Source organism: Alosa pseudoharengus, unplaced genomic scaffold (assembly GCF_046254945.1).
Source record: "Alosa pseudoharengus isolate Yale_2024_CS ecotype anadromous, Long Island Sound unplaced genomic scaffold, YU_APseudo_1.1 YU_APseudo_1.1_scf_13, whole genome shotgun sequence".
NCBI lineage: Eukaryota > Metazoa > Chordata > Actinopteri > Clupeiformes > Clupeidae > Alosa > Alosa pseudoharengus.
Window position 1 is genome coordinate 26474556 of NW_027468598.1, and position 62500 is coordinate 26537055.

At 41.9% G+C, this 62500-nt stretch overlaps 4 protein-coding genes across 5 annotated transcripts in view; 3 read left to right on the forward strand and 1 right to left on the reverse strand.

The window, feature by feature from the left end:
- Window positions 1–14471: 14471 nt before the first annotated feature.
- c2cd3 (C2 domain containing 3 centriole elongation regulator) lies at window positions 14472–42422 on the forward strand. The gene is made up of 34 exons (XM_076282675.1): window positions 14472–14609; window positions 15077–15346; window positions 15528–15685; window positions 16076–16257; window positions 16598–16743; window positions 17220–17355; window positions 17634–17783; window positions 17981–18128; window positions 18344–18429; window positions 18601–18801; window positions 19260–19357; window positions 19618–19736; window positions 20019–20150; window positions 20831–21343; window positions 21963–22114; window positions 22568–22811; window positions 23311–23494; window positions 24594–24777; window positions 25170–25342; window positions 25751–25886; window positions 27929–28197; window positions 28842–28922; window positions 29250–29580; window positions 30020–30372; window positions 31364–31705; window positions 32173–32311; window positions 33943–34007; window positions 34301–34506; window positions 35002–35135; window positions 35777–35926; window positions 36338–36549; window positions 37784–38807; window positions 39172–39280; window positions 41989–42422. The coding sequence occupies exons 1-34, from the start codon at window positions 14558–14560 to the stop codon at window positions 42118–42120; spliced, it is 7011 nt and encodes a 2336-aa protein (XP_076138790.1). The 5' UTR covers window positions 14472–14557; the 3' UTR covers window positions 42121–42422.
- A 314-nt stretch (window positions 42423–42736) lies between these two features.
- LOC143121956 (dicarboxylate carrier UCP2-like) lies at window positions 42737–48586 on the forward strand. Of its 2 annotated transcripts, XM_076282677.1 has the most exons (7): window positions 42737–42893; window positions 43046–43433; window positions 43633–43840; window positions 44726–44923; window positions 46034–46135; window positions 46475–46655; window positions 47503–48586. In XM_076282677.1, exons 2-7 carry the CDS (start codon window positions 43305–43307, stop codon window positions 47615–47617), a joined length of 933 nt encoding a protein of 310 aa, XP_076138792.1. In that variant the 5' UTR covers window positions 42737–42893; window positions 43046–43304; the 3' UTR covers window positions 47618–48586. The 2 variants fall into 2 exon arrangements, with proteins under 2 accessions (XP_076138792.1, XP_076138791.1); XM_076282676.1 differs by having other exon boundaries at window positions 42737–43433.
- An 8016-nt stretch (window positions 48587–56602) lies between these two features.
- LOC143121385 (olfactory receptor 52K2-like) lies at window positions 56603–57589 on the forward strand. Its single transcript, XM_076281744.1, has one exon. It carries the CDS (start codon window positions 56603–56605, stop codon window positions 57587–57589), a length of 987 nt encoding a protein of 328 aa, XP_076137859.1.
- Window positions 57590–60910: 3321 nt separating this feature from the next.
- Window positions 60911–62500, reverse strand: part of arrb1 (arrestin, beta 1) — a 34342-nt gene continuing 32752 nt past the window's right edge. Inside the window, exon 16 of the mRNA XM_076281601.1 lies at window positions 60911–61773. Within this exon, the coding sequence (XP_076137716.1) occupies window positions 61662–61773 (112 nt within the window). The 3' untranslated portion in view covers window positions 60911–61661. The remainder of the gene's footprint in view (window positions 61774–62500) is intronic.

Here is a 62500-nt window from a genome sequence, read left to right on the forward strand (position 1 = left end):
TCAAAGAATGTGCACATATTTTATTTCCAAACTTTTTTTTCTGTGGTGATTAATGTAAACATAAAGTGTCACAGTAAGGTTTATAAGTGCAAAAATAAAGTTATTCTGCTGTCACAATGTACCTGGTTGAAAAGAATTATATTTATCACTTAAAACAGCGTGGTAATTAAAGTCACTATTTACCACAGGGACATGTGACATCCATTAACAAGACTTGCATTAAGAAGTCCTGTTTGTGTGAGTGAGTACCCCTGCAAGTAATTACTTTGTGCTCACGAGTCTCAGTGACAGAAAGTATTGCTCATAAAAGCTGTTCGGTTTTGATGAAGTCAGTCCCATGAGATCATTGGCCCTCTAATGTGTTTCCAGGAGTTCCACCAATAGATTTCATCAGCAGTCTGTTAAATTAAATTATATGATATATTTAATATCTGTCACATATTATACATTCCTTCATGTTTTCCACATTCTTTCCACTCGATGATTTATTGCAATTGGACTTCAGCAGCTGTAACATCATCTTGGGACACTTTCAAACTAAATTGTGTGAAAAATGTGAACATCTCACATTTTTATTGAATTAATTATTTAATACTCCCACCATCAATTCCACCTAGACCTTTTAAATGTAATAGTTAAATGTAATGGCAGCCAACTATGTAATAGTTATGTCTGGCTTCACACACAGTCCTAATTTGTTTACGTGTTGAAGAAATAGTCTTTACAGAAAATACTTCATGATGCCTTGAGAGAGAAAAATATGACATAGCATTTGTTAAATAGCTGACCATGTCTTGCAAGGAATTGAATCTTGTGCTCTGAAATAGCGTTTCTCTTCCACAGACAATATACAGTAGACTTACTGTATACATACTAGTTAATCCAAAGCTAACCCTTCAATTAGCCTTTTTTATGGCCATCCTCTGACCAGTCATTAAAGACCTGTAAGCCCCATTCACGCACAGCCGTGTGGGTCTACTGTTATGTTTCCATGGAGACACAAAGGTTCAGAGAGTCCACACCGAAGACAGAGGTTGTGGAGAATTGATGACTGAGCCGCAGTTGAGGTCAGTTTTGGGCAAGGGAATAGTCGCATTACCAACCCAGCATAGAATTTCACATATGGGAAACTGGTTGGGGAGACCAACTTTACATGCAAACAACTTGCAAGTGGCAGCCAACTAGGCAGCAGGCCATACAATGTAGTAAAGTGCATGTGTTACAGGACAAAAATGAGTCATGCAAGGGTCACAAGTTTAAAATAGTCTCAGATGTCATTATTCTGCTTGCTGCTGCAAACCATCCAAATACTTCCTATAATAGTCTTTAATGAATACGTTTTATGTCCATTTTAAGTGGCTTTTCTCCATTAAATACAATTAACTTAACACACACACACAAGGGAAATGTTTATCAGATTTTCCATAACAAAATGCTAACAGAATTATGTCACTTCAAGTGGTTTTCTTTCTCTGCCTTTATAGAACTACATCATAACACACAGGGGTAAATGCTTCCATCTAGTGGACATGAAAGAAACATTTTAAAACAAAAAAACTTGGAAGCAAATGTATCAGCTTACCAGTAACCAGACAAGAGGTACTGTATACATTGCTGATCAGCCTATTGATTGGGTGGTGGTAACCAAGAGCATCCTAAAAGATAAGAGCAAGTCAAATAGCAGCTATAATGAATCTCTAATAATTGTTGTTACAGGTCTGGGAGTTCAAGGGGTACAAGTCAAAGAGCACCTATAATTCATCTATTCATTTTTCTTACAACCCAGGGTGCCTAGGGACTGCAGACAGAAATCAGCTTTTAGCTAAATATGGAACTAAGCATCTCCTCCCTTTATATGATTAATGTATTTTGTACATGGTCCCTGAAATAAATAAATAAAACAAGGAAGTCAAAGATAAGAGCAAGTCAAATAGCAGTGGGTAGAGAGTGCTGTTGGAGCTTGAAAGAAACTGGGAAGGAATGAACACTGGATTTCTCACACAATTTGTCTTCAAAAACGCCTGGTAAGACTTAATTAAGCACACTGTTAATTTTGACAACACCCCAAGAAAGAGGTGGTTATGATGCCTTTATTTTAATGGGCAAATGCACATGCTAAAACACTTAGACGTATTTTGTACTTAGACGCATTTTGGCATCTAGCCTTCTTCAGGAAGTTAACAAAGAGTGATGAGGTGTGGTGAAGTGAGTCAGGTGGTGAGTCAGGCGATATGTGTGTGTTAGACAGCAGGTGCAGACATTCAAACAATCAATCTAACATGTCAACCAGTTACAATCAATGTTCATTGAGTCAGTGGACCAGTGGCACAAGACAGTAGGCAAGTGGCGTACACCACCAATGTATTGATATATTACAGTTTTTGCTCCTACTGCTACTGGAAGAGAGAGTAGGTCCGCATATAAAATAAATCATTCTAAGATGATCAATTCTAATCATCTTTCTTTAAAACAATAGCCTTGGGAGCAAATGTTTCAACTTACTGCCTTTATCAAAGTCAAAGTCTGCTTTATTGTCAATTTCTTCACATGCCAAGCCATACAAATAGATCGAAATTACGTTTCTCCCTATCCCACGGTGAAGACAAGACATATTTTACCAATTAAGTCCACAGACAAACATAACATTCAAGTAAACAATAAAAAGTAAATAAGAAGGCACATACAATGAAGAAATAAGAGCAGCAAAACTGGGTTGAAATTGTGCAATTGTGCATAGACAGTCAATATAATAGTGCAAAGTCAGGCCAATAAATAGCTGAGGTAGTTCTGTTGACCTAAGTAAGCAAGTGGCATAGTGGTGCAAGTTATGTAAGAGCAGCAGAAGTGTTGTGTTTTCAGGACAACAGGACAACAACAACAAGTTGCAAAGTGTACAAGTGGAGTAGTGCAAGTGGAGTAGTGCAAGGCAGCCATTGTGGGTCCAAAGTCCAGGATGTTATGTAGCTGAGGGTGGAGGGGGGAGAGAGTTCAGCATCCTAACAGCCTGGTGTATGAAGCTGTTAGTGAGTCTGGTGGTGCGGGAGCGCAGGCTTCTGTACCTCTTCCCAGAGGGCAGTAGATCAAACAAAAAGCCTGTTGAATAATTTCTTACATGCGGTACAAAATATGACCGCCGCCCAGTCCAGCACATTTTTTCCACAAAAATAAGTCACGCTGAAAGGCATATATGACTCTAACTGTCTTACTGATTTGCATTATGCACACTCAATTCTCATGGTATCTGCTAGACAACAAGTACCAAAACATGATTAGTTCATAGATTTCACATGTAAAATACATTTTATACAACCCCACCCCCATCTTGCCTGTTCATAATTCTGAGAAATTCTTGAATTGTGTGCATGTGTGCGTGTACATGTTTATGTTTATGTTTATGTTTATGTGTGTGTGTGTGTGTGTGTGTGCCTGTGTATGTGCCTGTGTGTGTGTGTGCATGCATGCGTACATATGTCTACTGTGTGAGTATGTGTCATAAGTATGATTACTGTGTATGTGTGTGCGTGTGTATCTGTTTATGCACATGTGTGCATATGGAATGGGTTAACATGACCCCTGGGGGCAAACATACGCAAATAAATGGTCATCCTAGGCCCTACGGTTCTCAAGATATTCACAGAAAACTCTGTTGGTGTACGGTCACTAAATGTACACATAAATTAATTTATGGCATGCATTCGGTGGGTGTCATAATGATCCTACACTTTCAATTTCGTGCAGTTTTGACCATGTCAGCCAGAGATATTGTGATTAAAACACCTAATTTTTTGCTTTTTAATTTTTAACTAAGGTGGAGAGAAGAAATACTCTTTTCTGATTGGCTGGCGGGTGGCCTTTAATTCTGAATAACAGGACACCGTTCCATATCAATGCTTATGAATGGTAACTATAACAACCATAGTAGGACGACGGTTGCAGCGCTCTAGAATCTTTTGGTTGCAGGCTTCCCAACAATGGAATCAACTGTAAACAAGCTAACTGTCCATGCTAAAGTTGTACAACAAGCTGAACTAGTGAGCTTCTTTTTAAACAGAACCGCGTGTTTCCAGTGTTTCCAGTGGCAACCGGGTGATAAGCGGGATAACGGCCTTCGAGGTGTGTCCAGTTATACGGAATTAATGGACTTGGGCGGAGGCTGCGCGTCGGGGAGTTTTTGCCCCTCGCCCTCGTCCATTAATTCCGTATAACAGGACACCTCGGCGGCCGTTATCCCTTACATAATGTTGACACTCATTTATTATAATATTTTAAACCCTGCAGTATGCAATTATGGAACCTCAGGACTATGCTGCATAGTATGTATGAAGTGGGTAAATGTCATGTGTGTATGCTAGGTTTTTTCCCCTATCATTTTATCATTGAATGTGGTGCACCTTAAAGGAGAATTCCGGTGTGATATTGACCTAAAGTGTGTTGAAACATGATACCGAGTGTGAAAGTATGTCTCATAGCCCATCTCGGCTTGTCCAAGGGGGCAGGCGAATTCCCGGAAGTAGAAGAATCGACGTAGGCTGGAGGGACCACCTCTCTGCTAACTCCCATAGAAGTCCATTCATTGTAGGATTTTTTTGAAATACCATAACTTCATATAACATATATCCTGTGCCAATATTGTAGCTTCTGTGTAATCCACATAAACACTACAAAGGCAAAACAGACTCCACTAGCTCGTCCGTAACGTTGGTTACCCGTAAGAAGAACGGTTAGCTTGTTCGGTTGGAGGGAAGCTAGCTTTGACGTAATCTCTCTTTCGCGCCGTAGGGAGATAACCGTATTGTTTGGATAAGAAGCTCAGTCCACCTTACTGTCTATGACGGTAACTCATAAGCAAAACCTAGCATACACGACCGTATGTTAAGGTAAAGCATTACACAGAGGGAACCTAATAATAGTAAAAAAGTAAACCTAATTTTTTAAAAAAGGGCACTAATCATTTCAGAGGTTTTTGATGGATTGACCGTAGGTCAGAAAAGTGGAAAAAAGATTAGCTTCAAGGCTATAACTTTGTTTTGTTTTAGCATGACTGTTTTTGAAGATGATCATGTATGGTAGCTTCAACTTTAACTCGACTTGGTGAGGATGATATTAATAATAATACATAAATAAATGTTTAACTTTGATGGCTTTGAAGGCGAAGGAAGTGTAAGAAGAATTTCTGTGTATCTATCATATGAGTTACAAGATTCAGTTCGATGGCTAACGTCACGAAGTTAAGTGTGAGTCTGCGCAGTACTGGGGGGACCAACTGAAAAATCGTTCTATTTGACTCAGTGCCCTCCCATTGAAAACAAGGGGGCAGGCGAATTCCCGGAAGTAGAAGAATCGACGTAGGCTGGAGGGACCACCTCTCTGCTAATTCCCATAGAAGTCCATTCATTGTAGGATTTTTTTGAAATACCATAACTTCATATAACATATATCCTGTGCCGGTATTGTAGCTTCTGTGTAATCCACATAAACACTACAAAGGCAAAACAGACTCCACTAGCTCGTCCGTAACGTTGGTTACCCGTAAGAAGAACGGTTAGCTTGTTCAGTTGGAGGGAAGCTAGCTTTGACGTAATCTCTCTTTCGCGCCGTAGGGAGATAACCGTATTGTTTGGATAAGAAGCTCAGTCCACCTTACTGTCTGACGGTAACTCATAAGCAAAACCTAGCATACACGACAGAGGGAACCTAATAATAATAAAAAAAGTAAACCTAATTTTTTTTAAAAAGGGCACTAATCATTTCAGAGGTTTTCGATGGATTGACCGTAGGTCGGAAAAGTGGAAAGAAGATTAGCTTCAAGGCTATAACTTTGTTTTGTTTTAGCATGACTGTTTTTGAAGATGATCATGTGTGGTAGCTTCAACATTAACTCGACTTGGTGAGGATGATAATACATAAATAAATGTTTAACTTTGATGACTTTGAAGGCGAAGGAAGTGTGAGAAGAATTTCTGTGTATCTATCATATGAGTTACAAGATTCAGTTCGATGGCTAACGTCACGAAGTTATGTGTGAGTCTGCGCAGTACTGGGGGGACCAACTGAAAAATCGTTCTATTTGACTCAGTGCCCTCCCATTGAAAACGACGGAGTCTGTTCGTCCATTTCTTTTACTGTCTATGATTGAAAACGACGGAGTCTGTTCGTCCATTTCTTTTACTGTCTATGGGCTTGTCCCCTGCACTCCAAAATCTGGCGCTAGTTAGCCGATGCTACCAACAGCTTTTTCAATTGTGGTGCTTCGGCATCGGGCTAGCCATGCAAATAAATCACTGTTTTACACCATTTACGAGGCTCAATGTATCTCCACACTTCATTGGTAGACTACCGAAGGCCCTGACATTTAAAACGAGACATTGAGAACTTTTAAAAAGCACTGGTAGTTTACTTACAAGATGATTTATACAGACAGTATCTTCACGAAGTTTAGCGTTTGCAGCCATCTTGAATTTAGTCAAGATAAGTCGAGTGACGAGTAAGAATGAACAGGTATGGTATGATATGGGATCAGATTCCAAAAATAATTCAGTGGAAATGCATGGATTCCAGTTTCTTACAGTAGCAGCAACTGGAATCCATGCATTTCCACGGAATTATTTTTGGAATCTGATCCCTTATCATACCTGTTCATTCTTACTCGTCGCTCTACTTATCGTGACTAAATTCAATCGCTAAATGGCTGCAAACGCTAAACTTCGTGAAGATACTGTCTGTATAAATCGTCTTGTAAGTAAACTACCAGTGCTTTTTAAAAGTTCTCAATGTCTCGTTTTAAATGTCAGGGCCTTCGGTAGTCTACCAATGAAGTGTGGAGATACATTGAGCCTCGTAAATGGTGTAAAACAGTGATTTATTTGCATGGCTAGCCCGATGCCGAAGCACCACAATTGAAAAAGCTGTTGGTATCATCGGCTAACTAGCGCCAGATTTTGGAGTGCAGGGGACAAGCCGAGATGGGCTATGAGACATACGTTCACACTCGGTATCATGTTTCAACACACTTTAGGTCAATATCACACCCGAATTCTTCTTTAAGGGAAAGATCTTCAAATGTCATTGAAGATGGAGAGGCTGACTTGGGAGGAAACGAAAAATGGCATCAGGTGATCAGATGGCAAAATTGTACTTCGCCACCCAAGGCTATTCACCTCTATAGAGTGGGTAGAGGATTATGCGGATGTGGCATCCCGTATCGTATAGATATATTTTACAGCACAGTAAATCAATACATATTGTCATAATATATTCTTATAAAGTGCTTTCTTTATTTTTATCCAAAGCCCAATGCGTTGTCTGATTATTTACTGTCTAAAATGCTAAAACCAAAACACTTACTGCGGGGCTGTATTACAGAAACCTCCTAACTCGCAAATTCCTATCTTAGCGTCATCCCCGCTCGTTGCTGATTGGGCAGGTAATTTGCCGACCAGTATAGGTCTGTTGCTTTGAATTCCAGAAGGAGGAGAAGTGGATATCTTTTGTACAGTGCATAGGCCTACACAACAACAACAACCAACCACCACTACTGCAACAAAAATGGATACCATCAGTAAGACAATTTCTTTGCCTCGTCTCTTGTTGATGTGAGGATGCATGTCTGAAAAATAACTATAAGTTAACTATATAGGATTTTTGTTACTGCTTAATTCTAATGAGGATATATTCTTACAGAGGGTATTGGTATTGGCTTCATATTTGGAGCAGGTAAATCCAAAAATGTCTGTGTCCTTTTCCATTCATCAGAATGTCTCTGTTGTGGATAGTAGGACTCCTTAAATACAGTAGTTGTAGTTGGAGCTGTTACTATTGCCGCGACACCTGTAGCTCTGACAGCCATTGGTTTCACAGCGGCTGGCATCTCGGCAGGCTCTGTCGCCACCAGCATGATGTCAGCGGCCGCTTTCTTAAATGGAGGTGGAGTCGCAGCCAGGAGCTTAGTGGCTGTGCTCCAGTTTGCAGGTGAGAAACCTATAAAAATTACTGCTTTTTTTTTCATTCTCACAACTGGCGTATTGTTACTTCTCAATCCAAGCGGTCTGCTTTCCCCGAAAAGGGGGCGGAGATGTGGTGCAGCAAATTTAAAGGGATACCAGGTAAGCCTGATGCTTTTTCTCTACGAAGCTCCCCCTACTGTCTGTACGTGTACGAGCCCTCGCTCTGTCTGAAGCTCTTTTCCTTTTTTTTGCATCTTCCGTCAAGGGTTTTCGCATGCTTTTTCTCCGGCTCTGCCATTATACACACGTTTGCAACAATTGCTAGCGTTTCGTTAGCCTGCCTCTGTGCTGGGGATGCAGGATGTAAACTGATCCTGCTTCTCGCGATGTCTGAGACTTTGTGAGACTGAAGGTCGGCGGGTAGATACACTGAACTTGAAAGTGGGATATTCTTCCTACAGGCAGTAGGGGCGAGCGAGAGAGCCTTCATTCACCCTGTAATGAGTCACTTAACCATATACTGACTTACGAAGATGATTAAATAACACGAAAACGTTGCCTGGTGTCCCTTTAAAGTTCCCGGATGTGCCACTGGTCTAGCATATTTTGACTTTAATCACAAATTGGTGGTATGCAGGACTTCCAGCTACTGTTTGGAGAAGATATTTCCTCTCAATTTATGGAAGTGGGGAATTTTTCTGAAGCAAGAAATCATCAAAGAATCCAAGAACCTCACCAAGACACCCATGTTGGACTCTTGATTCCCAAACACCACTTTATGATCTGCGGCCATATTGCAACGCATTTTGGGCCCTTATCGGGCATCTATTTCGGGCAGAACTGCGCGTGTGCAAGGCTTCACAACACCGACCTCGCTCCAGCGGCGAGATCACAACACATGATTGGTACCGTGTATTCACAACACATCACATGATTGGCACAATGTATTCACATGTTGCCTTTTGGCCGCGGAAGGTGCTGAGATGTGGATACACTACCCCAGAGCACTGTAGACAATCACATAAATACGCCAGTCCAGTACGTATACATGTTTTTATATTTTGCCAGAACTTCCTGATGTTTAGACATGATTGTTACAATTCATAAATGGATTTTTTTTTTTAATAATGAGGAACAAATGTAATGCCTTTAGTATATTGCTTTTTATGAATGTCAGCTGTATTGTTTCAAACTAGATTGTGGATTTTATCCAAACATTATAATGCTTTTTTGACACTGTCTTGCAGGTGTAAAAGAATTTTTTTAATGAATTAATTTTGTTTTGTAGCGTACAAACAGTGCTGCATAATTTCTGCATAAGAGTAGTTGTACTCTCAAAATCTGTATTTCTTTATATTTTGGAGATAATATTTATCTTTAAAGTGGTACATTTTAACTTATCAGGTGCTGAAAGGACACTGAATCCGAGTTTTCATTTTATTATTCCAGTGTTGCAGAAGTTACTATTACGGGTGTTGAAGTTACTCAAAGTAGTGTCAAATGATGCCTCTAAAAGAGTGCATTTGAAAACTTGTGGTGTTAGAAATTGAACTCTGTGATAGTGTAATAAAAAACCTAAGGACATTTATCCTGCAGAGGAGTTGCTGATTATATCTCGTGACAATGCGTCTTCAGCTGTGCTCCATATGTGCCACTCGCCTCTCGCCTAATCACTTTTAACCGTCATTACCAATTTGCAAATTGTGGTGAATAACTAATCATTGTGAGATGTATTTCGTAATATGTAATTTTGTTTTTTATTGTAATCGTGTGTAATTTGTAATGTGTTGCATGGATGTGCGCTGGTGTGCGTTTCTGTGGATGAGAGAAGCAGGGTGTAGCTATGCACCAGCCCATATCACTGTTGATAATGCGCTCTTAAAACATATAAACAACCATGGATTTCTGACCAGGTTTCTCTTGGTCAGTGGCGTAATGCTTTTTAGGTAGTGTATGATAGCGATTTTTAGATAATGCGCTAGACCCCTCCTTAGGTCGTTCATTGCCACACCCCTTGGCGCAGTGTACGATAGGAATAAGCTTTGCATCATGATGATTATATGCTTTGCGCTGCGCTTTAGATCATGATAGGGCCCACTGAGTAAAACGTATTCATATCTAACCGTGATGTTAAGAAAGCAATTTCCTTACATTTTGTTTTTTGTTTGTTTATCTTTTGTGTGTGTTAATGCGTGTTTGGGTTCCTGCCTGGCACAGGAGCAGTTGGGTTGTCTGCAGCAGGTGCACCTGTCGTGGGAACTGCAGGTGGTACTATAGGGGGTATTGTGGGCGGACTCCTGGCTGTAGGTGCAAACCATAAAAAACCTCCCAACAATGGCTATGCGGGAAGCAGCCCAAGCAATGACAATAATGGAGATGACCCTGAAGAGTCTGACGACCCTGATGAGTCTTTAGATCCTGATGAGTCTGAAGATGAACAGATGAATGTATTAAGCTCTGAGATTGAATCCACAAAAAAAAAAACAATAACATAAAAAAAATATCATGCCCTCGAAAATAATTCAAATCTGTAACTAGAATCACTGAGCACTACTGAGTGGGAATCTTTATGGGTGTCTATGATTAAATTTGTTATTTTAGTATAACAACTGAGAACATGCAGTTGAGCAGTGGGAGTTCATTCATCCTCAAAATGACCAGAACTGATCTGGTGATAGTAGCTTAGTGAATGCTATGCAAAATATGCACACAGCTCTGAGATAACACATATATGGAGAGAATGGTACCACAGCAAAACTTAACAATACGTACAGTAATGCATTTTAGGAAGTGTACGATAGTGATTTTTAGATAATTCGCTAGACCCTCCTTAGGTCGTTAATTGCCACACCCCCTTGGCGCGTTGCTCAATAAAAAAGAGACGTGCAAGATAGGAATAAACTTTGCGTTGGGATAATAATCCGCTTTCCACCAGGTTTTTTTGCGTCACGAAAATAGGGCCCATACGTGTCAAGGACTTTGAGAGGTTGTATTTGTCTTTTGGCATACTTAGATATGAGGTTAATTTACATGCATGATTAAAAGCCAAATAGCTTTTTTTCAAGTTTGTGATGTGTTTTGGTGACTTGTTCCTAATAGGTGTGACATTACAGTAGGGATGCATATTATGGAATCACCACTCTTGGATCACAGATGTCCCTCAAAACTATTTTTATTTAACAGATGGCTTTGTCAAACATAGCTAAAAAAAAACAATTCACAGAATTGGGTGTTTCGGCAACTAGGGTCACTTTTGCTGTCCTTTAATATGGCTCGATGGTGTTTGTCATATTCATATTCAAGTTTCTTGGTGTTTTAAGACCCCAACGTCGTCTGCAGGCAGCGCTGCCACCCTAACCTTAACCCATGCCTAACCCTAGCGCCTTCCAGGCAGCGCTGCCCTGAAGACAACATTGGGGGCTTAAAACACCAAGAAACTTGAATATGACAAAATCAACCCCTGTAAAAAATCATTCACAATATGTAAAACATGTTCACATAGCTACACAACATTGCATAGTTGTTAAGATTTGAATCCGGAACATCAGTGATTGTGATGAATCTTAAATTGTTAAAACTTTAAAATGATAACTCAAACACCTTAAGTTAAATAAAAGGCCTATAATTTACAGACCATTACTGTGTGTTTTTAAACATTAATTTCTGAAGAAACGCTGTTTGACTTATGGTTCATTGTCACATTAAGCGCATTGAATCTTTACATTCTCATAATGCCCTTTTGCAAGCCTTGCTTGTTTGAGCTATATTGATATAATAATATAAACAATAATATGTGCGATATTAAGTTGTTGCAGCCTTCATTGCTTTGGAAATGGAAGTGTGTAATGATATGTTGCTTGTACCTTGTATGACGCCCTGGGCGACCACCCTCCTCAGAATGAACTACATTCCAGTTCCTGTCCCCTGACCTCAACCCCTTTGAAAACTTGTGGCGTGACATTAAAAATGCAGTTTCTGAAGCAAAACAGGAACTGTGAAATGTAGTTTGTTCATTTTGGGCCTGTTTATAGGTGCCAGACGTTGGTTGACTAATGCAGCAAATAAATATTAGTTCAGTGATTTAAAGTGAGGTTAAATTATTAGGGGGGAAATGTAGTTTGTCAACTGTTTGAGTTTGAAGAGACCAAACTAAATTCCTTTCCTTTGCTTCCTGTAAAAAAATGATGCAGACTTACTTTGAAATGTGGAAATAAAAACTTTAAAACGATTTTGCACTTTATTCACTTTTTTTAACACACTGCTATTTATTTGAACACTGAACTGGCTAAACATTTGCCAATAAGCCTAGGTTCTGTTGTGGGACATTTCAGACTAGGGCAGTGGTTTTCAAAGTGGGGGCCGCGGGGGGGCTCAGCAAGTTGGAAGGAAAAATAAAAGCAACAAATAAATACATTAGGATTGGCTTAATGTATTTTTTACATTTGCCGTAGCCTAGTATTGTCGATGGGTTCCTCAAGGATGTCCTTGGCCAGAACCTAGTGGTATTTGGGGGGCCTTGTCGTGGAAAAGTTTAGGAACCCCTGGCCTATAGTAGCTGGGAAGGAATATGTGAAAAATCATGAAGATTGGGCACTTCTGGATACGTTTTTGATTTTTGGCAGGGTGTTAGGTATAGGCCTAAGGTTTTAAAAAATCCATGGATACAAGTTGGGGTGGCCCCCCTAGTGGCAGTTATCCATAAAATCCGAAATGGCCCCAGCCGAAAAGAGAAAAGGTTATATCTCAGCTTCTGTTAGTCTTAAATTGTTGTATAATGTATTTTCTCTACTTTGTTTGATACAAGGAATCCAATTTTGATATGTTCTGCTTATTTTAAGTCCATTTCCATGTAGTATTATAGCCATATTTACCTCATAAACTCAGTATCTGAAAAAGTCACATTGAAATACTCAGGTCCCTAGACCCATATTTTTACCTCCAAGGTATGCTTTTCTTTGTTGAATGGACAGGTCACTATCACTATAGTGTCAAAAATCACATGTTGTGGGGGGTGCACTGGCGCCTTAATGCAGGGGCTTACCTGGGCTTCAGCCCAGGGGCATCGACCAATGAGGAGCCTCCTAATAATAATAATGATAATCAATAGGCTAATAATAAACGGCGTGTCCGTATTCGCTGCGTCATTAGCCTACTCTGGAGCTAGCCTAAATAATTGAGCACATCATACAGAGGCCCCCTTTGTCTTCTCCAATTCTAAAGTGTAACAAAATGTAACAAAACGTAATAAATCCCAACAGGGGTGTAGAGCTAGAGGAGAGGCTGAAACTGACTGACAAACTTATCATACAAACTCTGGAGATAAAGGTTTGAAGCAACGATAAACGATCTGACGTGGATTCCTGTAACTGTCCATGAAAACAGAAGGCATAGCAGGTAAATATCGTAGCAAATAGCCTGGAAATGAAACGGCTTTAAAAACATGTATTTCACTTGTCTCATTGAAGTGAACGCAGAACATGGGCTGTGGCGCAAATAAATGAATTAGTGATCTGCATCTCTATCCATTGTTAACGTGAGATATGTCTCCATGTAGTGTAGTGATAATGGATAAGGTAGCCAAATATTAACAGGCTACAGCGCTCATACCATATACGGGTGAGCGAGTGCGACATGAGATCTCCTGAGCTAGCGCCTTTGTGTAGCTTTGTGTAGCACCTTTGTGTAGGTGTTCTTGTTCTCTATTTATTGGTGTTATATGGTGTTCTCTATTTAAGATTTTTATGTGAGCACGTACAGTGAAACTGAAAGAAAGGGGGCTGATGGTACACATACTGATATTAGCAAACAGGCAAAGACATTTGTGGAGCACATAGATTCCTGTTTGCTCAACTACAAGTTTGTTTGTGCTCGTGTTTCATTTTTCCTCAAAATATAATTTGTGTGCTCGGTCAAAATATTTTTCTGCGCTCAAATTGTGCTATTGCTCGCTCATAAAAGTGTACAAATGTAACTCTACGCGACGCCGACGGATTTGACGCTTCTGGCAGCTGAGAGAAGCTGGCTTCCATTGAAAATGAATGACTTCCTGACTCTTTGGAAGCTCAAGTCGGCGGCGGTGTGTACCGTGGCCCGCCCATGACGCCGACGCTATATCTTCAGGCAGTTATCTTTATAATTGTCATTTATATTCGATTATAGTGGGCTAAACAGAAACAATCATTGACTAAATCAATCTGCATTGGGCAAGGGGATGATACTGGAACAATGAACAGGAGTTTTGGTGATAAAAAAAAGTAATTTTCCTGGATGATATTGTCAATAACAATCAATATTATTTGTACAAAAACATTGGACTGTGCACAGAGTGTATATTACAAAATCACTGGAGATAGAGAGGTTAGGCCTATTAGCCTACTTCTACCACCCACTAGCCTACAGTCACACAACAATCAGCTGGCGCGACTGTTTTGAAAGAGCCTTTCCCATAATTCCTTGAGTGAAAAGCTCGTCTTTTCATTGGAGGACGAAACCAGAAAAAAAAAAGTTGTTGCTCAGTTGCGCGCTGTGTTTGTATGAACTGTCACATCACTCAGTGATAAGCAAAAGCTAAAGGATTATGGTATTGTTACACAAGTTAGGTATATTTGCAAGGAATGAAGAATAAAAAATCTAAATCTACAAAGACTGGAGTCAACAGAAAGAAAGGCAAGTTAACATTCGTCACCCTCGACATCCAACATCCGTAGTAGCGGTTAGCTATTGAACAGTTGAGATTGTTTAGCTGTTGCCATTAGGTAAAGTAACTAAGTTGCTAAGCTAAGTGATAGCAAGCTAACAAACGAACATGCTATAGATAGAAACAATCTGGAGTGAGAAGCATTTCAAGGATAGTTTAATCTCATTAAACAGTGTATATCGTAACGAGACCTCAAAAAAAGCCTACTAGACTTCTTTGAGGGTTGGCTAAGTTTGTCAAAATGTAACGTAACGTAACGTTATACCAACAGTGTTGAATCTGGCTTAAGAGTTAGAAGCTAGCCATCTAAACTATGGTCTTTGTTAATGCAGAAGACAAATCCTCACTGTAAACTTAGCTTCAGAATAAATGGACGAATGCATTTCTTTGTACGCCCACTGCCTTTGCCATTAACGAACGACACCTCTCCTGACAGTTCCCAGTGATGTGTTTCCCTCGACAAGTCTCCCACCGCTTGTGGAGGGACAGTTGCGGTGCTTTCTCCGAGTGACTGTGAGCAGGGTCCTGTGGACGATTACCAAGCCCCCACAGAACCCTCAGATCAGGATAAGATGGTGGGGAGAGTCGTCTTCCGGAACTCTGTTCCGTCCAAGGGATGGGTCTCTTGTGGCACAGAAGGGTATTCAGTCCACTGCCCGCTTTCCTGTTCGCTGTGGACCAAAGCAGTTCGCATCCTATTTGACAGGTAAACCTGAAAGGGCACTCTATTTCTGTGCTTGTTCATCACTGCACTCCACTTATGTGCAAGCATATTCGTGCTCTGTGGACGTTCTTATCTTATTGCAGTGATGTGAATTCATATGTAAAATGCTGGGAACTCCTGTTGATTGAACCTGTTGAACTAATTCTACTCTGTCTCGATGCAGATATGGGCACCCTTGTTCTGGATGTTGTGACCAAACCTGACCACTTGCCTGTGGCCCGAGCTCAGATCACTGGACTGTCACGTCTCTCCCTGTCCAACTCCATTGGTGGATTCTTCACAGTAGTTTCGCCTACATCGGAAAAAATGGGAGAACTACAGGTGTGTGAGGATGAGGGATTAGACTATTTTATCTCAGAAATCTTAGTGTACTGATATGTTACCGTGTGTAGGTCTCAGGCAATTCCCGTGCACAGCCCATTGAAAATGGTTTTATTCTTACATGTTAATGTTTTAAAAATAGTGTACTCAATCAAATATCCAAAAGAAGAAATCTGCGCCTTACACATTGGCTGTCATCAGTGTTGGTGCGTGCTATGCACTGAGGATGGGGTCACTCAAAGCATTTTGTGCATTCAGTTCCATTTAGAACTGATTTACACATTACATTTCAACATCTAGTATGCAAATCAAATATTCATCAAATATTCTCTTATTTAACGGCTACATGTACTGTAGTTATGCAATGTGATGTGATGAATCCTCCATCAGGTGGCGCTTGCGTTGGAGCCTCTAGCGGAGTCCTATGACGGCAGCAGCTCATTCCCCACCCCTGACATGAGCCTGGACGTCGCACCGAAGACCCTGCCTGATCAGAATGTCCTGCTGGTGCCATCCAGGCCTCGCTCTCTCTCTGGCAAGGAGTCACTGGCCAGCGGCACTAATACACCACGGTAAGCAATCCAGAAGGACGATAGCATCTAGCAGAGAACATGACAGAGAAGAGTAATACAAGAGTATTTGATATAGATTTATTTACCATGTGAAATAAGAGTTTATGTGTACTTGTACTTTTCAGTTATAGTTTGACATATAGTAGGTCAAATGCAGGATATGTGAAGAAATCTTAATTTTGATATGAATGGTCGAAATTGCATTACTATAAACCAGCTAGTGTCTCCTGAAGATTATTGTTGTTTTAGTAAGCAGAACTACCAGTAATGTTATGTTATTTATTGCATTATTGATGATTATTGTTATCGTGACTCCTTTTTTGGCTGTGGATCATTACAGGGGAGTAGATCACCTATACTTTCCGGAGAATTCGAGAGGTCTGTTGGTTCATGGTCAGTTCGGACCAGAGGAAGGGAGACCTACAGGAGCTCCAGATAGGCCCCTCGCCTCTGCTCAGAACCAAAAACCAAACGACCTCCTCACAGGTTAGGCTGCAAGAGTGAAACGTAATAATAATGTAAAAGTAACGTAATTGTAATCTAATAGTAACGTAATAGTAATGCTGCATGTAAATCATGAAGCGCATGTGTTTCATATATGTTGTGCCAATTACATGGACATAATATATGTTATATTTACATGGATACATTCAGTGCATCTTTAAATGTACCGGTATGTGATATACACTAAAAACAGAACACTTGCTGGGTTAGATGAGCACTTGGTCACAGCAGTGGCACAGTAGAATGTGATCCCTCACTTACAAATGATTTACAGTAGGTGATATCATACAGTGCAGTTCATAATACAATAAAGACATACAATGCAATGTAGTATGTGAACCATCATGAAATTGAACATGTTAGAGTATTGTTGTAGCTGCAATAATGGTTATGTCACTCACTGGTGTAGGCAAACTGTGTTGTGCTGCTTCACCTTGAAATGATCTCTCCTTGTCCAGCTTTGCTTGAGCGTGGCAGCAAACTGCGGGAAGCCATGGTGATGTCATCACTGAGGACTGAGCTGGACTGTGAGCCAGTGCTGAAGGACACAGCATTACCCCTGCCAAAAGACAACATCAGATCTGCCTCTTTACCGTGAGTAGAATCACAGCTTTATAGTCTGCAATATCAGTTCTAGTCAGGCGTCTTCCAAGGCTGTATTGATCATGATGACTTTTGATGTTTTTATTTTATTTTTTCAGGATACTTAATGCTAAACAAAAATCATAGTGCTACACAGGAAATTGGAAATATGTTTTGGTTTAGATTTTCAGTTGATTACCTTTCTCGATTAGTACAGTTCAGTGAGTACAGTGCAGTTGGTTTAGGTGTAAAGCTTGTGTATAAGTATCTCTTGCGTTTCTCCTTCTCAGGCTGCTTCTGCCTTCTTCTGGGAGGTTATTTCATGAACTCCTGAGCTCTGGCATCAGCCTGCCACAACGCCCACACAGTCCCACTGCCCCAGACATCCCAGAATGCACCGCAGACAATGAGAACAGAGCTGTGGAGCTGCTGCTGGGCAGGTGAGATGATAGAGATGGAACTGCATTATGTAAACAGTTAAAGGAATACTGAAATTAATTTGTTTTCATATACGGAATGAATGAACTCTGTGTTTATGCGTATTCCCATGATTAATGCGTATTACCGTTATTAGTTAAGTTGTGAGATTCAGGAGCAACTTCCTGCATCCTGATCTTTCCCTGTTTTTTCTCTACAGTATAAATGGCTCGTTGCTGGATGCTTGGGATGGAGAGGGCTCCCCTCCTCCATCACTGTCCGCTTACAGTAGCCTGTGTCTGGACAGCGAGCTCAACGACCCGCAGTATGACGAGAGCCTCCTCGAGAACCTGTTTTACAAAGCTCCGGTCAGTAAACCAACGTACTGGTCAGTAAGCCAAAGCTCCAGTCAGTTAATTAAGCTCTGGGCAGTATACCACATGTCCTGTCAGTAAATGGGACTGATGTAGCGCCAAGCACATTATATACTGTCTCCAAACATACTCTGACTTTGAGCATAGTATGCCATGCCAGGCCCTTTGCACGGTAAACTGTATACTTTGCTTTGGCTGGTCTTTTCTAGATTTCTGACTCAAGTGACCATGATGGTGAACTGGAGGATGGTGGGAAGTCCCTCCGAGGCAAGAGAGAACGCACCAAACAGGGCAGGTCAGTCGTGAAAACATTTCTGTAAAAACTTTAAAACTACATAGGAAACTTAGGATAGAACGAAGAGGGCATTAATGAGTAATTATGACGCATAGAAAAACACAAAAAAAAACATGACTGAGTTCAATAAAAATTCATACATTTGATGTCTTTTATGTGAACTCCACACAGAGTCCCAGAGGACCAACGGGTTCCAGAGGGCAGGAACGTGCTGGCCGGGCTCAGCCTGGATCAGATCACCACGCTGGGAGGGATGCGACTAGCACGGGTAACCGTCCACTCCCTGGCGGTTCCGGCAGATAGCTCTGTCACAACACCACAGAAGATGACGGGCAAAGGGAGGCCACCCAGACCAGTCTCCAGCAAGAGATGGTACTGCCCTTTGATTTCAGACCTTTTGATTTTCAGTATTTCATTTAATAGAATATAATATCTCTACTGTCATTGACCAAGTGCAACGAGATGAAGTGTGCAGCATTCATACACTATAGCGTAAAGATCAATAAATAGGATAAATAGTAATAAAGTAAGAAACATTATAGCCTAATTAGTATTCACCATGTTGGTAAATTGTACAACAGTTCAGATGTACAGTGCAGCAACACAATCACAACAGTACAGAAGTCCCTGCTAAAAGCCATGAAGCCATGAAGACAGCTGAAAAGTAGAACCCTGTCAACTCGGAAAATGAAACCCGTAGCTATCCTTGTGTGCGTTTCTGATTTCTAACAGCGTAGATTGCACACAGCAGGCCGATCTCTATAAAAAGGTGACATCTGCGTTCAGTTGTGACCCTGTTGTTTTATTGTCTGTGTGCCCTCCTGGTTCAGCTCCTACTCTGTGGAGTACGTGTTCCCCGAGTCTCCATCTAGTCAGACTCCACCAGCAGAGGTCACTCGAGTCGTCTCCAGCAAAGTCACTGGAGGAGGTGAGAGTGTTTGCATTCTATACGATTCATCTGCCTTTTATGAATTAATTTCCACCTTACCGGGTAGTTGCTGCTCTGAAACTGTTTTAAGTGGGTTGGTTACCTACAGTTGCTGTTTTTCTTTTGTGGTTGTAGTTGGTTGCTGCTCTGTATCTGTTTTTAAGTCCTCTGGTGAAACATGTGGTGGTGAAGTGTCATAATTGATTAAAATACTTGCTTGATAAAAGTATTTTTGTTATTTGTTTGTTTGTTTGTCCCAGTTGTAAAGTTTCTGCAGCGCACTGTGTTTCCTGTTCACTTCAGTGGAGCTGCCTTAGAGCAGTGGTGGCAGACAGACCTCACCCTCAAAATATACTCCAGGAAGAGCACTCAGATGAAGGTGTGGTTGGTGAACCCAGCATGACTTCATAATCCTTCATAACTTAATAATCCAACATAACCCCTTCATTACCCAGCATAACCCCTTTATAATCCAGCATAACCCCTTCATAACCCAGCATGTCCCATTTATAATCCAGCATGACACCTTCATAACCCCTTCATACCCCAGCATAACCCAACATAACCCCTTCATAAGGGCATTTTGAACAAACTATATCGAACTGGAAATATTGAAAGAGACCTATTTATTGAGTAATTCTCATGTCTTTTTTTTTTCCAGCCTGTTCTCCTAGGTACAGCAGCCTTTCCATTGCGGCCTGTATTAGAGAGCGAAGACTTTGGCCATATTATTTCATTGCCTGTTCAAAGTGTCGAGGGATCTGCTGCCAAACAGGGAGTTGGCCCTCTAAAGGTATCAGCCTACTCAGACAGATTACTCTCCCATTATTGGTTCTGTGTGTCTTCAAAATGGCCTCAGTAGGTTATTTATGAACCCTCTTCATTTTTACACACTCTCTTAGACCAACACTTAGGCCGTTATTTTTAAGAGCGGTGAAGTGGCATTAGTGTCCCAGGGTTTTTCATTTGGTGCCAAATAGTCCTGAAATTAAAGTGGAGTGTCGGCTCACTGGCATGCTTTCATGCACTTGCATTTATTCTGCATGACTTGTCTTAGACTTTAAGGCCTGATTTCCAGTACATGGATTAAGCCTAGTCCTGGACTAAAAGGGCATTTCAGTGGAGAAAAAAAGCTTTTGGTCTAGGACTAGGCTTAATCCTGGTACTGGAAAGGGATGTAAATAAGAACATTGGTGTTTGTTAACAGTGTGCACACACACTTCAGAAATGTATCAAATACAACAGGTGTTTATTACTCATGGATGCAAAACAAAACAAAACAAAAAACTATTTCAAAATGGCTGTTGTGCTTTCACAAGTGTGCAAGTTAATGTCATTACTTCGTCCATGATTTCATTGATCATGTGAACACTTTGCGGCGGCGCTCATAATCTAGCAGTGACTCATAACGTAGTAGGAACACTGCCTTTCCCCAAGTGCGAGTCACAGCCCCTTTGTGCCCTGTCCATTCAGGTGTCCATTCAGCTGGCTGTGGACAGTCAGGATTTCACCACCAAGAAGAAGTCCTCAGCAGGCTCCAAACCCACTCTCAGCCCACACAAACCCCTCAGTCCTCATCGCCCGGACCCAGACCCATTCTCCAGACCTCAGTCCACTGCCCTGGGCGCTGAGCGCGACCCTCCAGCACCGTCGCAGCAGCAGCAGGGCAGCAGGACATCTCGCAGGGACGCTAGCCCCGCATCAGTCGTCACCTTCGCCCAGGGCGTCCAGCCAGCCCACCCCAGGAGCAGCCCACCTCGGCCGGGCATGAGGGCTTCCTCACGGGGGCCTGCGGAGGTGGAGGAGGAGGAGAACGAGGTGCTGCTGCACGCCTTACTCATGGTGCCTGATGGGAAGGACTTGAGCTGTGGTCCTTCCTTTCAGCCGCCCAACGTTTACCTCAACTGTAAGCTGTTTGGGTCGGACGAGACCGCCAGATCGGTAGTCAGCTGGGGTCAAACCAACCCCGCCTTCAGCTTCATACAGGTGAGCAGTGCTGTTTACCTAATTACCACTTATTATGAGTGGCACGTCGGTGGATTATCGTGCAATTTGTGTCATTGCTGTATTCGCTGCTGGCAATTGGTCTCCTCTGCTCCACTGCCATTTGGCAGCATATGATGGAGGATTATGATTCATATTCCCCCCGGAGCGCTATCTCTCCTGCCAGGAAAGTTCTGCTCAAGCAGTACAGCATGTGGCCAAGTGGGGCTCCAAAATAATATTCCATAAACATGGGAATATATGATGTAATGCAAAATACTCCGGTGGACGCGGCCAATGAAAATTATTTAAGATGTTTTTCATCACAGATGAATGAATGCGTTTGGATGTGTCCCTGCTTGTGTATTAGTGTGCAAATTGTCTGTTATTTTCTGCGTGCACGAGCATGTGTGTGTGTGTGTGTGTGTGTGTGTGTGTGTGAGTGTTCGTGTGTGTGTTCGTACATTCATTTGTAATTCATGAATTGTTTCTGTGCTTTTTTGATCTGCTAGTTTATTTTTGTATGTGCATTAATTCTTGTTTGTGTGTGTGTGTGTGTGTGTGTGTGTGTGTGTGTGTGTGTGTGTGTGTGTGTGTGTGTGTGTGTGTGTGTGTGGTACAGGTAGCTCCTGTGGCGTTAACCCATCGTCTGCTGGAGCGGATGAAGAACAACATGATGGTGATTGAGGTGTGGCTGAAGGCGGGCGGTCAGAGTGAGGACCGGCTGCTGGGCCTGGTCAAACTCCCCCTGCACCAGTTCTACATGTCCTTCAGGTCAGGGCCCAGCACGGGAGCACCACTTTCAGACCCGTCAACACAGCGCAACGCGCTAGATATAGTAACGCATTAAGATATCAGTTACCATATAAGTTAAAATATGTACAGGACAGTGTTTTACATTTTTGGTGCTGTTGTTTTATGATGTTTGCTTTATGTTTTTTTTTATTTTTTTTTTATAGACTTATGCAAGGGTGCATTGTTTGAAAATGTGGGCTATTGCTGGTTGAAGATTGTTATTACATTTATACTGGTTGAAGATTGTTATTACATGATTACATTATAATACTCATACAGTTAGTTAATGAAACATAATAAAAGGTAATAAATGTTTAATATCAACAGTCCAAAACATATTAACAGGTAATAATGATATATTGTTACAAAGATAAGAAAGAGTTATTAGTACAATGCAATATTGACCTGTTTACTCTTTTGATTTGTCTGCAGGGACAACAAAATCACTCACCTTCTCCTTCAGGCCCAGTATCCTGTGGTGGCAGTGGACAGCCACATGCCCATCGTAGATGTTTTTTCAGGCAGTGTACGGGGCAGCCTCAGGGTCCTTCTGGCCATGGGCATGGCACAGCAGATTGTGTCACTGCAGCGGATGAGGGAGGAAGAAATGTACCCAGTCACCCAAGTTCCAAGACCCAGCCATTTACTGGACCAGATACCTCAAAGAGACACAAAGGTCACAAAACATCTTCTTGGTGTTGTTGTTGTTCTTCTTCTTCACTTCTTCTTCTTTAATATACACACTGCTATACTAGCCTAAGGTTATGTGCAAATACCATTAAATATTATATTAAATATATTATAGAACGAAATATTACATAAATACAATATTAAACTCGTTTTCTTTGTCTTGTGGAAAAACGCCCGAAATGAATCGATATGTTTATTTACGTGTTTGGTGATTTACATGTTTGGTGATTTAAATATAGGCTATTGGTCAGATCAGAGCAGTAAATGTAATGCATACGCCAGTCCTTAAGATTGGCATGATTTTTTGATACGTTTATGGCTGTCAGCACCAGATGTAAAGGCTAAGAAATTGCAATCAATTCCTGAATCGCAATCAGTTGAATAATTGTGATAATCAAATAGTAACCCAACAATGATTCACAGGTCTTCCATCTCCCTGGGCTGTAGTCTGACTCTGACATCTGACCCCGTGTGTGTCCGTACAGGTCAGTGTGGGTGTGGCGGAGGCTCTCGTGGAGCACGTGTTTGTGGTGCGGGTAGAAAAGGTGCGGGGTCTTGCCCCTCTGCAGTCCACTGTATGGGGGGAGGCAGACTGCTACATCCAGTACTCCTTCCCCACCCAAGAGAATGAGGCCAAGCAACAAGCTGACCCAGACATTGTGGAGAGCAGTAAGCACTGTTTCATGTGACATTTATTTGTTTGGAAAATACTATACTGTATGTGTTATGCTGTACATCTTAGGAGAGAAATTCTGTTGTGGGAAATTATTGTTTTTCACAAAATAGAGGGTCTTATCAGCTTTATATATATATATATATATATATATATATATATACATGAATACATGAATACATGAATTTGTCATACATGAATGACAAATTCCCCACTGAAGTTCTATTGTATCTCCTATTACAACCACACAGAAATTATGTTTGAGTTGAGTATAATGGGTTTAAAGGTCCAGTATGTAGGAAATAATGGAAAATAAACTGTAACCATTCCAAAAATGATCACCATATTTTGTCAGAGAGTAAGGAAACACAATGAATTGAAGTAATGGCTTATTTGACAACATTACTCTAACCCGTAAAACCCATGAAAAAAAATGAGTTACGGGGCGGAATCTCTTGGAATTTTCGTTTATGTTTTGAACGATTAATTCTAGAATAGCGTATTAATAATGGGCTAGCGCGTCCTCCTATTTGGGTTGCCAAATTAGCAAAGGCCAACTGTCAACAGCTGTCAGTTGTAGTCATGAACGCCTACGAGAGGCAGGAACATTTCCAAAATTAAAACAAGAAACAAATTAAGTGGACATCGGAGGAGCTTCCTGAGATGGTGACGTCTTCGTCAAATGAAGAATATCAAGTCTGACGCAGAGCTGGCCATATTTCTCCACAACAGGTAGCCTAGGCTAAACTTCATCTGCATAGCTAACTTCAGCTAAATATGTTACGTTGGTTAGAGAGGTATTTTTTGTTTTCACTGTTTCCGTAATGTGTAGCTGGGTCGTGGTTGGAGAAACGTTAAAGCAGATGCAGGTCAACTAACGTTAGCCAAGTCTTCATTACATCTGGCAACCCAGAAGAGGCTCGCGTCTGGTAGTCTTGAGAACGTTCACCAGTGTTTTGATTTTGGCCTACAGAACGTTCGGTAACAATTCTACAAATCGCACCTTTAATTATCCAAAGCCACATTCTGATGACTTAACCGGTTGTCATGGTGCCTCCCCCCCCCCCCCCCCCCTTGCCTGCTGTCCTCCCCCAGGTGTGACTCTGAGGCCGTTCCGCACGGCCACCACCCTGTGTGTGCCAGACCCCGTGTTCGGCCACAGCGAGACCCACGTGCTGCTGGCGCCGCCTGGGGTGCCCGTCCAGAAGCTCCTCCTCAGCTCCCTCTCCAGCCAGGGCCTCCGCAGCGGTGGGGGCATCCAGTTCGATGTGTGGTGCAGGTGAGCAGTATGTGTGTGTCTGCTTGTCTGTCTCTTTCTCTCTCACTCTCTCTCTCTCTCTCTCTCTCTTTCTTTCTTTCTCTCTCTCTCTCTCTCTCTTTCTTTCTCTCTTTCTTTCTTTCTTTCTTTCTCTCTTTCTTTCTCTCTTTCTTTCTTATGTGGTTCTGTCTTTTGTTGTGGTCCGATGTGTTCTGTATGATAATCCACTAGGGGGGGGCCATCAGTTCACATGTAACTTAAATATCAAGCAGTGCTAGTGAGAACCAGAAGCAGAACAATACAATTTCATCATCTGAAAGATATCATTCCAATTCCAATGCTTGCTGTATAAACTCATTGATAGGCGTAAATCTCTCCCATTGGTTCTCTGCTCCTCCCTCTCCTGTGTGTAGGTATTACTACCCCAACGTGCGGGACCAGCATGTAGCCAGAGGGCTGTTGCTGCTTCCAAAGCTGTGTGGGTTGGTCACCATGCAGAGGCAGCAGCAGACAGAGGCCCAGCTGATCTCCATGCCACTCATACCCAGGACAGAGGGCAACACCACTCACCAGCCAGCACCCTCAGGTACTCCCTCATGGTCTGTTTATCTCTCTCTCTCTCCCTCTCTCTATCTATCTATCTATCTATCTATCTCTCTCTGTCTCTCTTTTTCTTTCTCTTTCTTTATCTCTCTCTCTGTCTCTCTCTCTCTCTCTCACTCTCCCTCTATCTATCTCTGTCGCTCTTTCTCTCTCTCTGTCTCTTTTTCTTTCTCTCTTTCTTTCTTTCTCTCTCTCTGTCTCTCTCTCCGTCTCTCTCTCTCTCTCTCTTTCTCATTCTCTCTCTCTCTACATGGGCAAAGCTGGCAGCTTTTGGGCTTTTTTGTAAGCCAACTTCAGAAGTCTATTTATTGCAATCAATTGAACTCCAGTGGACCTGCATGTACATGTGTAAAGTATAAACACTGGCCTGACTGACTCCTCCTGTGCTCAGGCTTCCTGGACGTGAGCCTCCAGTATAAGCACCGTCCGCTGAGGAGCGCAGGGTCCAGAGGTGGTGCGGGAGCCGGGCGATTCGTCACCCTGCTGGTGCAGATACACAGAGCAGCAGGCCTGAAAGCTGCCGCACGGTGAGGCCGCCACACACACACACACACAAACACACACACACACACACACACACACCTACACACACACCTACACGCACACACACGCGCACACACACTCACTTACATACAAACACACACACACACACACACGCACCTACTTACATACACACACACTTACATACACACACACACACACACACACACACACATACACACTTACAAACTAGGGGTGTAACGGTACACAGAAGTCACGGTTCGGTTCATACCTCGGTTCGGACATCACGGTTCGGTACGAGTTCGGTACAGTGGAGGGAAAAGCAAAACAAAAATGCAGAAAGCATTTTTTTTTGTACATGTCTCAGGCTGTACCACCTAGTGTCATACAGTCTCTTCCCTGAGCTATCTGCAACAGCCTGAAGTGTGTAAGATGTAGGCTAAACAGTACAATAAGTACAATAAGTACCCAGACTCCATCTGTAACTTGTAAACAAAATAAGACAATCAGCTCTAAAACTGAAAATAGGCCTACAGCATCTCTTATTTCTGAAAGTGCAAATTACATAGAAAAATTATTTTTAAAAATCCACTTAAGCAAGACCTTCAACATCTGTGTTTAGTTGTATATGGAAGGGTCTACAATTTGCCTCGATATTTTTTTTATTGTGTGTAAAGTAATAATCTAGCCTACTAACTGTGAAAATATCACACTATTTTGCCTTTTTAAAAAAAACGAAATTGCTCCTTTCATTTCATAAACAGACTACAACTAGAAGTCACGTGACTTTGCCCTTTGACGTTAACTCACCGTAGCATGGTTTGTTTATTAGCCTGGTTAGCGTTGTCACTTTATTTTACTGTCTATGCACTTAACACTACCAGAACCTCATGTGAGAAGTTACAAGTTACCCCAACATAAAGGTAATTACCACGCGATTTACATAGCTTTCTGTCATTACGAAATCATTTAATTTAAGCCATAGGTTTTGGCCCTATTTGTATGTGTATTCAAAGGCTGCTGAAGCGCAGGGGAAGTTTTTTCCCCTCATTTCAGTGATTGGTAGCCTACATCATCTGGGTGATGGCTTCGAATATGTGTAGCATTTTTTCCACTCACATACCCAACAACTGCTGAACAACGCCGACACACAGTTTCATCTTATCCACCACTCTTTCGTCTGTACTAACGTTACTGTAACTGAAGTTCTTAAACGTCCGATCTTAAAGAGACCAGCGGATCCTCTAACTCTTGTGGGTCTAACCTTAGTGCTGCTAATGACTGACGGACTCGACCGACGACCTGACAAAAAAAACATAGGCGCCAATCAGAGCTTCAGAGCTAAGGCGAGGCTACAGATTAGCGTTAGGTGTCGCTAAAGAACTCCCGAAACTCTCGCTACTTAACAGTAATTGCGCATGACATTAATTAATCCACACACGAGTTGTATGCATTTTTATACCGTGTATTCTCCGTGTAAATTCATGCACCGAACCGTGACGCCCGTACCGTTTCGGTTCAATACGAATACATGAACCGTTACACCCCTAATACAAACAAATACACACACACAAACACACACACAAATGCTCATACACACACATACACACACACACACACACACACACACACACACTTACTCTTGCACGCACACACACACACACACACACACTCTTGCATGCTCACATGCTTCCTGGTACACTCACAGACACACACACAGACATACACACTCTCAGATACACACAGAGAAATACCCATACACTCGCCCAAGCACGCTGATATGCAGGTATGCACAAACTTGCACAAACAGACACACTGGCACCAACATCCATAGAGTGTGTACATAGCGTGTCTTTTGGTAAGCGCATGTTTATTGTTGTGTGACGCTTCTGTTCCTCCTCTCTGAGGCCGCCGTGTTCCATGTTTCATTAATCTTCCATCACAGAGCTGTTTCCCGTAGATGACAACACAATTCATCGCACTATTCCAGTAGATGTCAACACCATTCGTCTTTACTCCTCAGAACTCGTGCCAGCCCTCTGTCTCTCTCCCTCTCTTCACTCCACAGGTGGTTGGCCTCAGCGGACCCCTCGCTGCGCTACTTTGCCGACGCCGGCGTGAACGCCTACGCGAGCCTGCGGCTGTCCTTCCTGTCGGAGAGCGAGCGCGTGTGCACGCGCGTGGTGGCGGGCACCTTCTGCCCCGAGTTCAGCCACCAGGTGGAGGTGCCCTGCAGCCTGCTGGTGCAGAGGGAGGGGGCCGTCACGCGCAGCCTGGCCGAGCTGCTGCAGGATGCCGAGGCCGTCTTCACCGTCCACAACCGAGACCACCGCAAGGGTGAGTGACAGGGACGGGGTCGGTAGGGGTGGGCAGGGAAAGGCAAGAGGGTGGAGAAGGGAACTCTGTCATGGCTGAATGGAGGTGTTAAGAAAAATCTAAAAACAATTAGGGCTGTATCTAATGATTATTAGCACTGTAGATTAGGGCTGTATCTAATGATTATTAGCACTGTAGATTAGGGCTGTATCTAATGATTATTAGCACTGTAGATTAGGGCTGTATCTAATGATTATTAGCACTGTAGATTAGGGCTGTATCTAATGATTATTAGCACTGTAGATGTAGATAATTTTGTATCATAATCTATGTAATGTCAAATGGCAGCAATTCCCAAAGAATAAGAGGATGTCCATGAATGTCTCGTTTGGTCTACACACCAATATGTAATATATTTAGTTCATATATACTTAGATAACTACTTAATTGTTGCAGTTCTAAAGTCAACTTGAGCTGTGAGCAAGTGACATTGAACAAATAGAGGAATTATTAGTGTGTGTGACCACCCTTAACCTGGAGCACAAAGATGAGAGAGGGCTTGGGGAAGGTTAGGCAAGACACTGGAGAAGGGAACTGAGTGTGAACTTGTTTTGGAAGCCTGTTTTAGTGCAATACCTCACACCGTGTATTTTTTGTTGCTGTAGGAGTTTGTGCTTCAAGGTCTAAAGAAGCAGTCTTGGGGACCATAAGGATTCCACTGGCAGATCTCATTCGTAAAAGAACAGGTACGGAAGGCTTTTTAGAAATACAACGTGTTTTCATGGTTTCTACAGCAAGAAATGTAGAACACTCTGTCTGAAGAAATATGTCTCCAGTAGCATCAGTCACAACTACATAAAAGTAACTACTACTATAGACCTATGTATCAATATGCTTAGCAGTCAGAAGATAGACGTTTCTGAACTGCTTTATTCAAGTGAAGCCATTATCACTACAACTGTAGATAGAATAGCACCCTCTACTGGTGCACTGTGGAAACAGCAGTGCACCAGTACATTACAGCATCTTTTATCTAGATGTGTGAAGATCCTCTGTGTTTTTCCTCCATCCAGGGATCCAGGGCTGGTTTGGTCTCTCTCTGCCCCAAGACATGAGCCCCTCTCAGGCTTCCCACTGCTCCGTAGGGGGCCTGGAGCTCTCCCTCAGTTTTGCACACCACTCTGACCGCGACCGCATGGTCAAGGCCGCCCGCGGCATCGGCTGGGAGCCGGACCATGGGGATGAAGATGATGATGATGGTGAAGATGCAGCTGATGAGGACGAGGGTGCCAGAGCGAGGAGCGTGTCCGTGACGGTGGCCGTGCCTCGAGTCTGGCTGCCGCTGCACAGCCTCGTGCTGCCTGGCGACTCTGACCTGCTGCGCTCCACCTACTGCTACTTCAGGTGAGGGCTGCTGGGCAATACACGTGTATATATATAAAACATATTGCAATTTTAGTATGTCAATATTGTCATCTTGTCATGTTATTTTTTTTCAATATCAATATAAATGTCAATATAAAAATTGTACCATTTATCACATCGGCTAAACATCTTGACAGCATTGTAAACACAATACAAGTTCAATCCTGACCTTCATAACAGTTTATGCAGACCCTCATTTGTGGTTAACTGTTCATCCTAGCCTACAGTTTGAACTCCTCTTTCTGCCCACTTGCTCTACAAAATGACTTATGTATACAGTCATTGGTTCTACATGTGAACTGCCCATGTTGCTGCACATAGGGACTCAACTGCATCAATAGTATCTCGATTTTTTGTCATGGGAAGGAATTATAGTGTTATGTCATGGACAATGCCATATGGTGCGATCTTACCTCAGGTACAAGCTATACGACCACGATGCCTGCTGCTCGGACCTCCGCCATCCAACCCTGGACAAGCCAGCAGGAGTCCGGGAGGAAGACTATGACGACGTCAACGAGGACGACGAGGGGCAGGAGGAAGGGGTAGCCATGACGACGGTGGCATTCGAGCGTAGCTCCGCGGTGGGTCTGCGTTGGAGGCAGCCGCTGCGCTGGTACCTGCGTGAGGAGAGGCTGGAGGTGCAGGTGTGGGCGGCGTACGGGAAGGGCCGAGGTGCGCGGCCTTGCAACACCGACACCCTGCTGGGCTCGGCCTACGTAGACCTCTCAGCGCTGGCCAAGCCATCCACTCAGAAGCTGACCATCAGCGGTGAGTCTTCCGCTCTCTGCTCTGTTCCCTCCTGCTTTACTGACATTTACTGATATTTGTTTTTTATTATTATTTATTTATTTATTTATTTATTTATTTATTTATTTATTCATTCTGCTCTGTTCCCTCCTGCTTTACTGACATTTACTGATATTTGTATGTATGTATTTATTTATTTATTTATTTATTTATTTATTTATTCATTCGTTCTGCTCTGTTCCCTCCTTTATTGACATTTACTGATATTTTTTTATTTTTTATTATTTATTTATTTATTTATTTATTTATTTATTTATTCATTCTGCTCTGTTCCCTCCTGCTTTACTGACATTTACTTATATTTGTATTTATTAATTAATTAATTAATTAATTAATTAATTAATTAATTATTTTTCTCTATGAGGCTTTGGATGATTTCGCTCTTCTTGAGTTTACCTTCATAATATGTGTGCTCACAAAAAATGTATATATATATTTTTTTTTTACTGTACCAGACTTGTTTAGGATTCTTGAATATATTCTTAAGTTTAAAGCAGCACTAAAGAAGATTTGCTCTAGGGTTCCCCCTACAGTTGAGAAGCACAATAATAAACAAACTAAATATGTGTCTTTTGCTACAAACTTTGAACACAACTCTGATACAATATAGAGGGAATGCACAGACAGCAGTCTGTAGAAAGAGAGCTCCCGATTCCTGTAGCATGTCATTTCCATTTAGATTTCGGAGGGGGGATTTAGTATTCCTACCCGAACACAGAAAGTTGCTAGGTCGGTAATCGCCTATAGAGGGCCGCTCAGACAATAGCAGAAGTGCCGTTCGTCATTTTATGCGGTTATGTGCCATCAAAATGATTTTGGAAATGTTATGTTCAGGTAAAAAAAAACTCTTAAGGGTGCCTTTAATTGCATTTTTTAACCTTCTAGTAAGCTGAGCTGTTGTATATGGTCACTTGATGATCCTTGTGTCTCTCTCTGTGCTGTGCCCCCACAGGAGTCTACCCCCTCTTCAGACGCTCTGCAGCTGACCTCAGCGGCGCCGCCGTCAGGGTCCACATCACCATGACGCCCGGCCCTGCACTGCCCGGCTACGAGAGTGACCCCCAAGCGGATGAGGAGGAGGTGCAGCAGCAGCAGCAGGAGGAGGAGGAAGAGTGGGAGGCTCTGGCGACGATGACAGGCACCACCACACGGCAGTCGCACACACATAGCCAAGCTCGTGTGAAGACAGCCTCGAGCAGGGAACCTCCAGGGTCTCCCAGCCCAGAGTCCAGGGAGGAGGACACCTTCGGGGTCACTATCACTGTGGACAGGGCCATGCACCTCAGCCTTAAGGGTAAGCCACAGGGGCCTCCGGCTCTGACCATCTGAGGGGTGTAGATGGGTTTGCCACAGGGGCCTCTGACCAACTGAATGTGCTCCTCAGCCCATCAGAGGCCTTTCATGGGTAAACCAAAAGGTGTTAAGATGGCAGAAGTGACGATTGGAGAATCATTGGGTCTGTAAATAATAGGTTCTGCTCACAGTGAGAATGTGGTTGACTTCTTCACTCTATTGAAATACTTTCTCATTGTTTTTTTTTTTTTCTACTTTTATTGGTAAAATCCAACATATAAACTCTGTTACTTCTTACGCCTCCTGTCCTCCCTCCATTCTGAGCCAGAATAAGTTGTTTGTGTTTTGATGTTTTATTTTATGGATTTTAAGTATTTTACTTTTTTCAAGGTTAACCGGTAAATAGCTGATAATGCATTTCCCACTTCCTCTGTCTCACCTGTGTGCTGGGGTGGTGTCTGCCCTCAGGGTGCCCGCTGTCTGAGCAGCGTGGCGGGGTGCCAGGCTACTGTGTGTCCTACGCCACGACCGGCCCCGCTGGCACAGTCTCCACTGACGTCGTGCAGAACAGCAGCTGCCCAGTGTGGGACCATCATCTGGAGTGTCGGTGAGTCACACTGCTTCGCTGACACTTTCACACTGAACAGAGCTTAGAGCAGATCATAACATGGGTGTCTTATGTCCTCATACATTTTCAGAGAGTAGAGAAGCTGGAGAATTAAGTGGTGTGGTGGTGAGCGGCTCAACTATCTGAAAGGAACACGCAAACTTTTTGGCATATTAGCCTTTTTGCCAGAGGGAGGAACTGTAGGCTAATTGGTCTAACCCACTTCCAGTGAATAATGCAAAGCTGGGTTAACAGTGTCAGACTGAGTTATTACTGTATTGCACATACAGAAAAGAGAAGTGTATGTATCCTCGTATCTAACTCTTGGGCAGACGGTAAATTCGTTTATTATGACCGCTGCACAAGCGAAGCGGCGGTCATGTAGGTTTAGCCAGAGTTTTTTTTCTTCTTTTGGATTTTTTTTTTCTTGTGTCAATGATTCCCGTGACACTGAAAGACCTGGCTGCATGAAACTTGGTGGACATGTAGCCCCACTAGGATGACACGGATCCATTGATTTTCGTTTTTAATCCGTCACCCCCCCGCCACACCAGACCCCCTGAAATGTGGGTAGGGCGGACACAGTTTTCTGTGAATATCTCGATAACCGTAGGGCCTTTTTTTTGTATGTTGGTCTCAAGAGGCCATCTCAACCCATCCCATAACCACTCATTTGCGGTATAGTGCTACATAGTTAAAAATGAAAAGGCAAAATTTGACATGTAAGATCACCATGCTGAGTTTCGTGGAATTCCGTTCATGGGGGGGTCATACAATAAATGAATGTATGTGTACATTTAGTGATTGTACACCAATCGGTCTGTAGATAGTGGAGTTGAGCGAAGGATTGCACACACCCACACGCATAGATGCACACAAACACACATAACCACACACACACACACACACACACACACACAAACACACACACTCACACACATAAATACACCCACACACATGAAGACACACACACATTCACGCACGCAGGCACACACACACACACACACACACACACACATAAACACACAAGCACACACACACAGGCATGCACACGTACACAAGCACGCACCCACCCACCCACACACACACACACACACACACACACACACACACACAGACACCATGACCCCCACACACACACACACTCTCAAGCGAACACACACAGAGAAGCACACATGTACACGAAAGCAAACACACACATGCACACACTCATTTACGTGCAAGAGTAGAGGAAGGAGTCAGAGATGGAGACAAATTGCTAGAGTGATTTATTTTTTGCGGAGATAATGTGCAGGACTGGGCGGCGGTCATACTTTGTACCGCTCTGCGGTACATCTACTTTCCCAAAAAGTTGCCATGTTCCTTTAGCGTTTAACGCTGTGCAGTTTCTAAATGTGATCAATAATTGGATGTCCTGTTCTCATGTACTGATTAATTAGTAGGTCATTTTTTTCAAAGAATCCTACATATAATCAGAAACCCGAGGGATATATACCAACATGGGCTTTGGTAGAGTTTTCTCTGGACTGTACAAATAAAGCTGCAGTGTAACGTAATGTATGCTTAAAATAATGTATAATGCATAATGTATGCAGACCTGTAAAAAACCTCTCTCCTGTGCTGTGTCATAGGCTATCAAAACAGCTGCTGTTGGATCCACAGCAATCTCTGGTCTTCAAAGTCTGGCATAAAGGAGGTAATGAACACATTTCCAGCCAATTCCGTTTATGAACACACTGGCTCTTTGGCCAGCCAGGACACAAGTCATCCCTCTATCTTGGGGACCAGAAAAATACAAGCTGGCTAAAGTGCCTTCCGTGCATAAACCAAACTGCCAATCATACATCCAGCTGTAATTGGATTAGTTGTTGAGCTCAGATATCAACCAAGTTTCATCAGACTCCAGGACTGCACCTCACAATAGGCACTAACATGCTCTTTCTGCGTTTCTCTGGATCTGGGTGTCCCCTCCCTTCTTTCCCCTGCTAGACGTGGAGCGTGTGATTGGCTTTGCCACGGTGGACCTGTCTCCGCTGCTGTCTGGGTTCCAGTCGGTGTGCGGCTGGTACAACATCACAGACTTCAGCGGGCAGTGCCAGGGCCAGCTCAAGGTGGCCGTCGCCCCGCTGAGGGGAGTGCACGAGCTCCGACGGCACAGACAGGCGTCTGCAGAGGACACCGCCAAAGACTCCAGCGTAAGAGGGGTGATCTTGTCAAGTTGTAGTCATGATCTTGTAGTCATGATTTTCTTCATTAACATTTGGACCGGTATTGTTTGTTTTGCATTTGAGGAACACAAATGACTGTAAACATGAAATACTTAACATGTTATTTAAAAAGTAAAAATAATTGGGGATGGTTGCTATGCCAGTCATGCTTTTAGCCTAATGTGTTACTTGGGTCTAAATAAAAATTAGGTCTTAACTTCATCAGAAGAGAATTAGCCCCACAAAACATCACTGTCTTCATCTGGTTTGGGGAGATTGTATATATATATATATATATATATAATGTTAACATAAGCATAGATATGTACTTTGTAAGGCCAGCTGTGTAGTGTCCTGTGGGTTCTAACGTGTGCTGGGGGCTTGTAAGGCAGCTGTGTAGTGTCCTGTGGATTCTAACGTGTGCTGGGGGCTTGTGTGTAGTGTTGTGTGGGTTCTAATGTGTGCTGGGGGCTTGTGTGGCAGGCGGTGTTGAGCGGTCTCCCGCTGTGTTACCAGACGACAGGCCTCTACAGCGCCTTCCCCAGCCACATCAGCCGATACCCAGAGCAGCACATCAATGCCTCCCCTGAGCGCCTAGAGCGCCTCCTGTCTGAGAGGTGAGGCATTACGCACACACGTACACACACACACACACATACACACGCACATGCACACGCACGCACACACACACACACGCCTACAGCGCCTTCTGTCTGAGAGGTGAGGCATTACACATGCACGCATTCGCACACACACACACACACACACACACGCCTACAGCGCCTTCTGTCTGAGAGGTGAGGCATTACACATGCACGCACACACACACACACACACACACACACACACACACACACACACACACACACACACACACACACAGGGGCCGAGGTGATGGGACAGCTGGGCGTTTGCGCTTGTCTTTACTTGAGATAAAGTGCCTGGCATGATTGAGTTTCCTTACAGAATGTACACTATGTTTATAGTGTAAATAGTTTAATCTCTTACTGTGAAAATTACAGGAAAAGAAAGCACATACAGAACTATGCAGTTGAAGATTATATTCGGTAGAGTCTATTTTACCAGCCAACACTTTGCTACCCACCAGTCTTTTCACAGTTCTGACATACCGGTACTGTATTTTAAGTGTTAAATAAAACCATGCAGAAGACGCACCAACAACATACCTCAGAAGTAAATGTTGTGGGACACTGGAAGCCTCAGACCCTGCTGTTTTCTCCCTTTGACATCACAGCAGATCGAGCGATCGGCACGAGGAGCACGTGGACAACGTGCGTCAGTTCCACCAGAGCCTGCAGGAAGGGGAGCAGCGGGGCACCGCCCCACCTCCGGGCACCGCCGCCGGAGACTCCGACCCCAGCCGCTCCGTCCTCTTCTCCGCACTCAGGTGCTCACCCAGGGGCCTCTGGAAGACTAGCGCACACAATACTATATAATGTACTTCATCTACTTCAGCAGAAGAGTAATATTCAATGTATCAAGTGTGACATGTGAAATAGTGCAGCAACTAAGAATGCGGAGAATGCGGGTGCTAGGCAGAAAAGAAAAATTGTGTTGGATTTTTCAGAGTAGCAGATCTACTTAGCAATGTGACTCTGGGAGAATACCTTGTTTGCCAGAGGTATCTCTGTAATTTCCTGTTTACTGACCACACCTGTGTATTAACCATAGTGCCCAGTTGCCCAATAAATCAGAATCAAATTGTGCGTTAAACAAAAAGAAGAATGAAGCTTGTCGTTCTACTAAAAGTCTTGATCTCCTTGTAATGCGCTTGGTGTATTCAACAATGTTTGTGTAGGAAGAACCTGAGTGAGCTGGACGACATCCAGCGTTACTTCAGCCGTAAGCTCACCACTCCCACCTTTCCCTCCGTGAGCCGACGGGAGGAGGAAGAGGGCAGCAGCATCCCTCGGCAGCCCCAGGAGGAGCGCAGGCACTCGGACGCAGACGCCCAACAGCTCCTGCTCAAAACCAGCCGCCTGGTGGGGGAGGTCAACAGCATCTTCAGCGGTGAGTAGTAATAATATTAATAATAATAATTATAATAATAATAATCTTTATTGATATAGCACTTTTCAAAAGCCAAGTTACAACATGCTCTGAGTGGCCCTCGCAGCATAAACCCACTTCTGCTGTCCGTGCCAGTTTTGGGAATTCACACTGCCGTTTTTACTGTGGGTTTTCAAGTGATTTCAAGTGTTAGTTATGCATATTTATATTTACCCAGCTTAATGTATACAGGGCCTAAGAAGCAACCTGATTCCCATAGTGATCGCCACAGTGGTTGCCTGTGGACCACCAGTTGTAAATCTCTGCTTTGTGCAGGTCCACTGATTTTATATTTTATAGTCGACTTATTCCACTTAATTGTGACTTCCTCATGTTTACTTTCTACAACTAGAGATATTTATCCAAGGGTACAATTCAAGAGCAGATTGGATGTGGGTGGGTGGGTATATAGGTTCATGCGGCAGCATGGAAGGGGATTCCTATTTTGACACAGTACCGTGCCCTGCATGCATCTTTCAGATGTTGATTGTTTTTCTTTCTCCCTTGAATCCTTCCATTTTCAGACTTGCCAACCAGTACGCATTTTGTGTAGTGGCTACTTATTTTCACATCAATTAAAGTATGCCGGTATGATTTCTTACTTGAAAGTACACAAAAACGATCAGACATCCAACTTTCCCGGAAAGCTCCCTGGAGCGTGTGAATTAGAATCTCGCACAAATTGATTAAGAGTGAGAGAGAAAGTGACAAGACACGGTGAGAGAGAATGACAGGCAAAACATAGCGATTGGCCTCTGTTTGAGCTAGTTTTGCAGACCGACCTATCAGTTGTTTCTGAGGGCGGGCTTTATCTCTTTTGCTCTCTTTCATTATATGTAGCTTGCAGCAGCGATATGACTGAGGATTCCAAAAAAGAAAATGTAGGCTAACAAGCACACGCCCCATGCTTCACTTAAGTGTATCTCTGCCTATAGACTTGAGGCAAAACTTCACAGTGTTGCTCGTGTTACTTTTTTTCGGCACTCTGTGGGCTAAATGAAATACTTGCTAAATTGAGCTTAACAATTGTTACTCGCAAATTTGCGTCGTTCCCCTCAGCTTGCCGATTTGAAATCCTTTGCGAAACTAAAACAAAAATCTGCACTGGGTGCGATTGTGAATTCACCTAGGTTGGCAGGTCTGCATTTTCCCCCTCCGTCAATCTTTCCCTTTGTGCTTCCTTCCATCAATTCAGGTATGAGTGAATCACACATGCTTTTGTCAAACCTTTCTGGCCTGCCGCCACGCCCCCAAAGAGAACTATGTCCATCAGTAGACCAACAGTCATCCACAGCTGGAGCCAAGGTGGTGCCTCCACCTTCTGAATCCCCAGACTCTCCCCCATTCTCCCCTAGAGACTGTAGAACACCTGAGGGTGATGACCCCACAATGACCTCGTACAACCCTGCAATGACCTCGTACGACCCCACAATGACCTTGTATGACCCCAGTGTGGCGAGAGAACTTCCTGTAGAAACCTCGGAGCCTCAGAATGGCGACAGGAAACCGGCTTCTCTGGATGACGAAGAGGAGGAGCTCAAAAGGTGCTTCTCTGAAGAAGAAGGGTTGGAGGAGCAGGATGAGCGTGAGGAAGAAAAGGGGGAGGAAGATGAAGAAGAGGAAGAGGAGGAGGACGATTATGATGACGAGGAGTTTGAGGAGACCCTGTTAGAGCCCCGCACCCTAAATGAGGTCACTTCCTTGACAGACAGAACTAGCCCCTGGACAAGCATGGTGTCTGACCCAGACCTGTGTTCTGTAGAGGAACTGGAGGAGCGGCCATCAAGGGACCTCCCCTTGATGAGGTCCAGCCTGGAGGAGGAGAACGAGGAGGAGGAGGATGATGGCGACGATGAGGACAGGAGGGACATAAGGGAGTCCACACAGATGGAGAGCGCCCTGGCTTACACATCCATCAAACCACACCGGCTCCAGGACTCGGACTCTGAAGGCTCAGATGCAGGGAGTTCTGATGCAAACGACACTTTGATCGAGACTAGAGTAACGCCACAGAGACTAGAGGAGGAGCAGGACCGCATGTCTCCACCACAGCAGCAGGGAGATTTCTCATCAGGCACTGAAGAGAACACCACTCCCAGGGGTCCTGGCTGCCGAGACACAGAGGGGGAGACCTCCGTGATGTCAGCCAGCGGTGAATGCAGCACAAGCCCGAAACAAGATCTTGCTGGTGACATAGAGGACCAACAGAAAGAAAAACTGTATCCTTTCTTTACATCACATCTTAATAAGAACTTGCTGGGGTTAATATAAAGGTTATAACACATATTTTAACAATTTAAAAGTTTATCATGAAGTGAAGAAGACGTGATTCAATTGGATGTCAGTGTCAGTATTTGTTAACTAGTAACATAGTTCGGGGTCAGAGCTGGGTAGGGGGGTGGGGGTGTGGATTGGTCTTATTACCTGAGTAAAAGGTCCCCAATTGTTGAACAACCCTTCTAGTACTTGCTACCCATGCCTTCATATCACATGACAACTTCTTTGTACTATACACATCATTTTTCTCAAAGACCTTGTTGCTTCAAACATCACTGTGTGCATCTTCCTTTACCCACTCTGTAGCTGTGACGTGATGGACTTTCCAAACTTCTTCCTTCCCACTCAGCATCTAGAGGCTTCCATGAGAGCCCTCCGCCTGGCCCCCATCTTCCCCCTGGCAACCTCTGACCCAGTAAGTGTAACCTGGACTGTGTTGACTGGGCAGTTCAGTCACGACCTACTGGATACCGTTACGCAAACACACATTTGTTTTATTATTTTTATTATTATTATTATTATTATTATTATTATTATTACCGCTGTCAAAGTTAATCTGTGTTAAAGGAGAATTCCGGCAATTTTTCACATAGATCTCTAATTCTCGAGGTCACCGAGTACTGTCGGTACAGAAAAAAAACAATGTTGCGGTCTAACAGCTATAGCAGCCAGGCAGCTACAGTGCTACACTCTGGGGGCAATGTTAAAATCATGCAATCTAGCTTTAACAAGTGTTTATGTTTAAAATAAAAAATGGGCAACTAGCGCATTATGAGGAGATGATTGCTGGATGTGACAAAAAATGTTATGGGCTTGAAATCGCCTGTGATCGCTGACTACACCTTTAGTCTTTGTTTTCTGTTCTTCTTTTAAAGTTATTGCGCTGGACAGTTTATAGCCCAGAGTAAGACAACAAGTGTCCTTTGACAAAAACATTGATTGAACTTTACTTTACAGTGTTATACTTTATGTTCTGTGAAATGGACTCTTTAACATTGGGCCTCAGATTGATGACATAAGCCCTTTTTCCATAAAAAAGTGAATTAGCTTAAAAACGATGCGCATCAAAAAGTAAGTGCGACACGTGATGGAAAAGGACTTAGATCGATGTAACGTCGGTTTTGTCGTGCTAAGTTAATTCACTCACCAGAGGTGGATGAACAAGAGTTAATTCGACATTAATGTGATGGAAAAGGGTTGGAGCGATGTAAGTTACAGTTTACAGTGACGCCTGCTCAGAATGTTCACAAAGTTGGCGCGAAAATCTGAATTTTGTCTCGCGCATACAAAGACGTTCACCTCACAATAGTGTTTCATTCGCTACCTTTGATACATTCGGTAGAAGTGTTCCATTTGCTACATCTGTTGATGGAAAACCATCCAGCCCTGTAGAAAAATTTGCATTAACAGGGACGACATCATTTTAATTTGCTAGAATCAAATTTGTTGAATGGAAACCAATTTGGTGCTTCTAATATTGCTCAAAATTACATCAAATTATGAGTTAATTCGCCTGAAAATCTTATGAAAAAAGGGCTATATATTTGTTTTGTTCTACACTTTCTGTTCTAAATTCTAAATCATTTTGTTGGCTGTTCACTGGACTCGTAAAGCCCATACGTCATAGTGTGGTGGTTTCTCACAAGACCTGCAGTAGTGTGACAGACCTGCTGACTCATCGTACACCTGTGATGTTATTCCTGTCAGGCTCATAGGAGAACATACTTTCATTGTTGGTCACCCTGTTCTGGTATCCCTGCCAAGACCTTAAGCACTACAGGAGGTGGCAGCCAACCCCACGACAGACACACACACACACACACACACACACACACACACACACACACACACACACACACACACACACACACACACACACAACCCCTCACACACTTATACACACGACACGCACAAACACACCCACACACGTCAGGGGAGAGTGTGACTTGTGTAATCCGAGTTGTGAAAATATCTCAGCAGTTATTGCTGGCCATTGTGCATTACTCCATGCCCATGTATGCCTTCGCCTGGAGTGTGTCCATGAATAAACCTCATTAAGAGGGCTGCGTCTCCCAGAGATCATGGGGTTCCCTGCGACGCTCACAGCTCTGAAGTCAAGTATGTGTACTGCTTCAAACTAGCCTTCAACTGTTCCACTTCTGGGTTATGTAAGGAACAAAACAACATGTGCCTCCAGGCCTTTAGAAGAATTCCTTCCAATGACCAGAGCATGCAGCACACGCTGTTGTCACTCACACACGTCACACAATGACCTTTTAGAACCAGGAAGTCTTTTGACCACTACCAGCCAGACCATAACACGTAGGAAAACAAACCGATAATGCTGAAAGAATATTCTTTTGCGACTGCTTAAAGATTTCCCACATTTTACCAAAGAGCTGTGTTGCAAAGGTATGGGTGAGATGCCAGTGCTGGGTTGGTATGAGGTCCCTAAAGCATCTCTGCTTTCCATGCTTTTGTTTTCAACCAAGTGCCACAGAGTTTTGTTAAGGAGGTGAAAGGTTATTTATGGCCATTGAGTAAAAGGACATTGACTGTCTACGCTTAGCCAAAAGTGAAGCCACTGGAAGGAATTTTAAGAGGAGATTTAATCAAATATGGTATTTTGGTGAGACCTGTCAGATTTTCTGTTCATTGCTGCGCATGCTCTGGCCTCATAAATCACCTGACGCTTAATTACACCACCAGAAGTTAGTGCCTGATATTGTGTAGTTCATGTTTCTTTACTGCCATGGCCTATGCCAGTTATGTCTTCAGTAGATACCAAGGTATAAGCAGAGATGGTTAACTATAAAATCTTTGGTATCAGTCAGACTGGCATGCCTGACCTCAGGGTGAGTGCAGACGTGGTGTGTAGGCTGCTGGGGTGTTACTCAAGATAGTCATTCCGAAATGTTTGAATGAACTTTACTGGCACCTGTTCTTCATGTTCTTTCTGTTCTTTCATATTGTTTATTTAGACACTCGGAATGGGTTACACACTGTGAAAAACAAACTGTTCTTTGTGTTTCCTCAGAATGATGGCTAATTATCAGCGCTTTTAGAAATGAAGAGATGTTTGTAATAATTAAACGCTGATCGTGTGGCTTTCTTTTCTTAAAGGAGACATCTCAGGCTACCGGAATTCCACATCGGACTCGTCCGAAACCAAAGTTCACACCCTCCGCAGCCAACAGAGAGGAGACCAAGAGGATAGCAAAAATATTTGCCTCTCATTTTAAGGATGAACACTAGCACTTTTTACTTTGTTTTATTCGTGTGTGTCTGTGTTTGTCTTTGTGTTTTTTATGTGTCCACATGTGTTTGTGTGTTAAGAGTTTTAAAGCATTTCATGATCTAACTTGGCTTTGTGTGTGTTTGTGTGTTTGTTTGTGTGTATGTGTGTATGTGCATAATTTATTTCTGTTTGTGACTTTTTATACAATCTGAAGTATGAATGATGTTAAGTCCGGAATGTGTACAGTGATTTTTGTAATGTCAAGTAAAAATCAAGTGTATGTACTTTTATTAAAAAAAATAAAGGTTTTTAAAGATGATTTTTGACTGCAACCTATTTCAAAACGGGTTGTGTTGCTGATCTTGTTGTTTGTTTTTGATTGTTGAAATTGGACCTAATCAGCAGGACACTTCCCTCTCATCTTAAAAAAAAAAAAAAAAATCAACAAAACACATCCAAACAGTTTCCATATCAGTAACCTGTCTATTAATATATCGTGTAGATATAAATCATTTGTACCTAGTAAGTAGTGAACTGTTAGTCTGTTCATGTCATTTTGTGTCATCAATGAGTGAGATCCATGCCCTCGTTACAAAATTACAAAAGCAGCATACACGTTTGGCAGGCGCGCCAGTGAACTTGTTGGATACGCACTTGAGAACGCATGAGCGTAGGGGTATTTTAAGACCCCCAGTTTGTGCGACCTGTGTTAGAGAGAAACCTTTGATGCACACAGTTGAAACCGCCTTGAAGATGACATGGATATACATTTTAACGGATCACAATTTTGGTAGGTTCTGAACTCTGGTAACGACTTGGATGGCCTTCTACGTAATAAAGCAGTGGGATTTTCGTAAAGCTTTTTAAGACTCGTGACTGTTTTAAGCTGTTGGGAGTTTTTCCAACCTGATGATCATATCGTTATCATTGCTGCGTTTTTAGGTGGTTGTGCACTGAACACCTCTATGGACCAAGAGGAAGTGGAAAAGGGCTCTCCAGTCAAAGTGAGGACGTTAAAACGTTAATTGGCAGAAACTTGAGGACTCAAAAATCTTCTTGAGTTATCTTTAACGTTGCTCTCAGAGTCAGTGATTTGAAGAAGTAAAACGATTGAAGAGTCGTTTTAGTCCTTTTGGGTAAACTTCAAAATCATTAGTTAAGAGCTACGAAGTACTGAGAAACTCGAACTCGGATCTCCGTCATGGTTGGGAAATTGCAAACAGAGGGTCCTACTCCTACATTTGTAGTGAAGTTTTTGGGGGCTGGAGCAGCGGGCTGTATCGCTGACTTGGTAACTTACCCTCTGGACACAGCGAAAGTGCGACTACAGGTGAGATGACGGATAGGCTACACCACTGCATGCTTCAAATCATTCAGAACGCATGGCAAATTGCTTGTTTTTCAATTAGATGTAGGCTTTAGGTTAATAGCCTACCATAGAATAAGAATAATGTGGCCTATATATAAGTAGGCCTTTTTGTGTTATATTTGTGGCTTCATACAAGGCATATACTGCTTATGCGTTTTAGATCCAGGGAGAGTCCAGATCCAGCGATGCGAAAAAGGGACATAAGTACAGGGGTGTGTTTGGCACACTTGCCACCATGGCGAAGACGGAGGGACCAAGGAGCATGTACAATGGCCTGGTGGCTGGCCTGCAGAGGCAAATGAGCTTCGCCTCGGTGAGCATCGGACTCTACGACTGGATGAAGCAGTTCTACAACGGCGGGTCTGACCGTAAGTTCAGTCTTTACTTATTCTCAGGCATCTGCAGCGAATGATAGGCCTACACGGATTTCTCACATGTTAGGCTATGAGCATGTGAGAAATTTGCAGAAGTGTGCAAGTGATCTTTGGTTTAGCATATTTATAATTAATTCCATTATAATTTGTAAGCCTACTACAATACATGCAGATGAATGTAGGCTATATTTGGGGTGTTCATTGGTATAAGGGGAAGTGGGCACGTTTTAAACTTTAAGCTGACCTATGAAACAGGAGTGAAACTACTTCAGTTCAGGAAGCATGGCATTAATTAAAAACCTTTTTAAAAATAAAACTGTTATGTGATGGTATGTTTTCTTGCATTCACAATAAGAGCAAAATTGAGAATGCAAACTAAACTTTGATTTCCAATATACACAGGTGGTGGCTCAACTTACTCCACTGTTCCCTATTGAATTAAGTCAGGTTTATAGGCCAAGTATACTTGTGTATGTAAGGAATTTGGTCTCTGCATTTATCCCATCCCTGAATTAGTGAATCACACAGAGCACACAGTGAACACACAGTGAACACACAGTGAGGTGAAGAAAGAGCAGTGAGGGGTTAGGTGCCTTGCTCAAGGGCACTTCAGCCGTAGATGTGGGCATGGGAGAGCAGTGCTCAACCATTTCCCCTGCCCCTGTGTGTTTTCCTACTGGTCAGAGATTGAACCGGCAACCCTTCGGTTTCAAGTCCAAAGCCCTAACCAGTAGGCCATTAGCCTGACGAGCCAGACCCACATAGGCCATGGCTGCCCCAAAAAATATGGAATGCTTCACAAATTTGCGTGTCATTACGTCATATGAACTTCTCTGTATTGCCTCATGGCTTCTCTTTGTAATTATCTCATTGTACCAGATGTCACCATCTCTACCAGGCTTCTGGCTGGATGCACCACTGGAGCCCTGGCCGTGGCGTTTGCCCAGCCTACAGATGTGGTCAAAGTGAGATTTCAGGCTCAAGTCAGAGGTGCTGACGGCTCCAAGAGGTACAATGGCACCATGGATGCCTACAAGACCATTGCAAGAGATGAAGGAGTCAAGGGACTCTGGAAAGGTAACAAGCATTTCCATTTCCCCGGTATTATCTGTCTTTAATATTGTACTCCAGACAACTCAGAAGTCATATAAATGTCCTATTCCAACTTTAAAGTCGGGGTTAATGGATTGCCAAGAATTTACAAGTAGTTCTACATTATAGTTCCAATGTAGCCTACTTTTAGATAGATAGATAGATAGATAGATAGATAGATAGATAGATAGATACTTTATTGACCCCCAAGGTGAAATTCAAGGTCCTAGTAGCTTAAGACATCACACACAAAATACACTACAACATACACAGAATGATAAAATAACAAATCCACATGACTCATTTGGACAGTAAAATATATTAAATCAAAGATCTACATGAATGTACTGGGATGTATAAGCATGAGTCGCTTGCAGTGACGGTCTGTGATTCAGTATGCAGTGGGAAGGTGCTCTATGAGTGTGTGTCATGGTGCAAATAAGTCCAACTGTGCAACAGTGCAGGGATAAAGTCTAGAGACCAGCATTAAATATGGACAATATAAGAGAAAAATTTAAACATAGTAATATAAGAATTATAGCAGTGCAAGGATAGGTTTGAAGTAATAGAGTAACAGCCCTTGGTCAAGTTTTAAGTTAAACCACAGTCCAGACTGGGGGATGGAGGGAGGGGGAAGGGGTTGTGCTGATGGGCTAAATATAGCCAGTAAACAGTAGACAGTCAACACTAAACGGTGTAGACAGTATAAGCAGCAAACAGTGGGCCAGTGGACAGTCAGTACACAAACATTGTTATAGGACTTCGTGGAAGTGGAGGAGAGGGTGGAGGGGCAGACAGACTATGCCGAGAAGTCCATCTCTCCTCTTCCCTTTAGTGAAGCTTTTTAGTAGAAGGCTGTAAAATCTCAACTTCCGAATTAGGAAATGTCAAGCCTGAATCTTTTGAATTGCCTGAAATGTAGCATTCAATAGCGGTACTGAATGAATTTTTGTATTTTTGGTTAAAGTTTGCCAATATCTAGCATATTTTACTGGATAGTTTTTGGTTCTAACATTATGTAAATGATGCAACACTTTACTACATTGGAGAAAGATGTTAGTTCACAACAATTTTTTCATGTCATTTTCTTTCTAGGTTGCATGCCAAATATTGCGCGCAACTGTATAGTGAACTGTGCAGAGTTGGTGACCTATGACATCATCAAGGAACTCATTCTGAAGTATGACATAATGTCTGGTAAGCATTCATATTGCTTGTAGTACTGATAGATTGTGGTCTTTGATATAAGTATAAGAGAAAACATAATGGTATTTTTTTATAATGCAAAAGAGCTACTTTACAATGGTCGTGTTACGTGATCATTTGACTGAAGATAAAAGGTTGTGATGATTTTGACCAGACATGGAAGATGCATTAGGTTTGTGAAATGTGTAACACTTAAAGCTGTTTTAAAATGATTTAGTAATGATCACTGTGTCAAGCGGAGATGATTTCTAGTTTAATTTTATCTAATGCTCTCATTGCCTAGTGTGGCCAGTGGTAGGAAAAATAAAATGGTCTGTTTTTGTCCTGCAGATAACTTGCCGTGCCACTTCACTGCTGGCTTTGCGGCTGGTTTTTGCACCACTGTGGTGGCCTCCCCAGTGGACGTAGTGAAGACCAGGTTCATGAACTCCGCCAATGGGCAGTATAGAGGGACTCTGAACTGTGCCTTCATCATGCTGAAGAAGGAGGGACCCACTGCCTTCTACAAGGGGTGAGTGTGGGGGGCCAGGGGTCACTAATGTCTCATGTTGCTTTCCAGACAACACAGAAGTCGGATGTTTCCTACTTGAAATTGCCCAATAGCATTCCAGACAATACAGTCAGAAGTTGGAAATGTCCTACTCGAAATTGCCCAATAGTGTTCCAGATGAACTCGGAAGTTGATATTCCTCCTACTAGAAAAAGTACATTGCAATGGCGATCAAAAATCTGAGTTCCTAATTAAAAACACAGGGATACTTCGGTTTGGCTTTAGGGACCCTCTACTCACTACCACGTAAGTGTAATGTTGTTTGGAACTGTAGAAGAGGTATAAAAATAGCATTTTGTAGCGGCGAAATGACATGCCCTGGTCACTTCCAGGCTAACGAGTTTTGACTAAAAACGGTAAAATCGAACTTTCTCAAAACACATCCGAATTACATGATTTTGATGTCAACTCAACATATGTACTCCCAATCATCCGTAAATTGATCTAAAGTGCATTTTACTCCGGATAATTCCTTTAATATACACATCATCATCAAAACATTGCACTAACGTTTACTGCAGTGTTCTCCAAAAATGTGTGACTCATTTACAGTTTAGCCTAATCAAAGATCATTACTATGTCTTGTGTGTGTTTAATGGGTCATTTGTGTTATTGTATTATTGTTACCTGAGGTCTCCTCTGCATTGTAGCTGAAATGTTATTCGCTTTAAGTCGCTTTGAATAAAAGTTTCTGAATGAATGTAAATATATGTAAACGTGACATAAGAAATGTGAGACACCTATTTGACCCTATAGCTATTCACACATATATGGTTTTGCTGAACGCTCTCTCCTCTATCCCCCTCAGGTTCGTACCAGCTTTCCTGCGTCTGGGTTCATGGAATATTGTAATGTTTGTCTCTTATGAACAAATCAAGAGGATTGTGACAAGAACCCAGCAGTCTTGGGAGTCCCCATTCTGACCTAACTAAACTGGGGGGATGTGTTCTGTCCTTTCCCAATCACATGTTCCTCTGTATGAGGTCATGGCACTGGTCAAGTCACTGACTGACTTCTGGCATTGGGGGCCAAGCATGAGGCCATTGTATCTGTGGACAGTGTAATATCAGAGAGGGTTAAAGCGGAGCTAGTAATCAAAGGATCTTTGGTAATATGGATCCAAACTATACTAGAATCATACCTCCATTTGTCAAGTCTTAAAGATGTGGTCTCTTTTGAAGAAATGCTAAATGACCACATTCCCTGTAATTGCACTCTTATTATACTATTCATTTAATTTTTATTCATTTTAATTCATATTTATTTATATTATAGCAGATAGACGATGAATATGGTGTCAAGGGGTTGTACTGAGCTCACAGCCTGAACCGCCTAGAACAAGCTCTGGTGATGGGGTCAAAGTTCAACTTGTTTTGAACAGGAAGAAACCTTGAGATTAATTCTGGAGTAGAGATAAGGATAGAGATGGAGAAAGAAAACAGGGAGGAGAGGAGGAGATTAAGGAAAAGAAGCAGAAGCAGGCGGAGGAGTTTGTATCAGGAAAAGCATATTTGCATAAATATACTTAAAAAAGGGTCTGGTGATGGTTGTGGTTGCTTAGTGGGTATTAGGTAGTAAAGCAATGAAACGGATAACTATGTCAACAAGGGCATTTTGTTTATAGTATGGGTAAATAGTCTGGATTCTAGATGTGAAGATGTGGGGCTCGATAGCAGAAGGCTCTACCTTAAACTGTGCTTTTTCACACTCTTGGGATCACAAGACAACCTGCACCTTGGAAATGATTTTATTTATTTGTAAAGAGTAGTAGTTGTGTTGATTAACAGTGCTCTGAAAATTCTATGTAAAGAAAAACATGGCAATGGATGCAACAATGTTTATTATGGGTTATAGACCCACATGGTATTAAAGATTGATTACCTCCTCTTTCATTCATTGGTGAAGTCTAATCATGTCATAGAGGTATTTGTGGGCTATAAAAGACATTATTTATGGCAAAAAAACTGTGGATGATATTATTTATTTTTTTAGATATATTTCTGTGGGGGGGGGGGGGGGGGTTGCCTTTATTTTTGATAGGAGAGAGATAGATGGGTTGGAATTGGGAAATGAACCGGGTCAGACTAACACACTTGGACCTGAATATGGTACGCCACTGTAGCCAGTTGTGCCACAGCGCCCCCTGGATGATGTTATTGTTGACTGTCTGCAGGTCCTCTGTGATATTGAAGCCCATAATTATACCCATTTAAGTGACATTCTATACATCCGGTGCCCTCATGGGTGGTGACAGAGACACTCTTAAATACCCTGTAGGTAATATTAACACATTGTTGCCAGATCTACTGATATGTTTTGTAAAAAGGTAAGCCCCATCGCATCTTCAGATACAGTACGTTGTCATCAGTCAAAAGGCTTTCCTTCAAAAAATTCTCCATTTCTATTCTGAATTATTCTTCCCACCATCAGAAACAACACAGGCCCATAGTGTCATGTATCAGAGTTTCTGTAAACTTTTGTAAGATGACCTGAATTTCTATGCCCTGATTCAAAATTCCAACACATCGCACTTTGGTTGTCATTGTAATTCTTGTAATTTTTGTGAAATTTCCTCTGCACAACAGCCCTGGCTGCTTGCTAAGCCAACCCCGTGTTGGTCCTTTCCCCCTCCTACATTCAGCACCACAGAGTTCACCACACAAATGAGAGCGCAGAGGCTCTAAGCCACCAGCTGACAGATGGGAAAATTGCCCAATCTGAGATGCTCGAGAACAAAGCTTTGTGCTGACACAGGTGTAATAGAAGTCTTGAAGGCAGCGGACAAACAACCCCATGACCACACAAAGGGCGCCACATTCACCCCGCTAACTGCATGGACCATGGCCTCCTCCCTGGAGCCTAATTTGGAGGACGAGCTCAACTGAGCTGGCTGCAAAAACCTTTGGCTGACCCTAAAGGTACCACATGAGCTGGGGGGGGAATCCTGTCTGAGCAAGACCTGGCTGACACCACCCCTGCCGTGAAACACATTTATCAGATGGACAACAAAAAAACTGTAAAGCTTTCAACTTATCTGTCATACAAGTTGTTTTTTAATCATGATTGAAAGATACATCATTTAATGTGGCAAAGATTCATGTTTCAATCAAATACATTTGGAATGATTTAACTTAAAGTATTTAGTATTGAAGTATTTCCTGAGCTCCCTGGCTGACCTACATTCATCTGGGGAGGTTAATCCCCTTTAAGTGGTGATAAAATGTCCAACTTGTGACCTTGCTGCCAAACTGGGTTGAGATCAATATCATGTCTAACCAAATGAGTCAAACAGATTTAAATATGTAATCAAAACACTCAGAATATTCAGCCGACAAGATATATTTCAAAGTGACATAAATGAATAAGGGAATTCAAATAAATAATAATTTGATGATGACAGTAATAATAAAACCCTTCAGAATCTGCTCCCAGAATAATTCCGAGCACAACACTGACCACAAAGAACACTGGAAAGTGTAGCAGACATAAAATAACAATGGATTTCATTCCATCAATAACCTTTAGCATAGGGTCTCTGTGTTTATTCTTAACATTTAGCATTTAGGGTCTCTGTGTTTATTCTTAGGCTGTTGTTGATGCAGTCTCTGTAATGGTGCTGGTCTCGCTGGCCACCTAGAAGGCTTCCTACAAACCCCCTCTCCCTCTGTGTGCCTTGGGTCTAGAGAAGTACCGGCAGGCTTCCACTGGTTGTTATGGCAAAGGTATTCCAGTGGGGGAAGGTGTGGTGTCTTGATGAGGTATGTAGTGAGGGGATGGCGGCAATTTGGTAAAGCCATGGTTGACCCAATGCAGCTGCAAAGGCTGTGTACCTCAGATTGAAGAGACCAGGCACAGCAGCAAAGCGAAGAGGGGGGCCTCAATTCTGTGTTCCGCATGGGGTTAGAGAAGTCTTTCATTTTTTCTAGCTTCACGAGTCGGATGTGGTAGCGCTTGCGGATAACTTGATAGGAGTCCACAAACCTCTCTGCTGATAACCTCTGATCCATGAATCTCTGCAGAAGTTTCTACAAGATCAGGAGAAAAATGTGCTTCATAGCATGTCTGGAGGCTACACACAAGTAAACACAGTTTATCCACCTCTGAAAAGAGTTTATTCACCAATTGCAACATTGAAAAATCACACTTTATTATCCACATTCACAACATGTACACTCATCAACACTCACCATTTAATACCACCAGCATCAAACATGTTCTGAATGCCTTTCTAAAAAATCTGATACCGCATGGCGCAGTCCACTTTACCTTGATCACATAATTCATACTTTACCCACCTCTTATTTTACCACCACACTTGTCTATCACTCCATCTGGAATATAAGTGTGTAAACAATGTTACAGCATACTATGTTGTGATGTGGCAACCTACCTCTGATTGGTCCATGGCTTGGCCAACCTTTTTTCGGAGTAATGTCTGCATTATGTGCGGCTTCATGTTCATCTGATGTGCTACTGCAAGAGGTCAAAGGGACATACAGCCTACCAGGGTGAGCTAGACTTTCGTCTTCATCCAACTCTACTCTACCATAATTATTGTTCTATAAAGACTCACCAAGTTTGTTTTGCTTTCGTCCAATTTCACCACTGATCCTGCCGAGTTCCAGATACATCTCAACCAGTCGTAGTTTCCCGCGGTGTAGATAGGGCCGTTGTGATAAATTGACCTCGGCAAGTCTGTGGTTGGAAGCCAGCATCATCTGCTTGTGCTGCTGAAGTGCCTGAACCTGATTGTTTACAATTACAAATAAAGAATTTTTAATTTGAAACAATATGAATCATACAAAGGTCTATAATGGTGACTCAACCCATACATTAATTTACGTGTCTATCAAAATGTAGGTTAGGCTACTACCCAAATAGCAAAATCAGATTGGCAGATAGTGGACCGCTGGTGGTATGCCGCCAGTGGCGTGACACTTGTGGTCCGATGTTGGACCACCATCTTTAAATTGAACTTGTCATGAATAGTTAATTAAAATAAAAGTTAAAATAAAAGTTAATAAAATTATATATGGAGTATAACTGAACGAATGAAAAAGATTATAGACCAATAGTAGCAAAATATTGGGCAATTTGTCTGCAACCAGAGCCAGAGAACCTATGAGCAAAACGCCAGCTATGCCCCCCATGGACCGACAGTGGTCCGCCAGCCTCTTGCTATCTGGGTACATGCGAGATTTAACACTACCCTTGGAGTGTTTTTCTTCCTATCATCTTTAGGTTAAACTGGTTTTACCCATGGAGTTTTCTTCTCAAGTCATGATTACCACCAATAGTTGGATTTCTATTCAACCTTCTAATGCGCATTTCGACCATTCCAATGTGCATAAAATTCGATTGGCTACCGTCGGGTTATTCGTGTTACATTTTTACCTACACGTTTCTGTTAAGGTTGCCCTGATGACCTTATGTTTTGATGACACAGCTGTTCAGAATGATTTTCTTCATTAAGAGAATGTCAGGTTTAATTCGCAACACAGTGGATGGAGACGCACACAGATGCGTATTTTTAGCCAAATGTTCATCATTGCGCATGAAATATGGGAATAAGCAGAATGAAAAGCCAAACGTAACACCCACCTTATAACTGGCAGTAATTATTTCGTGAATTTTATCTTCATCTTGAAGCAGATCCCGTAGCTCTACAATACTGAGAAGCTTGAGTCGATCCAAGTTCGAGTACAAGTCCCAAGTGCGCGTCATTTTCTCAGCCTTATAATCGTTTCCTCCTATCAGTTTCGCTGACACTTACATTCAGGGTTAAAGACGGGGATAGTAAATGTACAAATAACAAAACATCAAAAAGTTACTGGACATGCACTCAGAATGGGACATACATACAAATGCTCTAAAAATACTTCTGCCTCCGTTCGCCATCTCTTGTATGTGTGAAGATTAGCCCACCTTTTGGAGGAGCTTCAACGAATCGTTTCGATAGGCTACAGATCTGTCATCAGGTAATAATAGCCTACCTATTAGCCTGAATTTACCTTTCTATAGGCCTGCACGAAACAAGACACTTCATTTCTCCTCGTCATACTCAATTAGGCCTATAATTCCTTATTTTGTGTTACTTATTCTTTACAGAAAAAAGATGGTGCGGATTGTTAAAGCAGAAAGGTGATAATGTGATGATATCCATGAATCTTTATACCTGGTTGGCCTGGAAAGTATTGAATAAGTAGATTTTATTGGACATTATGAATGATAATAAACCACAGAAGACAATCCAAATGTAAATCATGATTCACAAATATTTCTCTATCACAAATATGTATTTTTAAAATTAAAATTGTGTGTTGTGTAAAATCCAACCCAGTCTCACAATGAAGCATTACACTTTATGTTGGGGAGAAGGATATGAGCCTCCAAGTCATTTTCCCTCAGACTGTTTATTCAAATCTGTCTATAGTTAAAATGCCTGTAGGCATGTGTGACTTATTGTGATACAAACTTTTCCATTCTGTTTTTATTATTATTATTATTATTATTATTATCATTATTATTATTATTATTATTATTATTATTTTTAAATTGTTATTATTATTATTATTATTATTATTATTATTATTATTATTATTATTATTATTATTATTAGCTCACTTGACATGACATGGGCCTTATAAATAAATAACAGACATTAATACTCACTCAGTAAATATGCAGACATATGTGTCTCTTCAGGGCTCATTATTCAAAATAAAACTCTTGGCCTGGGAGGGAAGTACCAAAGATCCTTGATGACTGGCTCCACTTCAACTCTTTCTGGTAGTGACTGAGGCAGCCAGAGGAGGGCAGTGAAAACCTCTATTTTGGCAGATGTGTTCAGACAAGTTAGAGATCATTTTGACTTTCTTCAAATAAATGTCTGTATATTACATTTTGCAATAATTAGTATCTATCACAATTAAATACATCTATTCTCAATTACACACACACACACACACACACACACACACACACGTATGTATTGGCTCTATATTTACTACCACATCCCACAAAATTGTTGACCTTAGTTGCATGTTAAGAATATGAGCGTAAATACAAGCACCATCCTAATAATGAAGTATTATGCATATCAGACAAAAAGCATCCCTCAAATCCCAAATGCCCCAGGCCTAATGACCCTCTAGTCTAGGAGACTATATCCCACACACTGACAGGTATGATAATGAAATAATCAGTGTTTTTCACTTCACCTGTCAGGGGTCATAATGTTATGGCTGATCGGTGGGGTGTTGTATGTCCAAATTTTCATTGGACCTGCTGCTCCTATTACATTGTAATTAGCACTGTATAACAAAAACATAAAACAAGTCATGTGATGAGGCAAAAAGTACAAATGTGATAAAAACAGAGTTCATGTTGTGACACTTTTGATACCTCAGAACTCAATCAAATGGGGATCAATAAAGTATCTACAGAGAGGGTTAAAGCGGAGCTAGTAATCAAGGATCTTTGGTATCTATCTATCCGTCTGTCTGTCTGTCTGTCTGTCTGTCTGTGACAGAACTACCTCGAGTTTCCGTCTAGTTTTGGGCTTGGCCACAGAAGCAGAGAGACAGTAGTGGTAAAGTGCAGAAATTGGATTTAATTTAGGGCTTGCAAAATGAGAGCAAGCAAATGAAAGATCCATGCACAGCTTGTGAAGAAAAATATAATAGTACGCACAAATTTCATAATTAATTCAGCTATTAACAAATCCTAAAGTTACGGCTAGTTCCACACGACTTCAAAAGACTGTTAAATAACTTTACTATAGACGTCACAAGACAACACTAGACTCCACTCTAGACTAACAGAGGGGTGAACATATATGCAGGTGGCCAGCACCATTCTAAATTGCAGGGGTAGACAAAACAAACAATTAACACACATTTCACGAGACAGACTATAAGACAAAGTAGTAATGTTCCTCCATGAACTAATAACATATTCAAATAAACATCACATAGTAAACACATTCAAAGAGGTACATATAGGGACGAACATACAGAGCAACTTGATCAGGATTATCAGTATTTACATAATAAACACTTTTTTAATCAAACTTTGTTTTAATTACACAATAAACTTTATTGAAAGGGAGTATTTACACCATATCCTTGTTGTCCAATTGTATTGTGCTGTTTCTGCCCTAAACACAGTAAACTCACTATTTATATTGCCATAAAGAGTTGATATCACTTTATAGAGTTTATACAAAAAAAATAATATAAAAACATGATGTCCATGAAGGTGAAAAATGGGTAACACTTTACTTGAAGGTTTCTACATAAGAGTGACATGACAATAATCCTAACACTAACCCTAACTTGTCAAAAACGAATGACGCTTATCGAACCGAATGACAGAAGCGTTATGTCATAAACAGAAGCGTTATGTCATAGACACATTCATGACAGTCTCATGTCACTCTTATGTAGATACGTACCTTCAAGTAAAGTGTAACCGAAAAATGTCACACTACTGTTTCCATTACAACTACACTACTACATTCAAAACAATTTAAGTGGCATACCAGTCGCCTCACCTCTCTGATTTGTACAATAACATCACAAATCTAATTGCAATTGTTAATGCTGATAACTGGCCACCCAAATGCAGACGTCCCCCAATGCTAATTAAGTTGGTTGGTAATTGGTCCCTTTGCAGTCATAGCCATGCTTCAGTAGTACACTCTGATCCGGTTCATTCCCCTGGAGTTTGCTCTAACGTGTTTGCCTCTAACCCGTTTGCCACAGCTCCATCCATGATGCAAAATAGTTCCTGATTGATGTAGCGACAGGAGCTCATGGGCAGGGCAGCAAAGGACTTGACCGTATTAGAGAAAGTACAGATAGCGATAGAATGCAAATACATCTGTTCTTGCAGTCATGGTTTGCTACTATATTTTTATTTTATCATGTTTTACAGTCTTGCCCCAATTCAGCTTGCATATGCTTTCTTGGAGAGATTCATACGGCCCTTATCTGGATGACAGGCAAAGTCTCCAGTCAAACAGTATCATAGGGACATTGAATGCAGTCCATTTACCATCACCATCCCATCCATGGACATCTAAGTCAATAATATAGCATTTGAATATTGTTTTTGTGTTGCTACTGTAATTAACACAGCTAATTACTGGTCAGTGAGGCCTGTGTGAGCGGGGAGTTTGGAAAGTTTGCTGTAATGGCTTTTCCACACATTTCCTACTGGAGAGAGTTCGACCCTTAATTGGCCCCATGGCATAACAAGTTTTTGTCTTAGTTTCATTTGTAAACAGGCTTGGTTAAATTAGCTGCTGTTGAAACATGAACAATTCACTAATGTATTTGTGAATTTCAAAGGAATTTATCTGCAAAAAATGACAAACTTTTATTATTGTAAGCTACATTAGCACGTATAATGCGTATTTCAACAGATTTTGCATTTAACAGCAAGTTTTAAGCTAATACATAATTGTCAACTCGGTCCCTGGAGGTTCAATGGCATCAATGGAACATAAAGGGAGAAAAACACAGAAAATAACTATAAGTGGTCCACAGAGATCAACTACCAACTCTTTATATACCGCATGCCTGGAAAGACTGAATCTTCCACACTGGCCTGTGGTCACTGGACAAATGACCACACTAGCAGAGAGGTCAAAGAAACAGAAAATCACAGACAGGTACTGTATAACAGCTTCAGTTCTGTAATGTCTGACTTTTAATATCAAAAAGGTGGTCCACACAGATGTACATAAACAATAGTGTATTGGTTTGCTTGCTGTAATATATGCTTTGTTTGCTGTGACTCATGACCATGTGTGATCATGTATTTCCTTTACTAGAGATAAGAAGTTTGCTGATGCACGTTATTGTGAAACCTTCAGGGAGAACCGTCAGGACAGTTCATGTGCCATGATGGTGGAAGCTGAAAGAGCCAATGTTTCACACACGGTGTTCGTTTTTGTTGGCTTCCCAGAGACCTACAAACATAGGCAGTGGTACACGGCACCCTTCCTTCTGAGTTACCTGCTCCTCTTAGCAGGTAACTCCCTCATGCTCTACGTCATCCGCACCACCGAGAGCCTCCACAGCCCCATGTACATCCTGGTCTCAGCACTGGCCGTTGTCGACATCGTGGTCCCAACGGCAATCATTCCCAAGATGCTGCTGGGCTTTTTGTTTGACCTGAGTGAGATCACGCTGGCTGGGTGTTTGACGCAGATGTTCATCACGCACTTCTTCTCGTCCGTAGAGTCCACCATTCTGCTGGCCATGGCGCTGGACCGCTACGTGGCCATTTGTCTCCCGCTGCGCTACGTGGAGATCGTCAACGGCACGCTGTTTGCCAAGCTGCTCGTCTTCACGCTCGTCCGCAGTGGGGCCGTCATGCTAACGCTGATCGGTCTGGTGCTGCCCTTGTCGTTTTGCGACTCGAACGTCATCAACCACTGTTACTGCGACCACATGGCCCTCGTTAGCCTAGCGTGTAGCAACACTGACAAGAACAAAGCCATGGGGCTGGCCGTCATTGTGTGTTTTGTCGGCGTCGACACATCACTCATCTTCTTCTCCTACGTCAACATCCTGTACGTTGTTCTGAGGGCAGCAGCAGGGGAGGACAGGTGGAAAGCTTTTCACACCTGCGGTACTCACCTGATGGTGATGATGAGCTTTTACCTGGTGGGCAGCGTGACGTTCCTGTCACACAACCTGCCCATCCCCATACCTGTGGACGTTAACACCTTTCTGGGGTTGCTCTATATCATCTTCCCTGCCAGTGTTAACCCTGTCATCTACGGGGTGAGGACTAAAGAAATTAGGCACGCGATATTGAGAATGTTCAAGGTCCAGCAGCTCAACAAAGTGTTTGTGTTACAAGTGTCATCTGTGAAAAAGTGACAATAGACTGTATGTTGCTATACAGAGATGACAGACTGAGATCAGACTGAGATCTTTTGAGTTTAATATGTTGAGATTGTTAAAACTATTTGAAATGTGTGTATATAACATGACGTCTCCTGAGTTTAATATTTTGAGATTGTTAAAACTATTTGAAATGTATGTCTATATACTGTATGTATAAAACATAATGTCTCCTCACTCTGTTCCATCATTGCACTTTGAGATCATCACAACTTCCATTGATATACTGTACAACCTGATTGTGGATATCTATGTCTAGATACTGACTGATCTAATGTTGTTCTTGCCTTTACATGATGTGCATCACTACAGTACATTCTGTTTGTATTCCGATCAGATCTAATGCGAAAGAAAAGGGAATATGTGAATAATACATTTTTCTGATCACAGAATGTGAATTATAATTATATTGCCTTTAGATCAATGATGCATGTGTGTGTTAAGCCTTACATTAACATGCATTTTACCAATCCAGGTTGAAGTTTCACGTTGTGCCTCCATTGTGAATCTCTTTTGATCCATGTTGCATGGACCAAAACCTGTTTATGTTGGTGTTTCACCTTTTTATTCCTAGAAAATTAATTACAAAGATGTCAGTAATTGAACCATATCAAAAATACTTCAAAGTTCAACTTTTTAAAATGATTTCAGTCAAAGGTTCTGACTAGAGAATACACTAGTAGATCAGGTCAGATGTGTTTCATTCCGTTTCAGCTGCAACATACTTAAATTGATGTCAAAACTGGAGGAAATAAATTACTTTTGAGAGGAAGAACCAGTTGACCCCCTTTCCGACAGCTGTATCCTTTGAAAGTTACATCTTTTGAGTAAATTATAAGAGAATATTTCTTTAATATCTTCATATTGGACATATCGACACATCACCAATATCTTCCCATTTACAACTAAGAGGGTTAGCTCACTCCACCTAAGGAGCCAAGTAGAAGTAACTAAAGGATCTCTCCTGGTCTATTGATACACCTCACAAGTCCATTCTTAGTAGGATTGTCTTTTGTAATTTGGACTTATGAAGCTGTGCTCATCTGTCCTGCATGAGGGGTTTCATGGTTGCAACATAAATGCTGAGAACAAGAGAAATAATCATATAGATACACTCACATGAAAAGATATGTGAGGGAGATAGGTTACTAATAATACATATTATATTAATATATATATATATATATATATATATATTATTATATTATATAAGCTGCTTCAGAGGGACTGTCCTTGTATCTAATGACTGTACTCCTTATTAATTAGTCTTTATTTTTAAATGATTTTACCTTGTGCGTTTTATGTTTTTATTATGATCTTTACCTTTTGAACTATTTTTTGACTATATTGCCCTTCTATGCTTTTATTTGTTATTACTGTTTGCTTTTGTTTATGTAAAGCACATTGAATGACCTCTGTGTATGAAATGCGCTATACAAATAAACTTCACTTGACTTGACTTGTACAGTTATTGCTTTTATGAGTTCACCATGGAAGTAAGATACTCTGCTAAATGGCAAATAATCTTTGGCCATTATGGGGCGGCGGACATGGAAGCCCAAGTAGTTGCTGTCACTCTTGTGTGTGCTTGTGTATTTCACTGGCTCCGTACTTGTACTCTGCACAATGACAATAATGTTGGATCTAATCTAATCTAATCATTAAACTTTAGCCAACTCAAACTCCACTCAACACACATGATATGACTGTGTTTTCTGTGTGTACTCTAACCACACCCATGTGATTGCTGTGTCCTGTCTGTGTGAGGAGATGCTCTAGTTAACAAGCTCACTGCTGCGCTGGTAATTCAAAGCTATTGTTTATCAGTATTTTGTCAACACCATACATTAGTGTGGACTGCAGAGAGGCTCCCCACTGAACACTGGCATCCAGTGGGATGACAACCTTTAACAGGTCAGTGGCCAATTAAATTACAGCCGGACAAAAAAAGACAAATAAGTACAAAGGAAAGATTTAATTGGTCACCAAGGAGTCTAGTGGTAGTCACGGCAACCTGAGGCAGTCAGTGTCAGCACTGCAAAGTGGGAAGCAATTAAAAATGAAATGATTCGTTGTACCCTCTCTGTCTGATCTCGTGCCGAGAGAATAACTTCCACTGTGCAGTCTGAATGATTAGTGCTGGGGCTAATGTGTGTTATGTCCAAGAGGAATTTTGCACTCAGAAAAAAAAAAATGTTAGACCACGAAAAAAAGTACAGGATAGACACATTTTTATTAATAAAGATACAGCTGAACATAATATCTTTTACACCCTCGCCTGAAACTTGTATAGATAATAATAATAATAATAAAAATAATAATAATAATAATAATAATGTCAGTGTAATGGTCAATAATATTCATTTGTCAATAAATACTCAATAGCCCCTCTCATAATGTCATAATCTATGATTTAAATTCATTTTAAATGGTTGGAATGACTCACAGTCAATATGACTTCAACACAGTGAGCAAAAGGGAGCAGGAGAATCTTCGACCAGAGCAGCATGTCCAAATAACCTGGTGATACGTCGGAATATCTAATCATGAAAACAGTAAGACCATTTTGTACTATGGTAGTAAAACTTTTACAAAAAAAATTAAAAAGCGAAATCGGAAAAGCATGAATCCCATTCACAAAAAACATACAAAGTATTGACGTCTCATGCAAGATAACAAGGCCACCTCTTTTCTTTGTAGGTATACTGTAATATATAGTTTCATTTCAGTGTTTCGTAAGGCTCTTTCCTCTCTCTACGACGCAGGGTTAGCCTGGAGGATGGGGGAAAAAACCACCACGCTGGAGACAGGATTTCTCTTGCTTTTTTAGAAAAGCTATATAGAGGTAAAACTACTTCTGTCTGATTACATATTTGGCCATTTTATGTCCATATGAATCAGGTGTTTCAGAAATGGATGGTGTTCATATGTATATTAAGCTTTTCTTTTACTCTTGTTTTTGTATTTTTAAATAAAGTGACACTGGATGGTAGTTTGGCAAAGGAGACATGACATTCTGATTGTACTTTATGTGTTTATGATGTGAATACAGGATTTATGCAATTTCTGCATATCAGTGCTACTACTGGAAAGGTTTTTCCACAAAGCAGGGTATAGAACAGTCTCAAAACAACATCTCTCTCTGGATTATCAAACAGTTACTACCAACATGTCTTGTCTTATGTAAGGCGAAATGAAATATATATGTATATTTATATATATCTATATGTTTACAAGTAAATAATTCTCAAAATGTTCCCCTTACCCCCCCCCCCTCCCCCCTACATTTGTACACAGGAGTTTTCCCTGATGGAAGGTGCATTCGGCAGCTCATACTGAATTTGGCAGTAGTCATGGTGATAACGATCCCAGTTACATACGGAAAGAGAAGTACATATATGATACATTAAATATATTATCAATACCGAGTTGTGTATTTGCTCATTCCTACTAATACAAAAAATGCAACAAAAAACAAACCAAAACAAACCTAACAAAACATAAAAAAAACATGTATTACAAAGTGATATTTATTTCAAGGCATGCTTCCACTCAAGCTAGATTTAGCCAAAGTTAGATTTAGCCACGGTGACAAATGCTCAACCTCAGTTTGAGTGAACTTTATAGGAAATCCTAAGTGCCTAGAAAGTGGCCCTAAAGTAGCCTATGCACAGAAATCTTTCTCTATCCCTCTCTCTCTCTCTCTCCCTCTCTCTCTGTCTTTCTTTCTCTCTATCTCCCTTACTCCTGCCAACACTGATGACTAGGTCACACAAGCACCTAACATGTAGAGGTTTAGTTTTCTAACACGTGTCCCGGCTGTATGGAAAGACGAATGTGAACAAGAAACACGGCGGCGGCACCACTGAGTGTGTGTGTGTGTTTGTTTGTTTTTCCTCTCCCTCTCTCCTTCTCTCTCTCCGTTTCATCGAAAAAGGGTCTTCCTCGCTCCAGGTTCATATAGCCGATGGGGCTGTCGATAAAGCCTGGGGAAAAGCAACACCACCGCCTCAGGAGAAGAGCCGCAACACGCCGCCACGCTCGGCGCTTATCTGTCGTTCAGCCGGGGCGAGTCTGTTCCCTCGTCTTCTTCCTCCTTGTCGTCTTTTACCCCGATGAGCCGCTGCCGCGCAAAGTCCTCGAAGATGATGTCATCGTCGCTGTGGAGAGAGCCAGAAAGAGAGAGGGTCACTAAGCCTCATCAAACCTTTAAAATCAGTCTGGACGGTAAACTCACATTTGCTGTGACTTAACCCCTAATCACTTGTCTTAAAGGTAGGGTAAGCTATTTATAACATTTAACACTTTGGGCCCTATCATGACATTCTAAAGCGCATTGTCACTCGTCAAAAGTTTATTCAAATTTAGTAGGATGTCCAGTTCACATTGGGAGGGGTTTCGTTAGGCTATCAAACGTGGAGCGCATGGCGCAACAAGGTGTTCCTAGGTCTTTTAATCAGTCATATGGGTGTGTTTGGGGCGTAACATCATTTAAATCAATGAGAATGACATCTGTCATTCCCTTTAACGGCGCAAAGCGCGATATGTCAAATAAATGCATTGGTATTTTGGCATTCAACGGCGCATTTGAAGGAGGCTGCTTGCGAGACCGTATGGAATAGTCATTCCTAAACCATGCTTTACTAAAACCTAGCATAGCCTTCACGCATTTGCACTTATTTGATCTCATTGGCAAAATGAAACTAACTTCACCAAGGTGTCAGTCAACGACAAGACAGTTATATGCAGTTACTTTCACTATTGACTGACAATGGGTTACCATCGAAAACATAGGCTGGAAAAAGCAACACTTACCCTAATATTGCTCAAATGACTGAATAAAACAACATTTATCCTGCAGAGGAGTTGCTTATATCTCGTGACAGT

Coding starts and splice junctions, on each gene's coding strand:
- c2cd3 (XM_076282675.1), top strand. CDS start 14,558: ATGAAGAATAAAAAATCTAAATCTACAAAGACTGGAGTCAACAGAAAG. Junction 18,129..18,343: donor ACCTGTTTTACAAAGCTCCG/GTCAGTAAACCA, acceptor GGTCTTTTCTAG/ATTTCTGACTCAAGTGACCA. Junction 28,198..28,841: donor CAACCGAGACCACCGCAAGG/GTGAGTGACAGG, acceptor TTGTTGCTGTAG/GAGTTTGTGCTTCAAGGTCT.
- LOC143121956 (XM_076282676.1), top strand. CDS start 43,305: ATGGTTGGGAAATTGCAAACAGAGGGTCCTACTCCTACATTTGTAGTG. Junction 46,136..46,474: donor GAAGTATGACATAATGTCTG/GTAAGCATTCAT, acceptor TTTGTCCTGCAG/ATAACTTGCCGTGCCACTTC. Junction 46,656..47,502: donor CCCACTGCCTTCTACAAGGG/GTGAGTGTGGGG, acceptor TATCCCCCTCAG/GTTCGTACCAGCTTTCCTGC.
- LOC143121385 (XM_076281744.1), top strand. CDS start 56,603: ATGATGGTGGAAGCTGAAAGAGCCAATGTTTCACACACGGTGTTCGTT.